Below are 72,089 nucleotides of genomic sequence, written 5' to 3'. Positions count from 1 at the left end.
TAGTAGTTTGTTTTCTGACGTTCTCGACTGCGCTTCCCTTCTTTTGGCACCCATTCTGTAACTCCAATAGTGCACCGATTATCTACCCTACGCATTACATGGCCTGCCCAGCCCCATTTCTTTCTCGCGATGTTCTAATCTCTCTCTCCCCTTTTCCCTTCCCCCAGTGCATAAATCACTGGATAAACTGCAACAGGTGACCTGGAGACAGTTGCAGACTGGTAGCGAACCTAGTCTTGGTTAACCTCCCTGCCTTTCATTAAATCCTTTTCTCTCTGCCTCTCTCGACTACAATATCTGCAATGGCAGTTTGCTCTTTCATATATACACATTGCTCCCTTCCTGTTTCTTAACATTACGCCTACCATTTCTCGTTCTATCACTCTTTGCCCGGTCCTTAAGTTGTTATTATTTTGGAAAAACCTAAGTATTGCGTTTTTGTAGGCATTATGTCACCTAATGAAATAGCTAAGATTACAAGGGTTAAACAGCGTATAGCAGGTGGTGTTATCAATACCTGCGAATGGTGCGTATCAAGGTGCGCATTCTTAGTTTTCACAAGTAAGCTGCCCTTTTTACAGGAAATAATGGCGACAGCAGGAAGCGCTGGTGTGTTTTGAGTATATTGCCTTAGGTATGGAGGATCAACGTTATTAAAACTTGTAGGGGGAATAATTACTTCACTTTGGCGCCACTCGGTGCAGCAGTTACTTATTATCTCTAGTAAATGTTACTACTGTAGATGGCCCGAGATTTCGTCGTCAGCCGGGCGGTGGGAGGCCTCGACTTGGGTTCAGCGAAGCATCGCATGGTGACTTTCCACGAAATTACTATGCACTACCGCGAATGTATACAAAAATTCCCCCCTCCGCATAAATCACTGGATAAACTGCAACAGGTGACCTGGAGACAGTTGCAGACTGGCTCATTTGCCAACCCTTACAAGTATTCACTAATATATCCGGGCTGCTTCTCACCTAAATGCAAGAACTGCGACGCCTATAAAGCGGACCTGACACATATATTGAACGACTGCCCCGGGCTCAAACCTAGGACGGAACTCGAACTTAACACTTCAAGACTGGGAGGTAGCGGCGTCCAGCTCGGATCCCGCGTTCCAGCTGTGGACCGTCAACTGGGCTTTGGAGGTCGCCGAACGTCAAGGGCTTCAACCCAGTAATTCAAATAACTCTGGATCTGACGAAAATAAAGTTTCCCCTCCTCCGCCTCCTCTCTAGATGAAGCACTAAAGGTCCCAGATTACGTTCGGCCTTATATTCGCTCTAGAAGGGCAAATTACAGCAATGAAAAACTTATTCACGGGTCTATAGGAATGCGAAAATACGCACGTTCGCAAAGTTTGAGGTCAACAGTATAAGGAAGTAAAGGTTATTTAGTGACATTAGAAACATTTCTTTTCCACAGTTCAACGCACGGAAAGAAGACATGAACAGTTCGACTTTAACAGGCCATCAGACATGAGCCAGCTGCTGACAGAGAGAAAGAGAGAACGAAGCGATAAAGGAAAGGCAGAGAGGTGAACCAGGCTGAGCGTGATTGACTACAATGCACCGGAGAAGGGAAGCAGTGGACTGTAATATCAGAAGGACAAGACTGTAAGCGCTTCTGTAGCTTTGCACAACGTAGATACAGGAGGCCATGGCCTAAGAACGTCTGTTCTATGAAACGCCTGGCATCTAGTTACCATGAAGCTGTCCGAAGGGAAGGCGTATGACGAGCGGTTACACAGGAGGCTTTTAAATGTGCAAGCCTTCTATGTTTCCCCAACGAGGAAACCGGTCCGTCCGCCCGCCCGTCTATCCCTCCGTCCATACGTCACATAAGACTATCGCTTTCAAGAGCTACCGAATTGACCTTGGTGCTTCCTCTCGCTTCAACGCGAAGTAAACGCCGAGAATACAGCGCGCGCGCGGAGCTATCCGCACTCCCCGCACCCTGTCCCCAGTGCAGATCGCTTTCAAGATGGGGTCCCGCGCGGCGGCGCCATAAGCAGCCGCCGCCGGAGTACAGTCGGGCGAGGTCAATAATGGTTCGACGCGGATGGATAAGGCGCTAAACAGCGATAACGGCTTATAATGATTGGAACCTCATCAGTGCACCTGGAGCCGCCAGCTGCAGCGGTTTGCTTGCCTCATCAATTCAGCTTCCGCCGCCGTCCGCAGGAGTTCGTGTCGCCGTAGCGCTGACGCTTATACTGGTGGGATGAAATTTCGTAAAATTGATAACGATACCGCGCAGCGGAGAGATGAGCAAGTAGCACAATGCTTACACGTGCATAGGCAACTGCCAGAGGAGTTGCTGCGTGATTTTTTTTTTTATTGTGGTGGTGACTGTATGGACACTCTGATCGAATTTGCGCCGTCGTCGTTGGGGTTGCAGTGAGGCTCCGCATATATTTAGGTATATGTGTGCCATATGCTTATCCATGCCGCATATGCGGATTATATTGCGACACTGTTCTATCATTATAGTTGCTTCTACCAGGTCTTACGTTCTTGACTATATATTATTCCCCATGATTTTGAGGATGGCAGCCCGCAAACAAATGCCATGAAATACAACGCTCACAGCTAGCGCGTGCCTTTTATATTAAATCTTCACATACTATGTATAAAAGAAAAATTAAATAATAAAAGTGCTCCAACCTGAAAGTGATGTAATTTCACTGACGCGGCTCTTCACGGACAGCGTAGCGGCGCCTGTGCTATTGTCATTACAGGACGTACTTTACGTGTTACAGGCCATTACAGGCCGTACGTGGTGAAGATTTTAAGGGTGCCAGAAATTTTGGCTAGTCCGCGTATGTCGTGTCCGCGTTAGTGGGACCCGCGCATTGTTAGAACACCGTGCGAGCAGTTTAGGTGCAACGGCAGCCCTTGCTATCGAAGTCGGTGCTTTGCCTTTCGGGCGAAATGCCAATTTATTTAAGCGTGAGGAATGTTCAGTTTTGTGCAAGAACATCCACCGCGCAATAGATACGACCTAGCGACTTGAGTGACAACGCAGTGGCGAACGTTCAAACACGCTCCAAGATTTAACTCCTAACAGTATAGCTTCGTGCGTCGAGGAACAGTCCTTGATCTCCTAAAGCAGCCCAATATGTCAAGAAGGCTAAATACAGGGAATACGCAAGAGAAGTCATTGTGAAGTGCATCGCTGATTCAGACAAAGGGTCAGAGGACGAGGAATCAAGGAAGATCATTTAGCAGTTCAAAGGACTACGAGTTGGTGCACAGCGGTTGATGGATACGATGTGGAAGGTCAATAATAAAGAATATTTTCATTAATTAGTATTTTTTCATATTACGTGTTTCTTTTATAATAGTGAGTTCTCGGGACATCTTTCACCTTGCGGATTTTCGCAGAACTCATTTGTCATATTAGCTGTCCGTATACGCTTCGTGTTATCGATTAATTCGCGCTTGTCCTGCAGCACGTTAGCCTTCTCTTTAGATCAGATAGACCAACCGCCATGGAAAAGCGTTGGTACCGGGTCGGTCTCCGGAGCAGGAGACCGACCCTTCCAACCGTGAAGTTTTTAATATAAAAAAAGCCGTTTTGTAGTTCTTTTTACGATATCAGTTTTTAGGGCCACTCCAGGCGCATTTCCGCCGTCATCGTCGTCACCATCAGCGTCACTGTCGGCGTCGGCGTGGTGTTTCGTATAGAGTCCGAGCGAGATAACACCGTGGCCGTGCGCTGCATGCTCTAGGGGCGAGCGAAAGCGTACGCAGGTGAGACGAGGATGGTAGCTTCATCTCACGCGCGCAAGTGCGGAAGGCGGGGGAGAAAGCATGCAGTCTTCCACCACGCGAAAGGAATAGTTCTACTCCGGCGGCAACGAGGGAGGGGGGAGGGAGAGCGTTTCACTCCGGCGGCGACCGCATATGACGCGGTTGATCGCGGGCGCGCGAACCCTATCTTGAAAACGGCCATGAGTACACAGCCTAGGTGGTTGCCATGGGCTCATAGCTTCGCGCGCGCTGTGTTCTCGCCGCTTAGTGCGCGTTGAAGCGAAGCAGAGCGAAAGTCAATTCGCTATAGATACTGCTGCCGCTTTTCATCACGCCGGCGTTTTCACGGCGAATGTTCGCGCTCATCGAGTGAGATGAGATTTTGACTTTTTCTTTCTTTGTTTTCAGCTAAGTGCTACTATCAGGTGGATGGCAATTTCTAGTCTTTATGAAACTTCCTCCATTGGCGCAATTTCCCATTTGATGTAGCTCTCACAACTAGATTTTAAAAAGCAATGATTTATAATAACAATGCCCTGAGTTACATTTCATAGTTTATCTGCAGTCATCTTAAGGGTAGCTTTATTTCAATCAGTGCAAAGCGGGTGAGTTCTTGGAAATTTGCTCAGTTCTATGTGAAGACGCCGTGCCATTAGTAGTGTGCTTGTTTCCACAGATGATTGATGTGGTTAAAACACGTTGAAATCGTTCAGGCATACATCGACGTGAGACGACTACTGCTACTTCAGACAAACAGGGTTACGCCTCACTTTGAGCGTACCCCGCTTCGCTGTTCTTCGACATTTATAATCTGCGATGTAGCACGTGTTATAGTAGCTGTCAAAGGAAATGTTAAGTCTATACCGGCATTTACAGATTTAACTTCTGAAATTGTACATGGACTGGTGTTAATGTAAGGGCTTGCTTGCTAAGGAAGACAAGAAGAAAATAATTACTGCAGGAACTCCGTAGTGGGACTTGAGATAGTGCGCAAGCATTCTTTCCAGCCGGTATTCTTGCACACGTACGTCTCTGACGTATCTGAGCGCGTCTGGTCATATGATTGTTACGTTTGCTCGGTTTTTAGAGCGCTGCTCTTAGGCGCCCGTTCCTGTGTTGAGTGTCGGCTTCCTGCGGCGTCCCTCGGCGTAAACGAGCGAACGAGCACAGCGGAGGATGAAAGAGTGAACGCGGACACCAGTACAGTGTGGCCAAGTGCCCCTTTGATACTCCCCTTACCTTTGCTAACTGCTGTTGGCTGAAGTGGTGTTTGAAATAACTCCTAACTGCAAGCCTAGCTCTACACAGGGTGTTGAAGCCACTCGCTTTACTGCAGCTCGCCTTATCAGCTCCAGCAGCAGCACCAGCAGGGAACGTGGTGTGTGTGGCACTAGCAAGTTGCACCGGTCCCAGTCCACTCATGCAAAGGATGAGCCCAACTTGTCAGACTATGACAACTGGCTAGATGGCAAGGATCCATGCAATGTGCATGTGAAGTCGTGGAAAAGCAGCAGCGCTCATTCAGTCGTGAGCTGTCCACCTGTGCTGCTCCCCAAGATGCTTGTGACACGTGAGCAAACCTCAAGCTCAGATAGCGATATTAATTTTGGGAGCCTGCGTTCTCTTATGTCATGTTTCACTTTGGGCTCCCATCGTAAAAAGAAGCGCAGGAAGAAAAAGAAGAAAAGCCATCGTCTGGTGATTGTGACAGGCTCAGACAACAGCAACCACTGTTGTTCTAGTGGAAGTGTAGCTGGTGCACAAGCACAGCAACATGTGTGTGAAGGTGACCACAGCATTCGGCATTCTTCTAAGAAGCATAGTGCACAGGAGCTGGCTTGTGTGTCTAATGGGCCAAAAGCCATCTGGAGGTATTCTCTGCAAGAACAGGACATGCAGAGAAGTGACGCTTCTTGCAAAGAGCCTGTTGCCACAGAAGTTGCAGAGCAAAAGTCTCCACCAAAGCTTCCTCCAAAGACCTCCACCAGAAAGAAACGCTTGGCTCCACAGCCTCCTGGTGGCAATATTACTCCAACTGAGACACTGCCGAGGAACCAACCAGTGCCAGCTGTGGTAGTTCCTTGTAGCTCATCTTCACACAGCACTGACAGCCTAAGTTTGACCCGATGACGGTCTCACAAATAGCCGGCACCTCAGCCACCCAGATGTGATGTCTGGCATTCAGTAGCCAAGTCAGGGACTCTCCCAAGTGGAATACAAAAAGGATTATATGCCAATGAAGCTACAGAGGATAGCAAAGCTGTGACTACCTTGAAAACACGGTCACTTCCCATGGCTGATATCAACATGCCTGGCACCTCTGCTCTTCATCTTTATTTGCTTGAAAGTCAGCATGGTCAACAAGCTCAAAAAGACAAGAATTTGGAAAAAAAAGCTTGACCACCAAGTCAGCTAAAGGCGAGGAGGAAAGCGGAGGAGGAGAGTATGGCGAAAGGGTGAGCGCTGGCGTGGGCTTCGGACACCCTGCGCCTTCGCTACTTCGCCCAACGTTATTAGAACCAACTCAGGTTCACAGCTCCGCATATTGGCCAGCGTAGACGCGTGGCCCACGCGGCGGTCGCGAGAACTAACGGCGCTGTGGTCGAGTCCGGCTGCTGGTCGGCCGCGTCGGCTGTAGCGGCGGGCAGCTCGGTATTGCACACATGGTGGCTCGTCTGAGTCTATTTATCATCATCATCATCATCACCATCATCATCAGCCTATATTTTATGTCCACTGCAGGACGAAGGCCTCTCCCTGCGATCTCCAATTACCCCTGTCTTGCGCTAGCGTATTCCAACTTGCGCCTGCAAATTTCCTAACTTCATCATCCCATCTGGTTTTCTGCCGACCTCGACTGCGCTTCCCTTCTCTTGGTATCCATTCTGTAACTCTAATGGTCCACCGGTTATCCATCCTACGCATTACATGGCCTGCCCAGCTCCATTTCTTCCGCTTAATGTCAACTAGAATATCGGCTATCCCCGTTTGTTCTCTGATACACACCGCTCTCTTCCTGTCTCTTAACGTTAGTCCTAAGATTTTTCGTTCCATCGCTCTTTGTGCGGTCCTTAACTTGTTCTCGAGCTTCTTTGTTAACCTCCAAGTTTCTGCCCCATATGTTAGCACCGGTAGAATGCAATGATTGTACACTTTTCTTTTCAACGACAGTGGTAAGCTCCCAGTCAGGATTTGGTAATGCCTGCCGTATGCACTCCAACCCAATTTTATTTATCACTCTACTGAAAAGGTAAATTGCCTTAGTAATTAGACTTAATGGTTTTTACTATGAGTGATAGCTTCGCAAGTGCAGTACGAATCCTAAAGGCCGATGTGTACGATTCGATTTCAACGGCTATGATATTGTCAGCTATCTCACATAAATTATGGCTGGATGTGTCCGCCAGACAAGGCAGTTCATAATCAATTATGCGGGAGGGATATAAAAGCAGGATAGCTAATGAGGAAAGAGAGAGAGAGAGAGAGAGAGAAACGTTTATTATTGAAACAGTGTCCCGAGCGAGGCCCGGTATCACCCTGAGGTGGGAAGTTTCCTTAGTCCAGGAACCCTCTGGCTTCGGCTGCCCTCTTGGCCCTGGCGACGAGTTGTCGTTGGTCTTCCAGGTCCCCGAGGGCGAGCTTGGCCTCCCACGTTTCAAACAGGTGGTCTTCGTTTGCTTGTGGTGCTCGGTTAGCGTCCATTTCCGGCTGCATTTCGCTGTCTTCGTGCCACGGGCATTCTAAGAGCAAGTGTGCCAGGGTGTCGGGAACGTTGCAGAGTGGGCAGAGGTAGCTGTGGGATGTCGGGTAGAGGCGGTGCATTATAGTGCCGTGAGTGTAGGTATTACTTTGTAGGCGTCTGAGGACCACGCTTTCTGCTTTGCCGAGGTTTGGGTGCGGTGGAGGGTACACGCGGCGCTCGAGCCTGTAGTGTTGCAATATCGCCGAATAGTTGTTGGGTACGGCTTCCAGCTCTTCTGCCGCGGGTCGGAGGGCGTGTGGGGCGAGGGGAGCCCGGCTGACGTGCTCGCGGGCAGCGGTGTGGGCCGCTTCGTTCCCCTCTAGCCCCTCGTGTCCGGGTACCCGCGTTACGCAGGTGTACGGGAGCGGAGTGCTACGTCGTTGTAGTACCTTGAGTGCATCAGCCGAGATGCGGCCCCTCGAGAAATTTCTACAGGCGGCCTGAGAGTCGGTGAAAATGACTGCTGCGTTTGTGCATGTGGTGGTGGCGAGAGCGATTGCCGCTTCTTCCACCGTTTCCGGGTTGCGTGCCTTGACGGTTGCCGATGCTAACTCGCGGCCTCGGGAGTCTACGACGCTGAGAGCGTATGCGTTTCGATGCGGATACTTGGCCGCGTCGGTGTAGCGGGCGTCTGGGTCTTGCTTGAATCTTCGTTTGATGGCGTTGGCTCTAGCTTGCCTTCTACTCTTGTGGTATATGGGATGCATGTTGCGCGGGATGGGTGCAATGCAGAGGGACTCTCGAACGTCCGATGGAATTCGTTCTTTCTTGTCCGTGTCTGCGACGTACGTCTCACTGTAGTTCAGGTGTCGGAGTACTGATCTCCCGGTGGGTGTAAGCTTGAGTCGTTCCAGTTGGCTGTTCTTGTGCACTTCAGCGAGCTCTTGCCACGTGTTGTGGACGCCCATCTTAAGGAGACGTGTAGTAGAAGCCATGGAGGGGGGGAGTCCCAGGGCGACTTTGATTGCCTTCCTTATCATGATGTTGATCTTTTCGATCTCTGCGTTCTTTAAAGCCAGGTACGGCATACCGTATTTGATGCGGCTGGTGAGCAGTGCTTGTATTATTCTGAGCGTGTCTTGCTCCTTGAGGCCGCTTCTTTGGCTTGAGATCCTCTTGACGAGGTGCGTGAGCTGCGAAAGGGTGCGTTGTAGTCTTGGTAGGCTGGCCGCTCTGGATCCGTCCTTATGAATAAGGAGTCCCAGTATTCGTAGCGTATCGACTTTCGGGATTGGCGTCCCATTGAGGGTGACGCAGGGGTCGGGATCTTCGTAGCTGGGTGGCCTGCCTCTCGTTCTTGCTTTCAGGACGAGATGCTCAGATTTCTCGGGGGCGCAGCGGAGGCCACAGTTTTGGAGATAGCTTTCGATAGTGTTTACGGCTTCTTGTAGGGCGGTTTCTTGCCTTCCAATGTTCTCAGCTCTGGTCCAGAGCGTGATGTCATCAGCGTACATCGCGTGATGCAGATCTGGTATGGTCTCGAGGAGTTTGGGTAACTTGATCATAGCCACGTTGAAGAGTAGCGGTGAGATGACCGACCCTTGCGGGGTGCCTCTGTTTGGAAGTTGGAAGCTTTCGCTGCGGATGTTACAGATCCCGACGGTTGCCGTGCGGTCTGTCAGAAAGTTTCTGACGTACGCGTAGGTCCTAGTGCCGCAGCCGGTGCCTTCGAAGTTGTGGAGGATCGCGTCGTGACTGACGTTATCAAAGGCTCCCTTGACGTCTACTGCCAGTATGCAGTACTTGCTTCGATTGTTAAGGTGATCGAGGAAAGAAGCAGAAAAAAATCAGAGCAACTATGTATTTCCTTGGAGAAAGTTAGTCGTACTGCAAGCTGACCCACCACAATTTATATTGGATTGTGTGCTAATTTAAAGTTGGTGCATCCCCAAATTTTAAGTTGATTCATCACCAAATTTTAAGTTGACCCAACCCCAAATGAAAGTTGACCCACCCTCAAATTTGAAGCTGGCCCGAAGAAATTTCAAGGTGGCCAATCCCCAAATTCATATATGGCCCACCTCAAATATAGGTTGACCCACCCCCAAATATCAAGTTGGCCCAGCCTCAAATTTCAAGTTGGCCCAGCCTCAAATTTCAAGTTTGCCAACCCCCACTAAGCTTACCCAGGCATTTTCTATGGAGCCCTATGTAACCCTATGGGTATTCCCTCTGATAAATTTTATATTTTATTGTGTAAATTGTTCCGTATCCCTTATGAAGCTACCAATCATCTACTTTTACGTTATTATAACGATTAAATGTCTTAACTTCGTAAATTACGCATTTTTGTGCATATACAAGGCATCACACGTTCGGCGTGACGGAAATGTGGTACTCGCCAAATAATGCTTACGCATTAAAAGTAGAGCTTAGCTGAGAACTTGTAGCCACTTATACAACCCAGAGGAAACCAAGTTGGCACACTGCATGCGCGATACAAGCGAGAATTCACACCTCCGCAGACAAGCATGATCTTTGAATACTCAAACCTCTGAACGAGCTCCTTTCTGCGCGATGCAACAAAAATGGCGCTACAAAATAACCAGATGAGATGCAGCCGCAGCGAAAGAGGCGCGCAACCGGTAGCGCGACTCGATCGCAGCGCCATTAGTTCACGCGACCGCCTCGGGGCCCATGTTTTCAGAGGGGCTGTGAAACTGAGTTGGTTTGAGTAACGTTGAATTCGCCTGCGCCGCCTCTGCTAGAGAATGCGCTCCGCGCGAGTCACGCGTTCCCTTGTTCACGCTTTCTTTCTGAAGAATCAGCGACAGAAACGGTGGAAATGCTTCGTCTTCCGCTGCTGCTAAGCGAGCTGCTCGAGCAGAGGCTCAGCGCCGCTGCCGAAAGGACCCTATCGTTAAGAATCAAATTATTTGCCCCGATATATTGCGAATTCAAAACTCCTAAAGAGCAGTGCTCGAAATTCGCATTAGGGAGTATTGTAATTGTCGGTGAATTTTGTTATTTATTTGCTCTGAGTAATTTTAAATGCGAAGCATTTCTTGGCGAACATTTGCCACTTTGACAGTATATCTATCTATCTATCTATCTATCTATCTATCTATCTATCTATCTATCTATCTATCTATCTATCTATCTATCTATCTATCTATCTATCTATCTATCTATCTATCTATCTATCTATCTATCTATCTATCTATCTATCTATCTATCTATCTATCTATCTATCTATCTATCTATCTATCTATCTATCTATCTATCTATCTATCTATCTATCTATCTATCTATCTATCTATCCGCCTACATCTTGGTGCTCTCATGGTCGTATCGTTAACTTGGTATGTACCAAAATTGACATAGTAGGAGAAGAGTTGATGACGAACATAAATGATAGGTCATGACATTCATGTCCTTATTTGGACATGAATCTCATGACATGCGTGTCATGTAAGTCATGAAACAGCCGCCTACGTCTTGGTGCTCTCATGATCATTTCGTTAACTTGGTAGATACCAAAATTGACATAGTATGACAAGAATATATGACGAATATAAATGATAGGTCATGACATGAATATCATGACATGCGTGTCATGTAGGTCATGAAACAGCCGCCTAAAGTGACAATGAACCAGCGAAAAAAGAATAACACTCAAAAACCACTGAAATGGGTTGGAACGTGGGTACGAAGTGAAGGAAACACTAAAGAATGATGGTAGAAGTCATACTCATTAGCATGACTGAGCTAAAATGACAATAACGAAGTGAAAAATGATTAACACTCAAAACCACTAGAATGGGTTCGGACGTGGGCACTAAGAGAAGGAAACACTAAAGGCGGATGGTAGAGGTCATAGTCATTAGCATAACTCAGCAAAATTGACACACTACGAATAACGATTAACACTAAAAAACCACTGAAAAAGGTTCGGACATAGGTACTAAGTGAAGGAAACACTAAAGCATGATGGTATAAGTCTTAGTAATGATCATGACTCAGCAAGATTGATGACTCAGCGAAAAAGATTAACACTCAAAACCAGAGAAATGTATTTAGACATAAATGATAGAAGATGACATGACATGCGTCCCATGTAGGTAATGAAACAGCTGCCTAGGTCTTGGTGCTCTCATGGGCGTATCGTTAACTTGGTAGACTCCCCTCCCCGTACACTGCTTCGCATAACATCGGTTCCCATAGGGCGTGGGATCGGCCGGCATTTTTATTGGGCGAAATTATTGTAATCGTAATTAGTCTGAATTAGTGTTATTAATGTAATATGAAATATTCTTCATTACACCTAATAAAGTATGGGCGTAAGTAATGTAAAGACAATTAAGTTTATACGGCCTTTACTCGACCTAATTACCCTGAAGTATTGTTGATCAGCCTTAATTTTGTCATTATAATTATTCTAAATTATGTTTATTATTATTTGAGCCTATTTTTTTGGTTAGGGTAATTAATCTGACCTAAATTAATTTTCATTTGCCTCAGTATTCTTAATTATCCTCGATTATACGTCATTAGGCTTAAGTAATTTCATCGTAATTGATCTCCATGAGGCTTCTTTACCCTTTATTCTTATTTAGCCTTACCTTAATCATGCCTAATCTTATTTTATTAACAGCAATTATCCTTAATGCCTTTTCAGTACTCACTATATGTAGTCAACCATAAATATCAGTAGTCATACGTCGTCATGAGGCGTTCTCATATATACCCCCATAGGACTGTACACTTATGGGGCGCATCGTGTCACACGGTAGAAACATATGGACGGACAGATTTCCTAGGGAAGCAGCCGTAGAATGCTTACCTATTAAAAATAGACGGTTGGCTCCACCACTTTCGAATTCACACATCAGCACACCCTCTGACGTCAATACCCGAGTCTGCTCATATATTTAACTGCTCGTCTGTGAAATGACATTACGATCAAAAATAAACATACACTGATTCTAACAACTCTCACAAGCTTATCATTCAAGAAAACGGCCCTAATGCGCACACGATGCCGTTAAATGTGACGTCACGCCTGACATTTCCATCGTTCGAGCGACTTATTCAATGAGAGAAAGTTCATATTTTCCTCACTCGTCTGAAAAACAACCTTCTCAGACCAGAATGCATTCCATACCATAGAGGTCGGAATTTCAGGCATGTCTCCAGCAATGCTATGAATATAGATGAAGCGTTTGGTACCCCCGATAAGAAAACGGTTTCTTATCACCCTGAAAAAAAAATAAGAACAGCTTCGGGTTACTTTAAACGTCAGTGTTTCAAAGGACCCGCCTAACGAATTGTTTGCAGCGAACATACACACCGTGGCAAAGGTATGCCACGGTTTCATCCTAATGTAATGAGAATTAGTATTTGTTTAATATCACCCAGTGGCGAATAGAGAGAGCGTAGAGGAAAAAGCAGGACATCAAAATTGAATTTCTGGTTGGTTACTACGTAATGTACGAAAGGGAAACAAACGTGAGAAAGATGACGAGAATGGAACGAAGACGCGAAAAAGAAATCGAACTAACCAAGTGTGTGGCTTGACTTGGTCTCTGGAAGCTCTAAATTAGGCCGTGGTCACAGGCGCTTATATACCGTCAATAGATTGCTTTATCGAGGGCGCAGCAATCTTGCGCTCACAGCGCCGTCTATCGTTGGGTGCCACGCTGATATGTGGAATCGCGCCTGAGGGCTCGCAGCGAACGTGCTGTTGACGATGCCGTTAAATCTGGCGCCACGCCTGAAATTTACATCGTTCCAGTGACATATTTAATGAGAGAAAGTTTGGATTTTGCGTTCTCATCGGAAAAACAACCTTCTCATGCCAGAATGCATACCATACCATAGAGGTCGGAATTTTAGGCATGTGTCCAGCAATGCCTTGAATATAGATGAAGCAACACTTATAGGTAACAACACTCAGAGGCGTCTCCGTGTGCGATGCGGTGTGCCGTACAGGCGTACATCCCAATCCAGGTAACTAGCGAAGCTCTGAGGAACCACGTTTTGTTGCCTTTCGTGCCCCGAAAATTTTCGCGTTGCAATTTTCTCAGCATTGTTTACCTGCAGGCTCCCGGGTATTAAGCTTTGCAAAATCAACGGACTCTAAAATAACTCGACGGGAAGGGCCGTTACCATGGAGTACTCGATAAAGCAACCGGGAAACAGAACCCCCGAATATGCCGTGATCAACCAGACACATGCCACGTGTTGAAAGAATATACAGGGTGTCGCAGCTAAAAGTAGCCAATGTTTTAAAAACGATGGAGTGTGCTAGGAGCCTCAAACCAACTCAGTGGTGTTGAGGATCGCGTGTCCTAGTATGCGATATTTTTTTCGTTTTGCAAGGTCAAATAACTAGCACAAACTAATTGCCTAACTTCTTAAATATTGGCTTCACCAAGAAAGTGCCAATACAAATGTTGTAGACCACATTTAAAAATGGCTGACTGAAGTATTTGCAATTAAGTACCATCGATGGAGCGTCTTGTAATTGCCGTTAAAGAAAGCCCGCGAAAGGCCAGACAGCTTGGCGGCGAGATTTGTGAGCACAAGACAGCCCATGTGAACTAGGAGCGACGAGCACAAGGTAGGCATGGCTTTTGTTACATAACGAAAAAGAACACACCTTTATTTTCTTCGTTGGCACGTACTGTTTTCATAATACGTCCGCGTTCAAATTCTAAGAGCACGTTGGTTGGCAAGCATGATAATATTAAAACACATTTGAACAGAATAACTTTACTCTTCATGCACCAAGAAATTGCTGACTGTCTGTTACCACTAGCTGACCAACTCAAATACGCACCTCTCATTCGTATCCCAATTTGATCATGGGTGCCGAGTTCGTCGCCATGCGCTCACTCGGAACAAAATCTGCTGAAAATACACGCGGCGAAGCTGATGGCGTCAAGTTCTTTCTGCTTATACTGGCAAACGATTCCGAAAGTTAAATTCTGATGTTTGACGAGCCAACATCAGGATACGATTATGAGGGATGCCGTAGTGGGGGACGCCGGACTAATTTTGACCACCTGGAGTACTATAACGTGCAACTAATGCACAGTACACGGGCCGTCTCACATGGGAGCTTGAGCGGTACATATATTATACATCATCATTATTTACTGCACCTAACGTTTGCTGCAATCATGTATGCTAAGGTATTATGGTGTACTGTGCGCCCCCCTGGTTTCTCCTGCCAAGAGCAGGTTCTTCAAACGCGCCTGGTGAGGTCAAGAAATAACCATAAATATCGAAGTAGGAAACTTTACATCTGCACGTGTGCAACAAGTAAGCGTTCCATCTGCTTTAAAACTGGGTTATTCGCTTGTCCTTCAGTCAGGAACCTATAGACCTTTTCACCGACTGGTTACTACAAAAAAAGAGAGAGAGAGAAGTCATAAGGGAAAGGCAGGGAGGTTAACCAGGCTGAGCCCGGTAGGCTACCCTGCACTGGGGAAGGGGGAGGAGGGATTGAAAGAGGAGAAGGAAGAGAGAAGTTCACAGTTCACACCTCACACACTTACAGTCAAGCGTTCATGGCTAAGTTTCATCACAGGCGGTCATGTAGGCTTGTGCACTTCAAAAAGCGCAGCAGCGCCTTTGTAGCCCTGTACATAGAAGACGCACGAGGCCACGGGCCCAAGATCTTCTCCTCCGTAAAAGGCCTGTCGTCTAAGTGCCCCAAAGCAGGTTACTACAAAGAGATGGTGCTTCCTGTGCGCCCAGTCATTTCTTACCTCTAGGCCCTGCACTTTGCCTCAGCGGAGGTTGAATTTCCACTTGTGGCAACTATGTTCCTATAGGCGTTTAGTAGTGTGTTTTACTGGGCCAGTTAGTGCATGATGACGGTTGGTGCATGATGACTATAGGCGTTGAATAAAAAAATGTCGCAGTTTCGCCCGAAAGGCGAAGCATCGATTGCGATAGCAAATTAGTAGAGCGCTATTCGGAGTAGGGATAGTAGTTTTATCGGCTGCATAAACTTGGACACATTGGCTTACTAACTGAATTGACAATCGTGGTGTGAGCGCGCACAAGCAAACATGAATAGATCACACTGAATGACCGCAGCCAACGACTGTTAAAACGCTGGCAGCAAGCGCAAGTTCGCGCGGTCTATCGCTTCAACGGAAACTGAGCGGCAAATACACAGCCCATACAAAGGTCAGAGCCGTGTGGAAGATAAGAGACGGTGCGGGCGACCGCCGGGCAGAGAAGTTGTTGGCCGAGAAGCTGCCCTCCCCCCCCCCCCTCCCTCCCTCTTCCCGTTTCTTGCTTTCGCGTGGGAGATTGAGTGGTAAGATACGCCTTTGGCGCCGGAGCACAGCGCCGCTCCGCCTCCCTCCCTCCCTCCCTCCCTCCCTCCCTCCCTCCCATACCCCAACGGCCTTTCGCGGGACGGTCGCGTTTGCTTTCCGCCGTGCGTTCGCCCTCCGTGACAGCGCGCGTCCCCCGCGCGCTTTCGCTCGCGCATACGGCGCGCGGCGACGATTTAATCGCCCTTGTAGTCTATACGGAACCTCACGGCGACGGCGATGGCGACGACGACGGTGACGGCAGAAATCCGGTTGAAGTGTCCATTTAATTGCTATCGCAATAAAAGAAAGGCTCGCTTACTTGCATTCAGATGCACGTTTAGGAACACCAGGTGCTCGAAATGAATCCGGAGCCCGTGTGTTGCTTTGAAGCATTAAATTTCATAAAGTGATCGATATGACCTTCCTGCCTGAAGCAGAAGTGTACAGCTTATTCATTTGAGCACGACAAAGTGCCACTTTTTCAAGACCACTGTAAAAAAGTTTTTGTACCGTCGGTGCATCCTCTATAATTCAGATCTGGTATGCCATCAGAATGCACTCTATCATAAAAACACAGAACCCAATTATCACACAGGTGCAGGATAACGACTTTATCGTAGCGCAAGAAAGTGTGGAGTAGACAAAATTTATAAGTAGCACTCCTTCGACTTTGATTCCTTGGTACAGGCCTAAATCGAGTCAACATGCATACATGAATGCGGTAAATGTGTTCGGCTAAATATGCCGTAAGCGTGCGTACTTGAGTAAGGTTGCTTCATTAGACTGAGACCCGTGATACTCTCACGTGATCTTTGTGATAAATGCTGCTCAGTTCGCACCGTTTTGAGATTACTATGGAGAAGCATAAAAGAATAATGGACTACTTGGGAGTACACGTGGATGACTCTAGCTTGAAAGCTACTGTCGCGTAATGCGTTCTTCGACATTCTTTCTTAGCGCCATAACCCGGGAATGAAATGTCCAACCACCACCTCACCCAAACCGAAGTTTTGTTGTAGCGAAACAATTTTATAGATGTTTTTGATCAAAGGTAAAGAATAAGTGAAAATACGATGGCCAAATAGCACCGCAAACTTGGCGTATCATCGCTCGCGGTAGTAAATAATTTGTTTTTCGGGTATCCATTAACGTTCACTCCAACTCGCCTAAATTCACTGAAACTCGCACTCATGCATTGTAACATAGTGCACTCATTAGTGAGTATGCCAAGCAATGAGTGGTTTACACCGGCTACATGCGAATGTTCGAAATTGAATGATGGAAGGTCGACCAGTGGCTAGCTTCTTTACCTAGGTATAGCGCTTATTATGGTTTTATTGCTCTGTTAAAGTGTTCGAAACATTTTGTGATACATTGCGACGTAGTTGCACAATCCATGGTTTTTGTGTGGATTTGGTGAGGAAACAACCTCTTTTTTTTATAACACAAAGGAATCAATGCCGAGGCCCGTGTAACACCGCTGCGTAGGCCGCTCCAGGTGTCAGTGCAAAGGTGTCATAACGATGCAAGAGCCAATCCCATAGGCAGTGCAATTGGTGTTGCATACCAACTTTCACCATGATGCTTTCATGCATGTCGCCTGCATTGGTTTAACTATTAAAATGCCGCACATCCTGCAGGCAAAATAATTGCATCGTGAGCGAATTAATCGCTATAAATTCACAGTTGTATTTGCCTTGTAGAATTAAAGGAATTAAGGAAGTAATTCAGTTCATTTTTCCCATAGAAAAGCATCACAAAGTGTTGCACACACGAGGGCGTGCCACGTGTTGTATTTGTCTTTGTGTTAAAATAAACGGCAGAGGAAGACGTGCTGCTAGGTGCTCTAGTTCTTGCGTATTATCCTTTACAGATCGTCAAGTCTGGTCAACCCGGACAATGAAGTCTTCTGCATTTACATATCGAGCACTAAGAACGGCAACAAGATAAACCAAAGACGAACACAAGCGCATGCGTTCAGACATTATTTCTCTCGTTCCTGTTCTTTGTTGCCGCAAAACACAGCGACGAAAACATTATTTCGTGACGTCTACAAGTTGATGGAAACAACATGTGGAACTCCTCTGAAAGTTCTCTCGTGACGGCTGCAACGTAGGCTCCCGTGATCCCGCGAAGACGACCGGGAGCTTTCGCTAAAGCACTTGTAGAGCAACAGTGTCTGCCACTCTGTGTCTTTTAGAAAATGCCACGAAAAAGGCAGGCATAGCTAGAATCTGAGTGTCCTTAATGTCAAGGCGGACCGCTGACGCATGCAGCAGAGTAGTGGTGTCACGAGAACCTGAAGGGCAAGAAAGACTGCGAAGCAAGACGGAGGCTACGTGCTCCTGATCCGCTTGGTCTTCGCGGCATCCATTTATTGTGCTCTGGGCAGATGGTTAATTGCTTGAAGTTTGTGTGCAGGCAATATAATTAGTAGAGCAAGTAACCAGTGTTTTGGTATAGCAACAAAATGCCTGTCTTGCGAAGGAAAAGACAGTGAAGGGCTGCAGATGGTTGGGCGTTGTGATCAAATTAGGAAATTTGTAGCAATTTGATAGATTTCGTTGATGCTATGAAATGGTAATTAGAGATCGCTGAGAAAAGCCTTAGTCCTGCAATGAATATAAATTATTCTAAAGATGACGATTCACATGCCTGGGACAAGTGTAACCGCCTTTGAATGTGTCAAGATTTTGCTCGCGAGCATAACGTGATGTAGTTGATCAATCTTTGTTTAGGGAAGCGACGTAGGATATGTCCGACGATATAAAGCTCAACGTCATAGTAGAGTTTACCACACAGATTCATCGGTCACGGCGGTGTTGTGCGAATAATCGTCGCAACTAATTTCGGCCTATTTTTTCCAGAAAATAAAAAATAAAAAGCTCAGCTGCGCAACTTCCACTTCATTTAGCACATGTCCTCGGGTGAAATCACGGATGTCGATGAGTTGCGATGAGTTGCGTTCTCAGTGCATATGTGTAAACATGAACTAAAAGGAAAGATGTATGGCTGCGGTCGTGGAGCCAAAAATATTGAGTTTCTGTGACAAAAATCACGTAGACCAAATAGTTTTGAAGAGTAGTACCGTGAAATGTACTGCTAGTGTCTCTACGTGGCTCCAGTACAGCGCTTCGTGGAGGGCACCGGAATGATGGACCTAAGATTCATGGACCTAAGATTCAGCCTTTCAGCGTTGAATAACACAGTGGTCTGTTACGCTAACTTCACCTGTCATCGAGAGTTTGGTGAATGCAGTGGCTTATCTTATCTAGTATCTGACTTCCGTCATCATTATTGTTTTTTAATAGATTGCAAAAAAAAACTATGCCAATTTGGAATATAAAGCACAATTACTCAATGTGAGCGGTATTGGTGAGCTGTTTGTCTAGTTGCGGTTGCACTGGCCATGAGAAGGGCTTACACTTCTATGAACTGCAACTGTTCCGTATCAGAGTGAGTGGTCGTTACGTTATACAGCGAAGCTTACAAGGGCTGCAAATTCTCACCGAGTGCTGGGGACACTACTGCACCGTGGCGCGGGACAACCCGAGCTCTGTGGCTTGCGGTCGCAACGGCAAGCGGTCAGAGCTGGCATGGCTTCGCTTGGGCAAGAGTAAACCATGGCTGTATATCGTCTCGGTGCGTTTATCGGGGCCCGACCATGAGCTTCAGTGCCATAATGCTGGCCGAAGTCGCACATTCTGTCAAACTCAGTTTGTAGAAGAAAATCAGCAGATGTTTCTCACTAAATATCCGTTGCAATAATATTAACCCCTTGTGGTACAATAATTCTTGCACGAATCATAATGGGTTGTTGTAAGCAACATCTGGCATTGAGAACAAAACAAACGCCAAAACTAAGAATTTTTTTGTGTAAGGAGCAATATTTACATAATTTGTTGACTTGGTAGACCAGATAAGCATAGTTGTCTTTATATTTCGTGAGTGTTAAGGCATGGTATCACGCCGAGTTTAGGTCTCTGTGCCGTATTGTGGTGTTTTTGGTGTCGCACCAATCGTCTTGATAGGATCTGTGGCCACGCTTTAGAACGACATGATTGCCAATCAACTAGACTTAGGAATACAGACTGACTCCAATGCTTTGAGCTTTTGAGTTTAAGCGAGAAGACTCAGATATGTTGCGAAAGTATTGAAGTGGGAATTTTTCTCTATTTAACCTGTGTTTCGTTGTTCAGGAGTACGAGATATTACATTTCCATATTAGTGTTAAAATTTGGACCAGAAAAGATGTAAACGAAGGTATTATTTAGCTGAATGTGCTTAGACAGGTCTGTTATGAGTGGTACGGTGCACGATCTCACAAGTGATCTGTTTGAGGAAGGATATTGGAAGTCCGAAATACATTTTAGTGCGTTAATAATAGAAACAACACGAGAGAAAAATAAAATTATACACAATCTGATGGTACGTTAAAACATATTTTAAGAGGAAAGGTTGAACAAAGTGCGGCATACTGGGCTTTGGATGACTAGAATACAGTAGCACACGTAAGCAATATTCTAGCGTTTCCTAAAGAGGGAGCAGAAACAGAGAAACAGAGCCAACGAAGCATCATTACTGAGCAAATGAAAAGACTGAGTCGAGAATGTGGCATTTGTATGAAGAAATCGCGTAAGAATGTATTTAAATACTTACGTAATCCTTGTGTTCAATAAAAAAATCATTTGTGAGTGAAGCGCTGTCCTGTCTGCTTTTTCAGTTCTCTTTTTTATGTGTGTGTGTGCTGCTGCGCTTCAATATCTGTCAAGTATGGGAATTTAAATTAATTCGCTTCACAGCAAGCATCGCATGCCGCGTTGAATTAATGGACCGACATGCATTAACTGTTGTTCACGCTGACGTTAAGCTTCATGGATGAAAGTATTTATCCCTAACCCCATAGTTATGGCACACACTTGTGCGTTGTCTGTTCACGCTGTCTACGATGAAGAGATGTGACGTCAGCACGTACACAGCTTATTACGGAATCTGGCGTATGTGCGTATCAAGCACAGGACAAGGAAGCGTCAGCGCGAGGATTAGTGTTCATCGAGCAGGGGGCGTACTAGTGAGCTTCGTATGAACAGGCACTAGGCGAGCATGTTGCATTGACGAAGGCGAAGGGCGAACACGATAGTCCTTGTGGACTAAAATTTTTGTGAATTTGGCACCAGGTTGTCGTCTCCCATGCCACAACCATTATAACGATCTTCAAGCCGTGAATCACTTGCAAAAAGACTTTCAAAAACCCAGTTCTAGACTTTGAAAATGCCTAAGTGTTCTGCAAGCATGACTACCGCGCAATTCGTTATGCAGGTTCTGATCATGGCTGCTTTAGGTGGCGCCCAATGAGCGCACGTTAAATAAAATTCGATACTAATATACTCAGCGTGCGTGCAGCAGTGCAACGTACGCGTACGCACGCAAGCATGCGCATGTAGGCACCCACGCAGACAGACAGACAGTCAAGACAATGCGTAACCAATGTCGAAATTAAGGACGTCAACGTGGCTCATAGCAGTGACAGCTAATTCAATATAATCGAGTGATAGTAACATTAGCAATGGTCGTCAGAATCGCTTCATTTCACACCTTGTGTAGTCTTTACTAAACGTTTATTTCTCAGCAGCGACTTTGTGTACTTCTGAAAGCGATGAAGATCTGAGGTTGTGGAAGCGAGCAGCCCTTTCGGTGTTCGCTATCTACCTTGTTCTGGATGAGCATCTACGTACTGTTTTTCTGGGAATACTATATGTTTCGTCTTAACGCTTGAGTAGAAATGCGATAGACCAGGTAAAAACGTGTTTTTTTAATGCCGAAGGCGTCTTCAGTGTTGCGTGCTACGCGCCACCTAGCTTTATTGATATTAACGGTTTCTTCTTGATAGAAACGTACCAGAGCTGACAACACCCACCTAACTGGGGTTCCTGTACCTGCAGTATGTAATTGCACATAAAATACCACGTTCCCCATATGTTAAAGTATGCGGTAAAACTATAGATGATGTTCTAAAATAACAACAGCGTAATCAATAGCTTCGCACATCTTGATTGTAGAAATGTAGGCACATAAACATGAACCATGCCTTTCAAAAATTGCAGCGCAAATTTCTCATTTTTCTTGAAACTAACAGGGGGAGGAGGAGGAAGAGAAAGAGAAGGCAGGGATGTTAACCAGAAATGCGTCTGGTTGGCTACTCTACTCTGGGGGACGGGAAAGAGGGAATAGAAAGATGAGATAGAGAGAGGAGGGGGGGGGGGGAGGAAGGACACGGTGAGCTCGCGCACGCGCGCGGAGGGCCTGAGCAATTCAAAGGCGTTCACATAGGCCAGTCGTCCTCAAGTAAGTCAACAGTGCCGTCACAGCTTTGTGGGCTGACGAGCGATGGGGACGGTCTACAAGGAGCACCTGCACGGACAACGGTCGATCGTCACGTCGTCGCAATGCGTTCGATAAAGTTTGTCTTTCCGACTGAAACTAACAAAGCTGCAAAGAGTGCATGTTTTTTTAATATATGTTATTTGTCACATTCCTTCCTAATCAATGGTATTTTGTTCAGCCTAGCTTTTAAGAACATCCTATTTTATTACAGTTTACGTGCGACATTTCTGACAATCGTATTGGGCGTAGCACTATGATTGATAACAGCTTTCCTTTTTAAAAAAATTCCTCCCGTGCTTATGATCCTAGTCACCGAATTCGATAGTAGATTTCTTTCATTTAGAGAAAGGTGCAAGAGTTGAAAGCCCATAGCCTTTCACTGTGGTTCCCGTACGTAAACTGCGGAATTACACTTCAATTGCCACAGTCCACGTATGTTAAAGTTCGCAGCACAATCCAACTAAAATTATTCTAGAAAAAAAAACGACGTACTAAAGAGCTTCGCAAGTCGCAAAAAGAGAGCAATGGTAAAAAGAGAGAGACGACAGCGTTAACTAATCGCTAAAATTTACATGGTAAATTTAATAACGCTGTGAAGCATAAACAGCCTCAATCTGCGTAGTTTAGATAAAAGAAATACTATTTTATTACGGTTAAGTTGTCATCTTCAATGCCTTACAGGACAGCGGGAGCTGCTTTTGTTGTTAGGAGGTTGTGTAGACTACAGGGTAATCAGAGCACACAGGACAAGCTAAAGGACTTTTGAAAGTAAGAGGACATGGTGGATGCAAAAGTCTAAAGCATAAGGCACTTTATGGTCTTTGTGATGGGCACATGCCCACCGAAATATTAACGCAATGGTCTTTTGTACCCAAATCTATTTATTTATTTATGTGTTTATGAGCACTCAAAGGCCACTGCACGGCATTACCCATGAGGGGAACTGCATATTACTCAGCAAGTTGTCGTTTCTCGTTTTCAAGTTTCATTCTACGTGCTCTCCATATCTTGTGACGTGTTAGCGGCTGCCAAACGTGTAGTAACTTGCGGGGTGCTTGATGTGCTAATCAAGGTTTTCTCTAAGGCTATCAGTTAGGAGCATGTGATCTAGCTGAACCATGTTATCATGATTGGAGATGCTGAGAACCGACTTCAGGTATCTCTCGGTACCAGAGGTGTTGCGCTATCACCCAGAATATATTAAGCAAGCTAGCATGTTGAGCACTTTCCGTGATACCGTCTTTATTGTTATTACTATTATTATTTACAGTGTTTTACATGTTGCTATGCTTCGTTTCACACTTAGCAGGCAACGTTGCTGAAGCTGCGCGAGTAGTGAGGTGACAGAAGTACCACTCCGAGTGTTTCGCAGTGCAGTTCTTGATATGTGACTCTACGAAATAACTACTTCATGTAGAACAATTAGAACTTCTGGACATCAGTGTCATCAAATCAGGTAATAGTTGTGCATCCCTGTGCTGCCAATAGGCGATGTACTACGTTGTTGTCGCGAGCGTGGACGTTGTGCCATGGCCGCTGGTTGCAGAAACGTGTCACTCCGCTCACTCGTTGGTAAATACATTCAGATCCGCGACGTCTTATACGTAATAATTAGGCCATATTTTCTGCCATAATAGTATGGGTCTTAAGCGTACATGAAATAACACGATGCATGCCTCTCTATTCAACATTTGATGCGCTACTGTTTTGGTTCGGTAGCCTTCGTAGCGTTGTCTGCTATGGATGAAACGGAGTACCGTCATTCGACACCTGCGGCAGAAGATTGGGTAGTTGGCTGTAGCGGTTGCTGCTTTTACTAGCATTTGTATTTCAAAACGTAAGGATTGGAACGGCGCTGATATAAAACTGCGTAACTCGCGTAAAACTCCGCATCCTCGGTAGTGTGCCACAGTGTACGTATTAAAAGATGTCATTACAGGTCGCAGAAATGGTTTTACATTAAAACAAAAATTTATAAGTCCCTTGGTGCACTGGCACCATTCAGCCGTTCGGAAAAATGCTTTATCTACGGTTCGTGCATCATCAATAGGGATACATATTTATACACTTGGTTTACATAATAAGTTAAGTTATACTAAGGTATATAAGTTAACAACTTCACAATAATAGACAGAAAAAAATAAATTTTATTGACGCAGTGTGATACTGAATATATCAACCTACGTTTAGTGGTCCTACATCTTTTAGAATACTAGTCGCACAATAGCATATTCATGCATCTTTTGGACCATGACGGCCGGCTGCGGGAAAAAGCTTAGCTCCAAATGAGCACCTCGCTGCAAGTGACCACTATCTCTCTAACTGCTGTCACCGGCGGCACCTGTGGATACAATGTGTTCAACTAGTAAGTGGAAATTAATCAATGATACTTTATTCCACTCTTCATAAAGCGAAAAGAGCGAAAAGTGCCAGTGTTTGGAAACTTGGCGCGACGTTGCGCAGTGAGACACGATAGCGCGCAGTTTAAATACAAAAGAAAGGAACACAAACATGATTACAATATACCGAATGATAGGAAACGAAATTGCGGTTGCAACGCGAAGTACACAGGCCGGCACAGCATTTATGCAAAAGTGTGTCTTTAACTTTGCAAGTCGTAAAGAAAGTACACCGGGTTGAGTTCCGCAGTACTTATAAACAAGAACTGGCTCACCATAATCAGTTCTTTTACGACCGACTGCCCATTTTTCTGCAAACTTGGTAGAACATGTCTGAGTCCGGTGAAATATTTAAATAAGTGGTCACTCTGCTGCCTATTCATTTCAATTTTAGCATGGCGCAAGATAAAAGGTTATGAAATACACGACTGCAAGTTAGGAAAGTCGGAGCAGGTCGTATACAAATAATGCGCAAAAAAACGAGGACATAAGCAAAGAGCAACAAGGGTTCTTTCACGCATCGTTTAAAATGAAAGGCTACGGCGAAACAGTGATTATAAGAAGTGCACTAAATTTATTCTAAACTAAACGTTCGGCGGCAATACGGAATACTTCCGAGGGACGCGTGAAGGAGTCTTGGGCTAAAATGTCTTGCGTTGCTATCTGCCCCGTGCTGTAGTCTGTTGAATGCAAATATAATTCAGTGATTGCAGTGCCGATTCGGTTGCAGAGTTATACAAGGTGTTTACTCTTTCGCGGACCACTTTCTTTTAATAGAAACTGCCATATCTAAGCCCCGGCCATTGTTGCACATAGGCTGCATGGCTAGGTGGCCATTACCATCAGGGAAACGTTCTGGCTGCTACATAACGGCCTACGAGAAGCTTAAAAAAGACCCCACATCAAGAGTACAACAAGAACTGAACAAGCTCCTGGCCGACGTCTTCAAACAACACTTTGAGTCAAAAACCATCTACATGCGGCTTATTTGTCGAAATTGCTCCGCGCCGAGTTTACTCAGACTTCAGAAGGACCGCCTGTTGGGCTAATTGGTCTAACATAGTTACCTTCATATATATAGCGCAAATAAATACACATACACACGAAGAAGACACGAGCACTCGTCCATACACAATCGCTCGTCCACCTCTGTCGTGTCTTCTTCGTGTGTATGTGTACTTATTTGCGCTATATCTGAAAGTAACTTCTTCAGACTTCCCATGCAAGATCCACAAGCTCCGCCTTCCTCTGCGTCCTAATGTGGATTTCACAGCCTCTCCACCCAGGGCGTTGTCAAACTGTCCTCATAAGACTCTGACGCTGCTCGTGGGAAAAAACACCTACTAACAGAACCAAAGCCGGCCACTATGTGTAACACATGAATGTTGTGACAATAGGCAGTGTTGAGGGCATCGTCTCGTTCGGTGTCATCTCACTATTCAGAAGTGTGTCTATAATGCTTGCCGTCTCTGCTGCACGAGCCGCCTTAAACGAAGTCCTGCGTAAGAGGAACAGCCTCAACCTCGACAGACTGTGCCGCTTGTTAAAAGTTCTGGCTGTACGGAACCAACTTGAGTTTCAAGGGCGAGTTTGACAAGCAAGCCAGCGGCTCTGCGATGGGAGCAGCGATCTCGATTACAGCTGCGCTCCTCGAAATGGTGCATATCAAAGGGACGGCACTGTGGTCTGTTGTTGACAAACCGATAGTATTGGTCAGGCATGTTGACGACTGCTTTTGCGTCATGAAGAAGTCAACAGTATACAGCTTCCTCGCACATCTCAAATACATAAAGAAGACGATCCAATTTAGAGTGAAATGAGAGGAAGCCAGCACCGTGTCATTCCTTAATGTTTTGGTCCGGCGACAAGATGAATGGATGACTTTCTGCGTTCCACAGAAAGTCGTGGATACCAGCCGGTATTTGTAGTTCAGTTCCAACCACCCTGCAGTCGACAAAGCCTGAGTGGTTTCAACGTTTCTTTCCCGTGAAAAAAAAAACAATCTGCCCAGCAGAGGAGAACAGGAAAAAGGAAGAAAGCGTGAGAGCAGCATTCCGGGCAAGTTGGTAATCCATTACTCAAGTATTGTTGCACACCAAAAGACATGGACGGGTGGGAAGAACACACACACCAAGCGCAAAGAAAAGGGCCCGTTGAACTAGAAACGAACTTAATGAGAGCAGAATTCCGGGTAAGTTGGTAATCCATTACTCAAGTATTATTGCGCAACAAAAAGACACGGACGAGAGAGAAGAACACACACACCAAGCGCAAAGAAAAGGGCCTGTTGATGTACAAATGAACTTAATGAGAGCAGAATTCCGGGTAAGTTGGTAATGCATTACTCAAGTATGCGTTGCGCAATAATACTGGAGTAATGGATTACCAGCTTACCCGGAATGCTGCTCTCATTAAGTTCATTTCTAGTTCAACGGGCCCTTTTCCTTGCGCTCGGTGTGTGTGTTCTTCTCTCCCATCCGTGTCTTTTTGTTGCGCTATTATACTTGAGTGAAGAAAGCATCCTAACCGCAGAACTAAGAAGAAATAGATATACAAAAGGTTTCATCTCCCGGGCATGGAATCGACAGGGTCGTCCGCCCATTCCTCCCCGAACCACCCTTTTACTGGCGACAATGAAGTCAGCCCGTTGCGTCGCCATTTCAAAGGCTTCCGGAATTAGCGAACAGCTTTCCAGGATGCGGGTGAAAGAAGCTGTCGAGATAGCGCACAAGACATTGTCAATGATTGCCGGCTTGCTCACGCGGCCGAAGGTCCAACCGTCCGAGGAGAAATGCCAGGGGATTGGTTACCAAGTGTCGTGTTCTAAGTGCCCCGCATTTTGCATTGGTGAAACCAATAGTTTTTCTCACAGAATCCGCCAGCACAAGAACAACATACGGAAACTCAAAGTCTAGCGTAGCCCTCTCGCTGAACACTGCAAGAAGCACGATAATGTAATCAATTTTGTCGGCGCCTGTGTAATCGACACCGAGACAAACCCAGCAAGCGCACCACTCCTTGAGTCGTGGCACATTAAAATACTCCCGGCAACATCAACCGGTCGTTGGGGACGCTCCCCCCTGTATATGGCCACGGCCTTCGCGACGCTAGAGAGAGGAGGAATCAGCAACACAAGGACAGGAGTTTAAGGACACTGTTTCTTTGGCAGCTTCATCACCCCCTGAAGGGACCGAACCGGTTCCGAATCAGTGAGAATTTTTAATGCATAAGCATTCTTTGTGAGTACCCCAGTCCCTCATGCGAAAAGTATAATGCCTTGTATCTGCCGAAAAATGTGTAATTTGCAAATACATTTAATCGTTATAATTGAGTAAATGTAGATGATTGGTAGATTTATAAGCGATAAGGAACAATTGCAGCCAAAACAAAAATTAAAAAGTGAATACTGATAGATATACATATATACAAAATGCACGGGGAAGCTTATAGTAGAGGTGGATCAACTGAAATGTGGGGGGTTGGTCAAATTGAAATTTGGGCGTGGGCCAATTTAAATTAGGGTGGGCCAACTTGAAATTTGGACATGGGCAAGCTTACATTTGGGGGTGGGCAGACTGAAATTTGGGATGGGGCAACTTGAACTTTAAGGTGGACCAAGTTGAAGTTTGCAAGTGAACGAATCATACATTTGGGATGGGCCAACATTAAATTTGCACGAAGCAACTTAAATTTACGAGTGGGTGAACATATTGTTTGGTGGTGGGGGAGGCCAAACTGAAATTTGGGGGTGGGTCAACTTCAATTTCATGGTGGGCCAACTTGAAATTTGGGGTTGGCCCCACTGAAATGTGGGGTTGGGCAAACCTAAAACTTGCGGGGGGTGGGGTGTACCTCCCTAAATTTGTAGGTGGGCCAAATTGAAATATGGCTGTGAACCAACTTGGGATTTTGGGATGTCGCAATGTCCAATTGAACGCCGCTGAGCGTCCTTCGAGTTTTGAACTGCATGGTCACGGGCAACGGAGCACGTTGAAACATTGGCGCGTTTTCATTTGGCCCTACCGAGGCACAGTTGAAACGCAGGCGAGAGTTTGTGTGGAGAAGGAAGGCGCGCGCATAACACAGGCTTGCGAGAGCGACAGCGAGGGTGAAATGGCTTCGCGGCTATGCACTCTCCCCTCACACAACACTTAACGCGCTACGGCGGCAGCTGGTGCTCCTTTTCGCCGCTCTACTGCGTCGATGCGCGCTCGTGCCACATTTTCCTTCTCAATTCGTACAATTGCAATGAAGCGGTCGGATGCGGCGAGAAAATCTGTGAATTGTCTGCTGAAGCCTAAGCATTCTATGCGACCTGAAAGGCCATGGGTTGACGCGCATAAGCTAGGAAAAGCATGTAGGCGAAAGTAAGAAAAATCGAAGTTACAGCCCGGTAAAACATTGCTGACGCATTGGGAGACAATTCTCAGAATTTCTGTAGCTTTTTACCTTTGGCTCGAGCAGTTTCTGCCTCTCATAACTGACGATCAGCCAGACATTCCTTTGTCCAAGATGCTTACGATCAAGTCCATATGTTTCCTAGCTCTTTTTAAGGTCACATACCTCGAAAGTTGCGCTAGTCCAAGGGTTTTGGCTGAGCAGACGTGATTTATTTCTGGCCTCTGATTTCGCGATTACACGTGCCAAAAAGTGAATATTAAAAAGAACCAATGGAACATTTTAGCAATTAGCGAAATTACCCTCCAAGTTTTCTTGCTGCTAATGTCTGTCTAGCCACGTAGCCTGTCTGCGAGAACGGTAGAAGCCTAGGTGTCACTTTCCTTTGAAAGAGTGTTCCTCGTAATAGTAAACACTTGATATACAACCTTCTGCGAGTGGTGGTTTCCTCAAGTCGTATTTTAATGCGAAAGGATGCATAGCTTTTGATGGTGATGTGAACAAAGCACCTACATACAGGGCGCTCATTACGCTGCACTGAACTCAGCGCACTGTCAAGCACGTGGCACGCAAGTTTAACGAATGAGTTTGATGGGAGTACAGTGCAAAACAGGGTGCCAACAAATTTTTGACATTTTAATGGATGCCTAAGGAAGCAGGATGGAAATGAAATGACAATGCATGGAAAGACTTTCTATACAAGCAATATTAAAAAAAAACGTGCGCTGTGAATGTGTGGTTGCGGACATGCAAGCCGATTCGACATCAACGGCGACCGCGGGAAAGTCTGTTGAACTGGACGTCACAAGCACCTATTAACGCGAAAGCCTTAGGTGGCTATGTTGGCGGTGCCCTTGCAGCGACCTTGGCTTTATGCGCGGCACACGAGGATGGGATCGCCAATCTGTCTGACTGGTCCAGTAACGTGGTTAACGTGCCCCTGCGCACCATAATTGGAATGCTACGGCTATTTGATGTGATTGGGGAACTTTAGTGATGCCAAGAAAGTTGTCCGTATCTAACAGCCATCACGGTGCGAGATGAGCATCCTTCCCTAAAGCCACGGCTGCTCCATGGTTGTGGCTTAATAAAGAGGTCCCTAGTGCGTGCCTGATTGCACACGTCACATGGTCACGTCGTCGTCGTCTTCATCCACAGCTGGCTCCGATGCTCCTAAGAATGCCAGGGTTCCCGTACTGCCTCTCGCGCTCGTGCCACTACTCCCGCGTTCATCGTCGCCGTCTTCTGCCACAGCTGACAGGCTTCACCTTTAGGAGTGGAATGCGATAGCATTCAAAGATCCCCGACTGCTTCTCACGCTTCCCGGCAACTGCAGCTTATGTAACCGTAATGTTTACCGCCGAACTGTGGCGGTGAACGCTATGCACGCAAGCGAGCTTTGTGGTAGAAACGCGGCCCCTTGCGTGGGCCGATGCTGAAGGTTGTGCACAGCCACGCCAAAAAATTGACATAATTTTCAGGTTTCTTTTATTCCTTCGCACTTTTAATATTTCAGTCTGAGAAGATCTAACATAGAAGGCCTGCGCTGTCGGTGTTTTCTTTCGTGACATTTGCCTCTCGGCTGTCATTCTCAAAATTGCGAGGATTGACTTTGTTAAGAAAAGCCATGTCGCCTTGAAAAAGTAAAAGTCCAACTGTCGAAACGTTGGGTCCTGCTCTCATGTTTTTCTCGTGTTTCTCATCGTCTTGAATTTTCATCTTCCGCATTCCCCGTGTTTTCGCTTTGTCAAGAATGTAAGACAAGGTATGAGCAACTTCAGTGATATAATGATGTAGCAATATAACCCGCATATATGGCATTTCATATATCAAGGCGTGGTATATACATATACATAAATACATTTTCTCCAGCGGAAAACACCGCCGACAATAACACCAGATTTTCCGCGATACGGGGCTCTTAACGCTATCGCTCTAAAAGTCAAAACGACCTTAGCATAGTTAACAGAAAGTTCAAGCAAACACAGCCTACACAGACGTCAAGACAGCAAGTCTTGGCATTTTTTGAAGAAAGAAACAAGAATTGAAACGTGGCCGCTGTAGAATGTATTCACTGACGTGATTGTCGCAGCCATTTCGCCATGCAGCTGGCATGGCAAAAATTTGTGCAGTATAGCGATCCGTGTGTTTGTTTTTGAATTGTTACTACCATTTTCATAAAACAATATGGTAGCCGTGACGTCACTAGAATGCTTCCTGTCAGTAGAGAAAGTGAACACGCAGCAAACAGAGTCTGGGCATATCTGTTACGCTATCGTCAGCCGTAGACTGGTAGAATGAGCAGTTAAGAGGATTTGCACTGTCTGCATGCATTCTGGAGAGGGTATGTCAAACAAAGGACAAATTAAGAACGGGAGGATAGGCTCACATGTTCTTTCTGTCTTTTCTTTCGTTCTGAACGGCTTTTCCTGAATGATTTCAAATCATGCCACCTCGCCCACTTTACTACTCTACGAAACAGATGGCCACATTTTGGCCAGGTACGTCCTCCGGATAATAAAAAGTGGGACTTCAACAAGTTTGGTCACCAGCAACAATGAGCAGATCAGATAGATAGAAAGTAGAGAAAGTATGAATTTTAACAAGGAGACCATTCGTGCGTTGATGCAGATTAATTGAAATATCAGAGAGATAGCAAGCAAGGCTGGTGGTGAACACGTGCGCCAATGCCGACAGAAAAGCGCAACGAAGTGCACTTGCACAGCCCAGTTTTGCTCGAAGAGCTTACAAGTGCCTTTGTTGCCCTGTGGGCCAATGAGTGGCGAGGTGTTGGAGAGAAAGCTCAGAATTCCATCATTAAGGTAGACATAAATGAAAGCAAAACATAAATAGATTAGTGATTGTAGGGATCGGTTGGCTATCCTGTTCTGGTTTAAAGGTGCGAAGGTAGTGAAAGATGAGACAGACATGAAACAAAAGGAAATGAACGTAGCGCAAAAGTTCAGTGAATCGCGCAAAATGTAAAGCGTGCTACTGTACAAATATTTACATAGAGCATATCAACGTGACTAAGCCTGCGATGCTGACGATGGTCCCTCCTACAACTGCAACGAGTTGTAAATATCTACGTGTACTGTTTGTGGAAATTGAAATAGAATCGATGCTGTGCAGAGATCAAGGTGTTAGGCAGGCAATTAGTGTACATACGCTTCATCAAACTGGCGACATGGGTGAGTTCACTTTGTGGTTCACATTATATATATATATATATATATATATATATATATATATATATATATATATAATGTACTCTTACAGACAGTCAATGGCAGCGCGACAGTGGTTGTTATCGATAGCAGAGCATTGTACAAAATCGTAAAAAAAACATTGATTCTAGCGAGAATGCAGAAATCACCGCTTGCGTAGTGCAAAATAAAAAACAAACGAACAGGTAAAGAACATACATATTGTGAGGTGCAAAAACAGAAAGACATACCACATTTAACAAATTCGGAACAGATCAGTAGGGGTACATCATAATGTATTAACAAAACTACGAAGAACTGCTTAAAAGGTAAAAATAAAATTACAGTGCCTCATCACAATGCCATATATGAAAGCCTCTAACAAAACTTTTTCACTTGATAGTAAGCGGTCATCTCGTGTTCGTCCGTTCACTCTGTCTCTTCGCACTTTTTCCTAACAATGATTGTACTTACGCATACATTCTTATATTTCATCCCGCTTATTTGTTATCTTTCTTCCTTCCCTCTCACCTACAACAAAGCGCGTTTGTGCTGTCTAGTGCAGTTGAGAACTCATCTCTGCCCAAGGTACCGAGGGCAATCACAAAGGGGATGTCAGGTTCTCTCTTCTCTGGTGCAGTTATCCCATGCAGCACCCTTGACTATTATATACATCATGCCGAGACGCATTTGGCAAGGAGTTGACACCGACGTGGCGAGAAAATCTGACCTTCCTAGAATGCAAGTGCGAGAGGAAAGAAATACATGAAAATGCAAACAAGCTTGAGCATCTCGCAGTCACTTTCTTTTTTTCGCAATTGCTTTTTGACATTTCTCGTGCCGTTTTATGGTGCGCCTTTATTTCTTATCTGTGATGGCATGAAATAATTGTGCTCCATGCGTAGAACTATTAAACGAGGGGATCCTGCGATCAAAGCCCATTCCCGGTAACACCACTTAAATTAGGCCCTTCTTCGGACATCAAAGTATGCGCTGTAGGTGCAAATGAGCCCGTGTTTGCATTTTGAGAAATGGGTAATATTTGATGTACAGATAAAAGTATCGATTTTGTTTATCCTCACTAACACAACCCAGACCATTTTTTCACAAAATTGTTCATTAAGTTATGCCATACTATAAATGCAGTTGCCTACAATCTATGAAGTAATGTCACTACACATGTAAACCTGACATTTTAAAAATGATTGGCTTGCTGTATCGTGGTTATAGCATTTACGAGATCTCACACACAGTGTGTTCACCAAGAAACTGCAAATTACGTGCGTGGGACCACATGGTTCATGTGAAACTATTGACAAGTATGGAGATTGCTTCAATCTATCGGATATATTTCACGGAAGTAGTTTATATTGCGTTCCTTTTCATGCCTCCGTTTCAGCCGAAAGGCGGTTACCGAAGGTGTTGATAAATTATACATTAACCACACTGGAAAGAAGCGCCATGTTAACTTTATGTTTAAGGGAGAGTGCCCTAGTACTTTAAGGTCGGCTTTTTCGACACACAACTCGCCCATTTATTCCGAAACCACTTCCGGACCACAATCGCCGGAGTAGTGGACTCGTGAAGGCCGTCTGTACATTGGTGTGAGCCCGGCTCGCAGAGAACCACCCGAAAGACACCTGCCATGCAACTAATTCAAGGGCACGAAGTGCCATGAATTTCTGATGACCCCACTTGCAAATACTATCCTCGAATTAAGAATGAGTTCACTACGCTTAAAGAAATAGTCAGAAAAAATCAGACCCACAGAGAAGTCACCAAAATTGTCAGCCATCGTCAACGGCACCACGGACGGTCTTCCAAACAGGCTGCGGCTGCAGCGAAAAAGAATCTCGAACGCCGCACGCAGCGGAAGTTCAGGGCACGTCTGAGACAAGCCCGCAAGCGCGACTGTTAGGAGAAATGGCCTCCACTATCGTATGCAAAGATTGTCTAGGCTGCCACTACTCTGACACGCGCTGCGCGTGCTCATGATGTTCTAGTTGCAGACAGGCGCATCACGTCTGCGTATATAACGCTCATTAATGGACCTTATCGGCACATTTCGAACCAACCGGAACGCCATGTCTATTCAATGAATTGTTCGTGCTCCTTTCAATTTCCACTTTTCACGTCCGTCTGTTACCCTTTTGCTTTGCAGGCTCGTAAACCGGACATTTGTCATTTGCTTAACCTCCATGACTTTCCTTTTTTTTCTCTCTCTTTCTTTACATACAAAAGCTGTGTTTAAAGTCTCAAACTTCAATATATGTTCATGTCTTTCCTATTACAGAATTTGATTGTGTGACGTACGAGAATTACATTTTATGCAGGCCTTGACCCTTAACTTTATGTCTAAGTTCAGAAGTACAATTTTTAGAGCGCAGCTCCTAGGCGCCCGTTACTGCGGAAAGGGTTGACGTGGTCACTCGAACGATCACAGCTACAGATGAGAGCGAACGCGGCGCGCAGCGGGTGATGAAAATAAAGGTCGCAGTTTCGCCTGAAAGGCAAACCACCGATTGCGACAGCAAATTAGTAGACAACTATACGAACTAAGGATAGTTGATTTATCGGCCATGTAAACTTATAAACATTCACTTACGAACTAAATTAACGAGCATGGTGTCACACGTGCACAGGTAATCACAAACACATCTCGCTCGGTGACCGCGGAAACTCGCAGCCGAACGCTGGAGTGAGGAGGCGTGGCTGCAGCATCAAGCGAAATGACCTACGTGCCGTCTCTCGTTTCAACGCGAACCAAACGACGAAAGCGCATCACATACGAAGCTACTGGAACTAGTTGCACTTTGTCCACATCGCAAATCGCTTTGAAAATGAGGCCCGCGTGTGTGCCCACTTTTACACGTGGCAAATCGCGTTCAAGATACACCGGCCGCGTGACCAGGCGGTAAGCAGCCGCCACCGGAGTAGAACGCCTCCCTCACTCGCCTACTCCCCCCCCGCGCGCGCCTCTCGCGCGACAAAATAAATCCGCTTCTCTCCTTCGCGCGAGATTGCGCCGCGATCGTCGGCTGACCCTCGCAAGCTTTCACTCGCACGTCAACGTACAGCGCGCGGTGACGATGTTACCGTGTTTGGGCTTTATATGGAGACTCACAGTGACGTCCACGACCACGCCGATGGTAGAAATGCGCTTGGAGTGCCCGTCTAATTGATATCGCAATAAAAGTGGCGAGAGCGAAGAGGCGCGGCAAAGAAAGTGAAGAGAAAGGTACAGCGGAACCATGAGGCGGAAGGCGGACGACGGTGTGGGGAAAGCGTGAGAAGAAGAGCGTACTGTGGCGACGATGACTATGAGATGGCGCTGGAATAGCGCGCGTCGTTTGGGAGGTCTGTTGGTGGCGGCTTCTGTGAATCGCGCCCACGCGTCCCCCGCGCGCTGGCTCTCACTATCTGCAGATTAGCGAGGCAGTCGGGCCACACTTCGCTCCGTTTGCAACGCACGGCACGAGACCAATTGTCAGCACACAAATATATCGGGAAATGAATATACGTATAGAGCTGCTCATAAATTTCGCATTAGGGAATACCGTAATCACAGGCGATTTTTTTCTTTTGCTCTACGAAAGAAACAAAGGTGTCAGCAGCACAGCAGGAGGCGTTGACGTAAACAGAAATTTCTCGAGGATACTGGTTTCACCTCAGCTTAAAAAAGCAACAGCTGTGAACGCGAGCATTAGGGAAAGTCAGGGCAATTGGACACGCAGTTGAAGCAACGATTATGGTGAAGGCGGTACTCTTGTCATGGTTGATCCTTATTTTGAAAGTGAATGCTTCTTTATCACAGGACGCCACTAGGTAAACATGATATCATTTATTCCATTATCTGCGATGAAAACGCTCTTCCTTCGTGACTGCCCTCGGTAAAGTTTGCATAGAAATTCGGTCGACCGCCTGTGCAATCGTTCGTTGTCGGATGGTAGAATACCGTTTCTCTGATAGAGACCATAAACGCCACAGATGACTTCATACGCGTCACTCCACTTCTTGAGGACATTCAGAAGGAGTGAGAGGCCTTGGTTTCTGTGGCACCCTGTATTCCGTTTAGATACTATTCTTTTTATTTACACTAGCTATTCATTGATTGCACTGGCTCGTAAAGCCTCTTATTGGTCATATGAGCCTCCGACATGTATACAGACGCGAAATTGCGTGTGTGGACATCACTTAAGGTATCAAGATATGCTTAGTGTTTTTATTGCCTGTGTTATTTTGGCTGAAAACTATTCTTTCTCCAGTATTTCATAACGAACAAGACAAAAAAGCAGACTTGAGCAACTCCTCCGGCTCAGAAGAAATTTACTGTAACAGTGGGTAGTTTTTCGACTTTTGCCAATGCTCCAAAGTTGGTGCAAAAATTATTGTGATCCTGAACATAACGATGACTGCCCTATGGTTAACGACGGTGGTGGTGATATGACGATGGCTAGAGATCGGAACTTTAGACATTCTGCCTACTTTTTCCGTACGCTGTTAATGCACCTATTTATCATGTAAGTCCGAACAATGCGTCTAATCTAGAAACATTTCACTGGCCGTTTTATTGGGCGAATATAAATGCTTATTTCAATGCTGGTGATCATATTGGTATGTCTGAGCTTTTTTTTGGGTTTTGTCCTAGCCTTATCTTGTTTATAATGTTATCACCCGCGGCGGGAAATGGCTGAAGGCAGCCGATTATTACCATAAAAACCTAACCGGTGTAAAGGCTTTTGTTAACAACATTGCGGCCGACGGGAGCGTGGTTGTGAGAAAGGCTCAAACTGCGCTACGTGCCGATACAGTTAAAGGTGTCTTAGCATACTCGTGCATTCCCTCCACGTCTTAAAGCGAAGGTATTAATTAGCCTCTAGTTGGTCGGGATTTCTCGTGGCGTGCTCGCCCAAAAACCGGCAGCTGGAAAATGGGCTTTAGTCTGAGTTTTCGGGTAACAGAATTAGGCTTTCTCGCATAGTCGAATTGCAATCCGATGCCATCATGTATGTAGGTTGTGTGTAAGTCGTACTTTACGCATTTTCTGACACAGATTACTTTGAGAAATTCAATCAATTTCAAAACGCACTTGCACCAGGCGGAGTGCCTATAAGTACGAGATGTATCATGCACTTCCGCACATGTGCGTGCGGGTTTGACGGACGGTGCCCACAATGTATCCGTCCTTGATGCATGGGCGCTCTGCTCATTGCATCTGTAGCACCGCGTGTGCTGCGACCATAATCAACATTATGGCAAACACTGTCCCACAGCAGTACTGCCACAAAAGCTGGAAAAGGGGTTGTGTTTGAGCATCCGCGCAACATAGCTGTGTTTTCTCGTATATCTGAATTGCAATTCGATGATCTCATGTATGTAGGTTGTGTGCAAGTGATGATTTCCAAATTTACTGACACATTTTACTTTGAGAAACTCAATTAGTTCAATAATGCACTTGCGTCAGGCTGAGGGCCTACAAGAATAAGGGTGGACCTCTAACGTCAGCTGGAAAAGGGCATTCTCTTTCAGTTTTCGCGTAACATAATTATGTTTTCTCGTAGATTCGTATTACAATCATGTCACAAAAGAGCGCGTAATCCAAGCGCGCGCCGAGTGTCGCGCAAGCCAGCGAAAGAACACGCCGGCCCCGCGGCAACTTCAACAGAGGGGGAGAGCGCATACGCCTCAAGAAACAACGCTCACAACGGCGCCGAAACGTCTGGAAGAGACTCGATGAAGCGACGCTATCCGGAGAGAGAGACAGAGAGAGAGCACACGCGCGTGCCGAGACACCTTCTCACCCAGCGAGTCGACAGACATTACTGCCGCGTGAGCATACACCAACAGGATGAGTCATCACCCTCTCTCGAGAATGCTCCGACAGCGACGGCCGAAGGAATGAGAAAAGACTCGAAGCTTCCCCAGGCTTTGGCCATGCTAAGAGATCACGACACCGATAAGAATGTTTGAGAACGCCTGTGGAAGCTATATAACCGCCGTGCGAGAATCGTTTAGGGGAATTCAGGAATTCAGAGTTCGAGAGTTCAGTCCGCACCGGTGAAGTGATGTAACGTGAAGACCGAGCGTCTGCGGAAGGAGATTCCCCGGCAAGCTAGTCGACGGGTTCATCGAGCGTCTGCATTTCCGGAAACCCGCCGTGGTTGCTCAGTGGTTATGGTGTTGGGCTGCTGAGCACGAGGTCGCGGGATCGAATCCCGGCCACGGCGGCCGCATTTCGATGGGGGCTAAATGCGAAAACACCCGTGTACTTACATTTAGGTGCACGTTAAAGAACCCCAGGTGGTCCAAATTTCCGGAGTCCCCCACTACGGCGTGCCTCATAATCAGGACTGGTTTTGGCACGTAAAACCCCATAATTCAATTGCATTTCCGGAAGAAGTTCTTTCTTGGAGATTTGCCCCGAGTTACGCCGAGATTGTCTGACTTCAAGACCAACACTGGTGAATACGATTGGACACTTAGTGTTCCTTTTTATTTTGTGTTTTACGTGTTGGACTCATAGTGCTTGTCGTTATTTTCTTGTGGTTCTTAATACCCATCTGATTTGTATTGTGTTGTCTAGCCTAAGTGTGCAAGTGTGTGTGTAACTGCCTTGTGTGAAGAATATATTTTGTTGTGTTTTGACAACTCTGGGCTCTGACTCGGTCTTTGGACAGCAACTGGCGTTCGCTGGCGCACCAGAGGGCCCACTCTTAATTGTCCTTGCTTTCGTGGGATTATTTTCGGAAGCTGCGGCTTTGGAATTTGGTCCGGCGTCTGCGCCTCGTTCACCAGGGACTGTGACAAATCCACAAATATCATGTCTGCGGCTTGTGTATACGTCACACATTACGCATTTTCTAACGCAATTTACTTTTAAACATCACCTTACTTAATACGGCACACGCGCTTGGCGGATGGCCTAGAAGAATGAAGATATATGCAGCCCTCCCGCACACGTGCGTGCGCTCTTGACATACGTCGCTTGTGGTGATGGTGTTTGTGTAACGTCGTCTAAAGTCATTTGCCGCCGGTGGTAGTTGTCTAACGTCGGCACCAGCACCGCTGTACATTCACTTTCACAAGGTGGAACGGAGGCGGATGTTTTTTAGCTCACATCGTTGAGCAACATTACTGATCAGGCACAGCTCTGACCTGGAATGTGGGGCTCACTTTAGGCGTCCAGGAATGGTTCGCCATCATCAACAATGGACCTGTTGCTGATAGACTTAGCTCAAAATTTCAATCTTTCTCGGATAAAAAATCCCAGGTTTTGGCTGCTGAAAGAACTGACATGTTCTGAGCAGCGAACATTCCGAAACACCTGAGGGCGCTGAATCGTCGAACGTCCCGAAGTGCCAATATGTGCAGCTAATTTCGATGGATGCTGAGCGTTCCTTTCTCGCAGGCAAGCAAACCAATACTCAGTTATAAATAGACGCTAAATGTAACCCGAAAATCTTGAGATGGTTCTTGTTTTTCACTGCTTTCCCCACTTTGTTCATGGCGCGTATTCACACTAAATTTCAGATAAATCTTGTAACCTTCGTAACTTGCCTTATTCTATTATATCTGCAAAATAAGCTGGGGCCGAATTCACAAAGCTTTTCGTCCATAAGTGCTTTTTGCGACTGGCCAATCGCGTTCGATATGATATCAAAGATGAATGGTACGTTTATTAGGAATTTATTCTTAGGAATTCCAGCGTAAGAGTTGTTTTTCGAACATGGGCGCTGAATTTCACAAAACAGGGGTTGAGTGAACTGTTTTCCTTAGAAAATCATAATTTATCCTCAGATGCACACCGGAAGTTGTTATTGATTGAGTATACATGGTGCCTAAAGCACAGTATTTGGTGCATATCTATGCCTTTATCGACAGCTTTAGTGCCTGCTATAGGCGCATAAAGCAGCATTTCTAGTCAGTAAACAGCCGGTCTCTAACAATGAAACATCAACGACGACGACGTTTATGATAGCATGATAATGATATAATGGCCACGACATAAAAACTACGACTATTGCATGGCGTTTTGCATTGGCCATGCCATAGTCGCAATGGAATGCAAGAGGAGAGATGTTAGTAGAATTCGCGGAAAGGAATAGGCTCCGAATAATGAATACTTTCTTCAGGAAGCGCAGCAGCAGGAAGTGGACCTGGAAAAGCCCTAATGGAGAAACAAGGAATGAAATAGATTTCATACTCTCTGCCGATCCAAGCAAAGTGCAGGATGTAGAAGTGTTAGGTAAGGTTAAGTGCAGTGACCATAGGTTAGTGAGGTCTAGGATTTCTCTCAATTTGAAGAGAGAAAGAGTGAAATTAGTCGAGAGGAAACCGGCCAACCTAGAGGCAGTAAGGGTAAAAGCAGACCAATTCAGGCTGGTGCTTGCAAACAAATATGCAGCTTTAGGAAAGGAAGATAAAGACAACATAGAGGTAATGAATGAAACCGTAACTAGGTTGATCTCAGAAGCAGCAATTGAAGCGGGAGGTAAGGCACCAAGGCAACCAGTAGGTATGCTCTCCCAAGAAACAAAGGAGCTTATAAAAGAACGACAAAATATGAAAGTGTCCTACTCAAGAGATCATATAGAATTCGCTGAACTGTCAGAACTGATCAACAAGAAGAAAGTAAGGGATATTCGAAATTATAACGTCGGAAAGATTGAGAAAGCCGTAAAATATGGACGCAGCATTAAATCAGTAAGAAGAAAGCTTGGCATAGGACAAGGCAAGATGTATGCACTGAAAGATTAGCATGGTAATATCATCAGCAATTTCGATGACATAGTAAAAGCAGCGGAAGAATTCTATACTGACCTGTACAGTGCCCAAAACAGCGAAGCTACTTTCATTCGAAATAGTGATGAACCGGATACAGAGGCTCCTTCTATAATTAGCGATGAAGTTAGAAGGGCCTTGAAAGACATGACCAGGGGAAAAGCTGCTGGATAAGATGGAATAACAGTAGATTTTATCAAAGTTGGAGGAGATATCATGCTTGAAAAGCTTGCAGCCCTTTAGACGCAATGCCTCACAACTTCAAGTGTACCAGAGAGCTGGAAGAACGCCACCATTATACTAATCTATAAGAAGAGATACGTTAAGGAATTGAAGAATTATAGACCCATTCGCTTGCTTTCAGTATTGTATAAGATATTCACCAAGATAATTTCCAATAGAATAAGGGCAACACTTGACTTCAGCCAACCAAGAGAACAGGCTGGCTTCAGGAAGGGATATCCTACGATGGGTCATATCTATGTCATCAATCAGGTAATCTAGAAATCTGCGGAGTACAATCAACCTCTCTATATGGCTTTCATAGATTATGAAAAGGCATTTGATTCGGTAGAGATACCAGCAATCATATAGGCATTGCGTAATGAAGGAGTACAGGAGGCATACATGAATATCTTATCAAATATCTACAAAGATTCCACAGGTACCTTGGTTCTCCACAAGAAAAGTAGAAAGTTACCTATCAAGAAAGGGGTCAGGCAAGGAGACACAATCTCTCCAATGCTATTCACTGCATGCTTAGAAGAGGTATTCAAGCTCTTAGACTGGGAAGGCTTAGGAGTGAGGATCACCGAGCGAATATCTCAGCAACCTTCGGTTTGCAGATGACATTGTCTTATTCAGCAAAAATGGAGACGAATTGCAGCAAATGATTGAGGACCTTAATCGAGAAAGTGTAAGAATTGGGTTGAAGATGAACACGCAGAATACAAAGATAATGTTCAATAGCCTGGCAATGGAACAAGAATTCAGGATTGCCAGTCAGCCTCCAGAGTCTGTAAAGGAGTACGTTTATCTAAGTCAATTACTCACAGGGGACCCTGATTATGAGAAGGAAATTCACAGAAGAATAAAATTGGGTTGGAGTGCATACGGCAGGCATTGCCAAATCCAGACTAGGAGCTTACCACTGTCGTTGAAAAGAAAAGTGTACAATCATTGCATTCTACCGGTGCTAACATATGGGGCAGACACAAAGAAGCTCGAGAACAAGTTAGGGACCGCACAATGAGCGACAGAACGATAAATGCTGCCTAACGTTAAGAGACAGGAAGAGAGCGGTGTGGATCAAAGAACAAACGGGGATAGCCGATATTCTAGTTGACATTAAGAGGAAAAAATGATGCTGGAAGGCCATGTAATGCGTAGGATGGATAACCGATGGACCATTAGGGTTACAGAATGGATACCAAGAGAAGGGAGGCGCAGTCGAGGTCGGCAGAAAACCAGGTGGGGTGATGAAGTTAGGAAACTTGCAGGCGCAAGTTGAAATACGCTAGCGCAAGACAGGGGTAATTGGAGATCGCAGGGAGAGGCCTTCGTCCTGCAGTGGACATAAAATATAGGCTGATGATGATGATGATGATGGCGTGGCGATGACAACGGCGAAGATAACAGCATGGCGACGATGACGATGATAAACTTGGCGCGACAGCGCAATGAGTCACGTCCAGTTTCAATCTCAAACGAAGGAACATGAGCACACTTATAAAACACAAATTAATAGGAAAGAGAGGTTGTTGATAATTGGCAAAATACCGGCGTTTCAGCGAACACATTCAAAAATTTTGAAAGGTTGCCTCTGGCAGATATCACAATTCTATTTCATGAGCTGGTGTACTCGAAGAGGTGGACATTACTTGCAAAAAAATTCAATGCCTAATCGACTAATTAAAAATTCACTAATTTAGTGTTTAACTAATTCCCTATAGTCCATATTACAATTAAAATTCTAGTCGGGAGTTCGCAAACGGATCCACTTGGAACGAATACTCAGGATCACACCAGTTTCGAGATATTAATTCCCGAACTTTGCGAAGAAATGCATCAGCGTTCCAGTTGCTTTCGTGCTTCAATGCATAACACGACGTTTTAGTAAGATGCCAGTTAATACTGTGTCCCGTCTTTTCATGTTGCTCTGCTACGGCGGTGGAAACCGTGTGTCATTTGCCTAAATCATTGCGGTGCTGCTGTAGCCTTCTTTTAAAGTTCCCCGTCTCGCCTACGCAACACGCCTGGCAGTCCTGGCAAGAAATTTTGTAGACGACGCCGGGATATTTTTCTTTTTCCAGGCGGTCTTTGACTCGGATGAGTTGTTTTAGCTTTCTTGAAGGGACGTGGCAGATTTCTACTTCGTAATCTTAGAAAATTCTTGACAGTGACTCGCTCACGTCTCGTGCAAAGTAGAGAGACGCGCGTTTTTTTGTTCTCATTGGCCTGACAGGGGCTTCAGCTGCACGCTTTTCTTCAGTCTTTATAAATTGGCCGGGGTAGCCATTCCTGAACAAGTCCTGCGTAACTCTCATCAGCTCAGCTCTGCGTGCGTCAGTAGTCGAGCACAATCGGAATGCACGGGTGAACAATGTCGAGGCAACAGATCGTTTATGTCCAAGGGGAGGGGCCGATTCAAAGTGCAGATATTTCCCTGGCAGCGAGCTTCAACGCTGACGCACTCCTGATGAAGCAGCCGAAGTCGACGGTGTTGTAGTGCGTCGGGCTTGATGGAGGAGACAATGGCTGGACGCCCTTGCGACGTTCGCCAACCGAGCTTGATGATGCGCGTGTGAACAGGTGGGAGCCTTCAGCAACCTTTGGCCAGGAACTCGGCAGGCCGCTACTCCCGCTCCTTCTTGACGGTCCCACCACGTCTGCCACACTCGCTGTTTCCCAGCTAACTCTCACGTGCCCTTCTGCCTTTCTTTTTTCTCTGCGCTGGACACGTGCACATGGCATCCATACACCGTAGCCGCTCGTCTTGGCACGTTATCGTCTTCGTCGTCCGCTTGTTCATTTCACCGACCACGATGCCCCGACATATGTCCACTCCACGCAAATCATCTCAGAAGAACAAGGGAAGGCAAGTGCTAACTTGGAACTGAAGTTTATTGTTAGCAAACAGCACACATACAAGACAACTAAGGTGCGCAAATCACAGCGTGAACATTTCTTCATTCTTTATTAGTCTACGCACCATGAACCAGCCATTGAATAGCAACAGTCCCAAATCCATGTGTATACAACAGGTAACCGCACCACCCCACGGCAGCGAACACGGAGGTTTCACCAAAGCGCGCACCATCTATGCTTTGCTAGAGAATGTCTGTCGTGTGCAGCAATGTGGGCCACCTTCAAATTTGGGGGTGGGAAAACCTAAATATTGGGATTGGGCGAGATTGAAATTTGGGGACGGGCCAACGCAAATGCGAGGACGGGCCAACTTGAAAGTTGGGGGGGGGGGGGGCAATTGTAATTTGGGGCTATGCTTACGCATGCTTAGAGAACTCCAGGGGAGTTTTTGCATACTTTTTTTCTTTACAGCGAAGACGGCGGCGAACACCAGCGAACATCAAAGCGACCAGAGGAGTAGGCCCATAACATAGTTGTAAATACCTGCCACGTGATCGTCATCTAAATGTGAAGTTCGGGAAGGATGATCGTCGTCTAAATGTGAAGAAATTCGAAAATTTATTGCGGCGGAATTTGTTTGGTCAAACTGTAATTAACGGCAAAGATGCAAGTCCGGTTGGCCGTGATAGACAGCGTGAGGTATGGTGATGTTATTCTTCTGTAGAATTCTAGGCAGAGGAGGGTACTCTTCATTAAGAACGGGTGGGGAAGACGATAGCTCGGTATATATTACTAGTGATGTGGGCGTTAATTGGGCGATGCGGGTGGGGCGTAAGCGGCTGAGATTTGCCACACGAGATTTCGAAAGAATAGGCTGCTCAAGAAGAAGGGTGCCAGTGGAGCTGTCAATTAATAATAGTCGAATGCGTGGAGAGAAAATCAGCCAATGAGCAATCATGGTGGAAAGAACAGTAGGAAAGCCGCAAATTCTGACTTGCGCATACACATGCCCATGACAGCAACAGCACCGCCATCCGTCACGCGGAGGACTAATGTTGATGCTAATAATGGTGCTGGGTTACGATATTGGTATACACTATGCATAAGTTTAAATGAATGTGTTCACTGTTCAAAGCCGAAATACCTGCAATATTATTTGCCTTTTTTTTCGCAGTGCGAAACCACCGGTGCCCCTAGCGGAGCTTTTGAAAAACAGTACTCCAAAAGATGTCGACTTTTTTAAGACAAAAGCTGGTGTCGAGGCGAAATCAGGATACATTACGGTTCAACCAGGAAGTCACCTGTTTTTTCTTTTGCTGAAATCACCACAGGTAAGACAGAAAGCTTTCTTAATGCAATGATGGGTCTTCTCTTCTAGAACTAATTTACAACCAAAATTCATTTAGAAAGTGCACCAACTTGTGCTGTGATACACCGAGTACTAAGACATTGCTACCTGTTGGCTGACTGACTGAATGCACTGCCCTGAAACTGTCCCTTTTCCTGCAACCTGCCTAATTATTTACATGTCAAAATACTGCTGATTGGCAGCCTTGCGTTAGGCCGAGGAGACTTGTGAATGTACAATGGAAAAACGGCAATGTTGGCTCTCATAGTCATTTTTATTGTTCTTACAGAAAAACTACACCACCATATGCATTAATTTTCTCGGTGTCAGGTATACTACATCCTGCAGCGCAAATTTTACTACCATCATTCGTTCATACCGTTAAGTCATGGCACCAGAGTACTGTTAAATTTCTTGAAAATTTTGTGATTATGATCTGAAAAATGAATGAAAGTTTGCTGAAAGTACCACCACAACTATTTCAGCTGGTATAACACCCAGGTAAACAGGAATTGCGTCACGAGCACCAGTTTCTTCTCTGGTGCTTGATAGCCCATGCTTCTGAAAAAAAAATGGAAAAAGACAATAAGCCTGCTGTTATGACAACGGTATTGCTGATGCTTGAGGGGCAGACGGCCATCCCGCTTGTCTGCAATGCGCTCAACGAGTGTACGATTTTCTCGGCAGACGCAAGAGGCAACTAGCACGATTTCCGTTTGCTGCTACAGTCTATATTATTCTAACAGATGTCATTTTCAGCCTCGTTTTTTTTTCTAATGACCATTTCCTTTTGCGTGTGTTGTTCATTTATTGAATAAAGACCAGCAGCGCATGTGTGTTTGCCAAAATTTTACCCTATTCCGTTATGACACGTGAGCCAGCATGCCAGAACCCGTGGCTACTGCGTTTCAGCAGGACATTAATAACAGGCAGTGAAATGTGCTTCGTTTTGCAATCTTATTAGCAACCTTTGTACATCAAGAGATACAATACACAAAAGAATATTGCAGACCTGAGTATCTCGCATCTACAGTACAAACTGCACATTCTGTAGGCGCATACACATAAAGCTTCTTACAATTTCTGAATGGCAAAAGTAATTTTTTTTGTACTTTGCATGAGGCGATCGTATACCAACGCAAATCGTTTGTCACAACAGTTATCTGCAATTACTCATGCAAAAAAATATCATTAGCAAGACCGGTTGAAAGGCTGACGACAGCACATTTCGCATACCCAAACCACAAATGAGGTGGATTGTCCGTGCTGAAGCTGTGGTGTGAACAAAAAATGGAAGTAATAAGTTTAAGCTTACACACAACGCAGTTGCAGGAGCAAATGTCAGCACTCTTTCCGCAAAACAGTGCATTCCTGTACGTAAACTAATATTATATCTTGTTGTGGGATTTATGGTAAAAATATGGTACAAACATTCAGGAATCCAAATTCTTATTTTACCTACTATTATATTGAAGTAACAGGTTTGTTATTACTGCTTTTTTAGCAGCTGTCTGAAAACACTGATCAGTTTATCACAGCTAAGATATCATGATCCCTGAATTTCTTAATCACTTGTCAATAAGGAACTGACGGATTAGTTAGTTCAATATTTTTGTATAATTCTAGACTTCCTTGTTCTGCAGAATGTCTATTACTCGAAGACGACCTTCCAAAAGTTGTAAGCCACTGGTGAACCGTCTATGAGCATTTACTCTTGAAGAATTTGTTTTGCACAGGGGGAGCAATATATTACTGTGCGTGGCTAGCTAAGGGCCGACGTAAGCACCTTCGCACTTATTGCGCGCCAGCGCGACTTGACACGGACGCAAATTCGCTCGTTCTGAACAATACCTACTCGTCTGCTTAGTTCTCAGTTAACAACTGCGAACATCGCACACCGCAGATAAATATTCGATAAAGAACAGACAAGCAGGCGTTTTTTTTTCGTTTTTTATTCTTTTTTTGTGACACGCAACATTTCGCTGCGGCAAGTAAAATGCACCAGGCGCCGTAGCAGACAACGCGAAGAAAACAGCGCTTGCAGTGCTGGCTGCACTAGCGCAGCGCTCCTTAAGATGGTTTCCGCACCCTGTGAAGCTCTAGGTGACTTGAAATCTCTAAAAAATTTAATTATGGGGTTTTACATGCCAAAACCCCGATCCGTTTATGAGGGACGCCGTGGTGGGGGACTCCGGAAACTTGGACCACCTGGGGTTCTTTAACGGGTACCTAAATCTAAGCACATGGGTGTTTTCGCACTTCGCCCCCATCGAGATGCGGCCGCCGTGGCCGCGATTCGATCCCGCGACCTCGTGCTCAGCAGCCCAACACCATAGCCACTGAGCAACCACGGCGGGTGCTACGTCTAACCAAGAACAGTCAAGCACAATGCTCTCTAACATAACCCCCTAGTTCATGCAAGCAGCAAGATTTCAAGCGTCTTCAGCAAAGATCAATTATAAGTTTTTGTTCCATAAAGCGAACAGCAGTCACCGAGATATAATCAAATGCAATTTCCGCCAACGGGTCAGCTAGCACTCACTCGTCTCAGGAGCTGCCGTCGATAGGTAGCTTCAACATATTTACACACCACAGAGAAAATGTACACCATAGGATTACCCTTCCTTTCGACTTATGGCTGTATCGATATGGTTAGCGGATATTCGCTACATAACGACTGCATAAAAAGCGTGCTTACCTTTCATTCTCTTGGAAGCGGAAAAAAGTTGCAGTGGCTTAGCTCGGCTATGCCAGGATATACGTAGCGTTAGCAAAGGTTCAGCTGATTATTCTTAGCTTTCCTGGTTGTCTCCTACGCTCAACCGCTAATTGCCAGGCAACTACTTCGGGATCCGATGAGTCAAGCTTCTCCGTTCTTCTGCGCTGTTGAGCAGCATTTGCGCTCTCCTTCTCCATGGCTATACCACACTGGCAAACGCCAGTCAGAAGCGCAGCGGCTCCAGCGCAGTGTCAGACGGCGACTGCACAGCGAGCGAGCGCCGGCGCCAGTGCGTCTACCACGGCTACGACGTCACTCCTCTGGAATGCGCAGACCGGCGGCGGTGAGTCGCGCGCGGCGGCCGCGGAGTGCGCGAGAGGTGCCGGCTCCGGTGCGCAAGCCGTGTGACATCACTGATCCTTGCGCATGCGCAGCACGGCTCTTGTTGTGCCGCGCGAAACGGGCTTGGCTAGGCCAGTGTAGCTAACGCTACAAAAAATGGGACCTGCTGTCCCTTCCCGTGTTGGTCCATCACAGAGCCGCGCAGAACGTCTTGTGGCCGTTCTTTTGTTTTTTATACATCGCTGGAGCACTGGTCGATACAGGAACAAAAATGTCGAAGCGCACAGTAGAAGGCAAAGGCGTGCACGTGTGCAGAGAGCGCCAGGAGCAGGCGAATGGAATGGAAGCCGAAGCGATAAGAGAGATAGCGCCGGCCGTTGGCGCAACAAGTGAAGCGAAGATATACCATGAGAAAAAGAAAACAGCCCAAACACATTTTATTTCTACACATAATTGCATAATTTCTTGCATCATAGGCTGAAAAGATAGAGTCACATATGCAAAAGTGACTGAATTTTCCTTTGGCTACCAGTGTGATGGCGACGTTTATTGCCAATACCTGAACTAGCCCCACTGTCCACCCACTGGTATACCACTAGCTAGGGACACCAAATCCTTCAACCTGTTCTGCAAACGTGTCAAATAAATGCCTTGCTCGTACACACACATTCCCCACGCACTTGACTTCTCTCTATTCCTAAAACGCACTTTGAATCCCGATCCGATCGGAATGGAGCCGTCACAGACGAGAATCAAGCCCGTGTGCATATAGCAGTAGAACGCTATAGTCATACGTAAAGAATGCGCCGTTGTTTTTACTGGAATTTTTGCCGGCAGCATAGGCTACTAACTATTTCCCGTAAAACGTATAGGCGTCCCTAATTTCATTCCGCAGCACTGCAATAGCGCGCCGCCACATTTACAGGAATTTCCCGTAAAATATACAGACGGCTGTAATTTCGTTTCATGGCACCGCATAGACACGCCGTCATATTTAGAGCAATTGGCCGTAAAAAATACAGGCTTTTCTAATTTCATTGCGCGGCGCCATGACGACATGCCGTCATATTTACAAATATTTAATCAGTGCTTCTGTAAATTGTCGAACTGTGCTTTTCAATAAAGTGAACGTGCTGAATTTTTATTCATCATTATTAGAGTGCCCCGTTTGCACTCTAAGACACATGACACATGCACATGCAGGAAGCAGTGTAAACAAATTCACGAGGGAAATGACAGAAAATATAACGAGTAAGTGCAATTCTTTGATGCTGGGCTACAGTGCACCAACCAATGCCAATACCTCTGATTGGGAAACTATGTCCGAGTATTCATATAAAATTATGTATAATTTGTCTACAAATAAACCTGAACCATGAAATACCAAATTGCCTTAGATTATTGTTCATTCTTGGCAGTAATTTTACATTTTTTCTACAGTATACTACAGTATACACAAGAGCAACATATCACAGCAAGTTTTTGTATATGATCCCTACATGCTAACTGCAGTGAAAGCATGAACAAACACCTTATTATGAGATACTGACAATGGACGTTTGCATTAACAGAAATGCTGCTGAGTGAGAGCATAGTGAAAGCATAGTGAGAGCATAGAAAGTTACTGGTTTATTGCACAAAACAAGGGTCTGGCAGTGTTGATTGAAAAGACAGGCATTTGAGGCTACAGTTTCGATATTTGTGAATACGCTGCAGGATGACAGGATGTTTGAGCTGCGGTGCAGAAAATGTACACAGAATATAGTTTCTGGGACATGAAAATGTTTGCGCAGTGCCACTCTCACTAGGCCACAATTCATTTTAGTCTTGACACTTGAAGAAAGATGCTTGAGGTAGAAAAAAATATCGTACCAAAGTGGCCCTGTCGACTTCTATGATTCGATGCTCAGGGTTTATCACTTCTTTACGACCCAGTGGTATTAGTGTTGATCTTGTTCCTTCACTTGAGTTCATCCCAAGCAGTGCTCAGGAAGGTGGTAAACCAAATGGAAAAGAAACTTGAAGCCAGAGTTCTTAATCTTGTGAAACAGGCTACAATACGGTAAGATTTCAGCTCTTGCAGACCAAGCACGATGAAAGAGAGCAACGCGTATGAAAGGCACAACAATTCATTGACAAAATACTAACAGGAGACGCGGCGAAGAATACCCTGACTTGATAAACAGTGTTGCTTTGAACACTTGGTTAAATTAGAGCGAGATACCTTGTTTAATTCCTATTGATACAGTGAAATTGATATTTCTGACAATACGAACAAAATTACAAGTTCCCTTCAGTGGCAAACATTTTCAATAGCATAGGCGTTTTATCGTCGTTTCCGCCAGCTCGATCATAATAACTGCATTCTGCAGAACTGCAATAATAACTGTGATAACTGCATTCTTGAATTTCGTTTCTGCGAATGCGAAAAATATGACCCCGTCAGTTCAGCATACGCCACAATTTCGCTAGAGAAGGAAGCAGAAGTGCAAGGTATTTATAGGTGGAATTACAGCTCTCGCTATCGAAATGACGAGCATATCTCAAAAGTGTTTCTGCTTGAAATTGGCAAGTTCCCGTGATGTTGCCCCACGTGACACGAACGACAAATAAACGAAATCATGGATGCATGCTGCGAGCTACATACAGCGAAGGAACGGGGAGAGAGTTCACGTGCTGGCGCAGTATAACACAACCTTAAAGAAAATTAAGAAAAGCGTCACACAAAACCCTTGCGCTCTTCCATGCGTACAGTCAATAACACAGTATGAAGTCAGATAACGCCTCCCTCGCCAGCAACGATGCTCTCGAAGCACGCAACACGAATGCCCAGTTAAACGAGCATGTGCGCTGTACTACGAATGCGAAGTATACAGCTGTTAAATTCATTAGCGCCAAGGTTTTTTACAGTGAAACTGTCTACCTCTAGCGCTCGTATGCATCCCCCGCATGCTTTCCAAGTGGGGGGGGAGGGTACCCTGGCCGGCTTACGTCCGTATCCCGGCGCGTGGACAGGAATGCCTGGGCCCACCCGCGGCGGAGGTAAAGCAGGCTTCAAGCACTCCGCCAACTTCCAAAAATAAGTTTAATATCTTGGGTCCAAATACAACCACATAAATTCCGTGTTGTAAGAGAAACACTATATATAAGTGCACTTAGTGTAGCAAGTTGGCCTTCAAGCACTGTGTTTGTTTTAAATCCCGTTTGACGAATAATGAGAGGGGGAATGCGTGTGGCCATGGCGTCTGTGCACGTGGCCTGCGCTTCTGGGGTTATAACGCCACGCGCGGCGGGTGTGCCGGCGCGGCTGCAGCAGCGGTTACGGAAGATGCGTGGGAGGTGCGGTGCTTGTGTCGGCATAGTTTCGTGCCTATCAAAAATGTATGATTTCGTAATGTGTGGAGCCCATGTATACGCAGCCAATGTATGCAGCCTAAACATCTTCACTGGTAATCTGTCCCCATATGAATGTTGCGGCCCCACGAAGCTTTAGCTAAGCGCCACTCTCAAATCACCATCAGACTCGAAGCGCAGTAACCAAACTGTAGCTGCTCGGCAGACGCAGAAGACACAATCCCACGTCAAGTCAAGAGGTGAAACAATATAAATTTCTTGTCGACACTGCTTGCACGCCCAGTCGCTCAGTTTTTTCACCCAAGAGCAAACCCTGCAGGACGCTTCTTGCATCATCCACTACAGCTGAGCCTAGGCTTGTCATGGAAGGCAGAGGGAAAACTGCGCATGCGCGTTGTGCGGGCCCCTACAATTTTTTGCAACAGGCTTTTGCTTAGTGCTTTCGCTCGTCTTTTCTTTTGCCCTCTTCAGACAGTGCGCATGCGCGTGGCTTGATAAACGTAGTCTCGCCGTTTTCTCGGAGTACAGGTATAGCAACGTAATTTTTACAGGAAACGATACATGAAAAAATTTGTGGGGCCGCAACATTCATAGGAGGACGGTTTACCAGCGAAGCTGTTTAGGCGGCATACATGGGCTATATACGTTATGAAATCATACATTTTTCCCATACGGCACCACACTACGCCGGCACAAGCACCGTCGTGGTCACCGTAACTCCCATGCATCTGCCGCAACCGCTGCTGCAGCCGTGCCGGCACCTCCAACGAGCGCGACGCTATAACCACAGAAGCGCAGGCCACGTGCACAGGCGCCATCGCCACACTATTTCCCCCTCTGCCCCTACGTACCCGTCTTCATTGCTACAGCGCTGCCGCGGAGTCGTGCTCCCTCAAGGACTGCAGAAGATAGCGCCAACCTTTGTATTCTTCATACAGAACCACTTCTCTCTCTGTCGCCATGCTCTTTCTCCCTCTCCCCTACCCGTCTCCATTGCTGTAGCGCCATCGACGCACTCTTTCTCTTTTTTCCTTACCCGTCTCTATCCCTGTCCACCCACCGTGATACGGACGTGTCAAGGTGGGTGGACAGGTCCGGGAACGCATGCAGGGGATGTGGAACGCATGTGGGAACGCATGCAGGGGATGCATACGGGGGCAAGAGGTTAACAGCTTAGCTGTAAAAACGGGCACTTTTAACAGCGAAGCTGTTTAAACCAGCCGTAAAAAGTGCGCGTTTCACGAAATTACCATCACCAGCATTGGCTAGAGCATCGTCGTCTTCTTCCGCAGCTGGCTCGTTGGGGCCCCTCGGTTAGCGCTCTAACTCGTGCTCGGCACCCACTCGTGCCACTGCTCCCGCGTTCGTCGTCATCGTCTTCCACAGCTGGCTGCGTGGCCGCTAATCATTCCAGCGTGCAATTTCACTTCTCTTCTGTCGTCGTAAAGGGGAAGCAAAGCTTGCACTAGGCCGCACAAAGCTCGAGTCACAACGAAGCTGGCCGATCGATTGCGTCTCCTGGTAGTAGCTAGGTTGAACTTGGCTATGTTGAGGTTGGGAAATTGGTTGTATCTAGGTTGAACTTCGTAGCAGCTGGGTTCGGCCTTGGCTATGCCTGAGTTGAACTTGGTTATGCCAGGCATCTCTTAGATTATGACGCAATCGATCAGCCAGCTTCACTGTGTCTCGAGCTTTGCGTGGCCGAGTGCAAGCTCTGCCGTGTATTTTTTCTTTTTTTTTTTGCTTTTTACAGTGCATCGAGCCACTGCGCCGGAAGTTGTTTCCCGGTTCGGTGTCGAGGCTGCCCTATAAAACCGACACAAGCCAGGATCAGGCTTAGCAGTAAAGTGAGCACAAGAAACTGATGGTGTGTAGGTCAAGAACGAAAGTTCATGGACGGCTACGTAGAGGTCATTTAACGGACAGGGTGCCCCAGATATCATGTACCAAACTTCAAATAAAGGCGGAATGTTCTAACCGATAAAGACCAAGCGCCCACTCTTTCGAGTTTTGCTTGGAAACCACCCTCACATCCAAATAGGTTATGAAATGTTTTAGCTAAGTTGTTATCGTTGTTTTATAATTGTCAATGTGTCACTTAGAGGCCTGTAGAGAATCATTGTGCACGTCAAAATGAGTTGCTTCTTCTGTTACTGCGTCGAGCGGCGACAATAACAGCCTGCGTGATCCTTTTATATGACGCATCAACAGCTTCCGGCGATTATTGCGCATCAACATTGAGGAAACACTCAGCAGCGATCCTGAAAGTACTTCAAATCTAGACACAAAAGTATCGCTTTGAAGTAATAACCTTCAACGAATTGAAATACCGTCTTCACCAGACACAGAAAACGACTCTCCTCCAGGCTTTTAAACTGCAAAAAGGGAAACATGAATCTGATGTGCAGTGCCGCGTTCTCTACCAAGAGCCCGTGTTCAGAAACGTTCTCAAAAACAATGTCTTTCTTAACGAGCTAGCCCCAATTTTCCGCGTCGGGTATGCGGGTTTCTAGCCTCTTTCTGGGGCAGATCCCGAAGATAGTACAGCCTGAAAATGGGTGCCGATCGTGAAGGTAGTGCCGTCTAAAAAAGTGTGCCGATCCTGAAGATAGCGAAGGCAAAAGTGAATGCAAAAAATTGAAGCAGTCCAACGCTTCTTTTCTCTGACGCGAGGGATGACGCGATAGAGTGCCGTGCACAGTGACTCCGCCCCATTCTCACCTATGTCTTACTCCGGAAGACATGGTTCTTGATCAACCTCCCCTAGACGTTGAATCACCTTCCAACTTTATACGTAAGTAGCCTCGAGCATTGACCACTGGTCACTCTCTCATTATCACGCTGATTAGAAGGGAATGGCTGGTCGACGAACGTACAGCGGCCGATTAGAAACGCCTTTGGGATGAGAAACGTGTAAATATACGGAAGCTTATTATTACAGCGAAGCTGTTAGTCTCTAGTTGGTTGGGATATCTTGTGGGCTCGTTCTGTGCTTACCCGAGAACAGTACCGATACCTAGCGGCCACGGCCACAGGGCAGACCTCAAATGGCAGCTGGAAAAGGGCTTTGTTTTTCAGTTTGAACGTACCATAAATACGTTTTCTCGTATATTTGAATTACAATCCGTAGCTATGTGTGCAAGTCATACTTTACGAATTATTTGTCGCAATTGGCTTTGGCAAATTTAATTATTTCAATCAGGCACTTGCTCTTGGAGGAGGGCCTTAAAGATTCAGGGTGTATGTTGCACTTCCGCACACGTGTGCGCGCCCGTGACGTACGTCGCTTGCGGTGGCGATGGTGCTTGTGTAGCGTCGCCAACACCTTCGCTGTGCATCCACTTTCACAGATTGAAATGGATGCAGATTTTTTATTGTACTAGCTGCTTTTAAAACAACGTATTATTTAAGCTGCGGCATAAGAAATGTCAAAAAGATACCTTCTTTTCCTCTTTACGTATGTCTCGTACACATTATCGTCTACTCGAGGTCGGAGGAGAGTGTACACCCGTGAGCAAAAGTATACGGACGAGGCATTACGCGAAGAGCAGATTTTTTCAGCTGCCGGCGAATGAAACTTAAGATTGAGGACTGCAGTCCAAACTTGGCATTGCGAACTTTCCAGTGTACTCGTCACTTTCAGTTTAGGCGGGTTAATAACGAAGAAATTCAGTTTTTTCGGCGACCATGTCGTCCGTATACTTTTGCTCACGGGTGTACATTGCAACGAGCTTCGAGCAGAAACATTGACGTCAAAAGTGTGGTGCTGGCAGTTACGCAAGAAACGCGCAACTTAAACATATAGCTCCGGAGGGACATGTCGAGCCCGAAAGTGTGAATAGAATCGGTCTGAAGAAAAGTGCGCGATACTGGCGAGTACAAAAGAGACTATTGTCATAAAAGAGTTCTAGAACCTTCTTTCACACTTTAGTGACATTTTTCGAAAAAGAAGCTATGCCAACAGAGAGAGAGTGTGTGTGCGGTGTGAACTTTAATAAGAAATGAGCTGAGAGGTATACCTCAACCACTATATTTGCTCAGCATTGGGGTAGGAGAAAAGGGAACAAATGATTCCTTGTACACAAACTATGTGCACGTGCAAAACTATGTGCCTCTGTGTTTTTTTCCCCAGCGGTTGTGGTTGGTACGAACAATTTGAGCGAAACTGCCGTTTTAGAAAAACAGCAGTAGCCGGCTCTACACACAGGCATCAATCTCTTCTTAAATAGTGCATATACTCGTGTAATGGCCGCAGGTTTTTTCCGAGATTTGGGGTGAAAATTGGGGGTGAGGTCATTACACGGAGAAAAAGAAAGAACACTCTTTGTTCGTAAATATTTTCGGTGGTACTTGCCTTTATTGAGCTACAATACTCGCTTGTACTGTCTCTGGGTATTGGCTATTCCCGTAGCGCGTCACCTGCTAGGCTGGAATAAATAGTGACGACCCACAGACCAGCGACGGCAGCGTCTCGGAGGATGTGCTTTTGCTACCTGGAGGCGCCGAAAACTCGGCACAACTGCCTTGTTTTGCCACCGATAAAAAACAAAAGAAAACTTCGGATTTCTTGCATCACAACAACAGATGACACTGCCCACCTTCTCAAAAATCAAGGGCGTGGCTTATACACAGGTAACATTAAAATATATTTTGGGGGAATTTTTTATAAATTTCTCGGTGCAGCTTTTACGTGGGTGCGGCCATTACATAAGTATATATAGTCCTTGCAAGAAAACGCGAGGGAAAAGTTTTAAGCTGATACTGATAAGAAGGGAAAAGTAGACACGCACGAATAAACAAACACTGGAAGCACATGCTACAGTTGCACACATCCTGTTCCCTTGCACTAAGAAAACGCCACAATGACGTTTATAACTTGATACGCAGCGTACTTTTCGGCCATGTACAAATACGTGCCAACGATCCGGTCAATATCAATCTCGCAAGTAGATACAGGTTCATTTAACAAAGCACGTCGTCGATTGTCTCCCGCACAGTGGAGTTCCAGAAGTCTGGGCTCTACGCAAGGCCAATAAGATGACGTTATTGTTCAGTAAAGGCTACGCCAAGTCAGTTTATTCTGTATCAAAGTACGGGGAATAGGAAATCAAGGGGGTGGTTACGGTGGTCTCGCTGGGACGAATAGCTTTCCTTATAAGCGCAATGTGCTGCTTCTCTTGGCAAACGTTGCCCATAAATGAAATGATTCACCAAACATGGCAACAGTTCACACTTGCAACACCGCTTTACTTATGGTGATGGTAAGAGTATATCATAAATTGTTAATTTCGAAAACCTGGTGCATCGATATTGAAATACAAATACAAACAACAAGCATTTCTTTTACAGAATAAATCAGATGCACCACTGATACTTTGGCTCGAAGGAGGCCCTGGAAAGTCTGGCCTTGATAGTCAATTCCTTAAGAATGGTCCAATTGGCATCGACGCTGAAGGAAAACTTTACAACAGAAGCTCCACATTCCTGAACTTTTCGGACATATTGTACGTGGACTACCCTGCAGGTGGTGGTTTGAGCATTATTGAAAACGGAGACGTCCTGTCAACGTCACTTGATAATGTGACCGAAGACTTATTGACGTTTTTAAAAAAGTTCTACAAACTCTTCAATGAGTACCGAAACAGAAGGTTGTACCTGGTAGGACAGAGTTACGGAGGTAAGAAAAAAAAGCGTATTGCAAAGGCATGGCGAAATATGCAGCGCGCTATATTGTTTTCAACCTTATCTGTGCAAGAATTTTGGCTGGAACTCAACGCTTTCTTGATGGTGCTTTCATTTCCGGCAGGTGAGGTGGATCTGCTTCAAACCGCCGTGGTTGCTCAGTGGCTATGGTGTTGGGCTGCTGAGCACGAGGTCGCGGGATCGAATCCCGGCCACGGCGGCTGCATTTCGATGGGGGCGAAATGCGAAAACGCCCGTGTACTTAGATTTAGGTACACGTTAAAGAACCCCAGGTGGTCCAAATTTCCGGAGTCCCCCACTACGGCGTGCCTCATAATCAGAACTGGTTTTGGCACGTAAAACCCCATATTTTTTTTTGGATCTGCTTCATGAGGACTACATTTACAAGTACATAGTCAGAGGCCTAAATATTTACTGCTGCGTCCGTGTCAATGCAGGTTGTGGACCTCATACACGATTGCCAACACGCATTCTCGGACGCATTAAATAGAAACACACAAAAAAAGTTGGCTAAGGTGGCATAGAAGCGAAAGGCGAATGGTGACGAAATGGTCGCGTCAGGTCCCTGTGATGCCACAGCTAGCTATAAATCTCAGCTGATCTGGCTTGTTGATTTGTACTACCTGAAATATGTTATGCTTAGTAACACATTATGTTCGAACTCAAAATTTTTCATATTTTCTTGCCAAAAAAGGCAGAAATTGAACGAGATCATTAGACGGTATGTGAGGTCATCATGAAGCAGCGGCGCCGCCGGTTTGGCACAAAGCTTAGGAAGAAAACGCAATTTTTCTCGCTAATAATTAGACTTTTTTCTGTGCAAAAACGCAGAAAACGTTTGATAGCAGTAATCTCCAGCAAATGTCAGCAAACTCATTTATGAGTGGACTCCCTCAAAATCACTCAGACTCAGATCGTCCGTGTATCTGAGACTGAGTGAACAGACTGAGAGAGTAAAGATATGGGTTAGTTGGTACATTTTCGTTGTAAAAGAGCGCAAACAGACGCACACAGAACATATGCATACAGTATTCCAAGTATTCCTAAGCATTCTTCTGGTTTACGAAGTATTGTGGTGTATAGGCATTTTGTGTCCGCTTGTTTGAGCTCTCTTACTATACACCCGGCTGAGTAGAATTTTGTGTGCGAATGAATTCGAGTGAGCCCTAAAGAAAAATATATTCTGTGAGTCAGTGTCAGTCAGTTCAATAATGTCAGTCAGGTTTTCAATAGATTAGTATACCCCCATAGCCCGCCCATCCGAAACTATATGGGGAATGCACAGTGAATATGGGACTTACATTTAGTGTAAAGAAATGAGGCTTCATGATGTTTAATGATACGGTGGTCAGGTAGTGTCAATATAGCGAATTGAGATACCAAGGGTAGCCGAGTACAAATAACTACGGATATGGATCAAAAAGGGTAATAGGTACATACAACAACATCAGGTATGAATCAAAGCGATAGGCAAGGAGAACGCCGTCGTATAGTGAAACGAAGTGTGCTATGGCGGGTTAAGAAAACATGAAGTTTGCTGACCCTTCACTGTGATTAATATCTGACGCGCAGACGGGACTAGAGATTATTCGGAGGGCTAGTCAAGAGGCTAACAATAAGGGCTCAGGGAAACAACAAAAGTGAAGTAGTACAGAAAGATATGGGCTGGCCACCCTTCGAAGTGTGGGAGACAGAGCAAAATCCGCTTCGAAAGACGACTGCGGAACATGACCGGTAATCGATAGGTGGATAGGCTATTTCGGCACCTGTACAGAAAAATTGTTGCCTCACAGTGGAGAAAACGAACAAGGAAGCCAACGAGTAAACATACGCTAATGCGGTTACAGAGCAGTATAGAAAAGGGTCTTAAACCTAAAGTTAAAAAAAGCCGGAAGATCCCACGCCCTGTGGGAATCGATGTTGTGCGTAGCAGTGTGCGGGGAGCCTACGAAGTTAACGAAACAACCATGCGAGCACCAAGATGTAGGCGGCTTTTTCATGACCTACATGGCTCGCATGTCATGTCATTCACGTCATAAGTCCTCAGGAGTCCCTTTAGCAATGCCTAGGAGATCTTAAGGCGAAAACCTTAGCCATGCTGATGACTATGGCTTCTACCACCATCGTTTAGTGTTTCCTTCACTTAGTACCCACGTCCGAACCCATTTCACTGGTTTTTGCGTGCTAATCATTTTTTCGCTGCGTCATTGTCATTTTGCTGAGTCATGCTCATGACTATGGCTTCTACCACCATTATTTAGTATTTCCTCCACTTAGTACCCACGTCAGAACCCATTTCAGTGGTTCTTGAGTGCTAATATTTTTTCGCTGAGTCATTGTCATTTTTGCTGAGTCATGCTCATGACTATGACTTCTACCATTATTCCTTAGTGTTTTCTTCACTTAGTACCCACGTCAGAAGCCATTTCAGTGGTTCTTGAGCGCTAATCTTTTTTTGATGAATCTTGTCATTTCTGCTGAGTCATGCTCATGACTACGACTTCTAGCACCATCCTTTGGTGTTGCTTTCACTTCGTACCCACGTCAGTACCCATTGGAGTGGTTCATGAGTGTTAATCTTTTTTTTTGCTGAGTCATTGTAATTTTGCTGAGTCATGCTCATGACTATCACGTCTACCATTATCCTTTAGTGTTTCCTTCACTTAGTACCCACGTCAGAACCCATTTGAGTAGTTTTTGAGTGTTATTCTTTTTTCGCTGAGTCATTGTAATTTTTGCTGAGACATGATCATCACTATGACTTCTTCCATTGGACCAGTGTCCTTTAGTGTTTCCTTCACTTAGTACCCACTTCAGAACCCACTTGAGTGGTTTTTGAGTAGTAATCTTTTTTTCGTAGAGTCATTGTCATTTTTGCTGAGTCATGCTCGTGACTATGAGTTCTACCATTATCCTTTAGTGTTTACTCACTAGTACCCACATCAGAACCCATTTGAGTGGTTTTTGAGTTTTAATGCTTTTTCGCTGGGTCATTGACATTTAAGTGACTGTTTTATGACCTACATGACACGCATGTCATGACATTCATCTCATGCCCTATCATTTATGTTCGTCATACACTGTTGTCATAGTATGACAATTTTGGTAAATACCAAGTTAACGATACGACCATGAGAGCACCAAGACGCAGGCAGCTAGATAGATACTGTCAAAGTGGCAAATGTTTGCCGAGAAATGCATCGCATTTAAAATGCAGGAACAGCGCACTGTGTAGGAGCAGTGGAGAAGGAAGATGGTGGAGTTGGTTAGGATTCATTTGGAGCGTGCAGCACAGCACGTACGAGCAGGGACAGAAGGCAAAATAAACGACAACACGGCGCGTACTCGCAACTGAATTTATTAAGGGAACTTTATGCTAATATAAAGAAGCAAAGGAAAAAGAAACTGCTTTGCACAGGACACACGGGAAGGCGCAATTATACAGTGAAAGATAAAGCTTTGGGGATTGATGCAAATAGTGAAATTCTTGGTCGTGAAAAATCGCTGACGCTTCACTTTGTGTGCCATACTTAATTATAATGTAGGATTCCGCGATCTTTCATGTTAATTTACTTGCATCCTTTCAAGTTATAGCTGTTTCTTCAAAGAAGAAAAAGCCGCCATATCATTCGGTATGTCTTTCTAATTTCGCGTGGTAATGAATATGTTGGAAGAAAGAACTGTTGTATTAACGTTCGACCTAAAGAGCATGAACTATTTCTCAAGGAAAGCATTGTATCATGTATTGAATTGCATGAAATAGCACGACACATCAGACGGATGAGACTAACGGTATATTGTTCGTAGTCGGCCCGAGGTATCGAGATTATTTTATGGGGTGCCATCAGTTCGCTAATTCAGTTGAGTTATGTAAAATTATATATGTTCGTTCTAGGGCATTAGTTGTATTTCAAAATTTGTGGACTGACTTCAGTAACTTATCGCTAACGCGGTTTGATTTACCAGGCTCGGGTAAAAAAGAGCATCAAATTATGCAAAAAATGACGTCACTGCGCTCTTGGGGGTCTACATCATCATCACCATCATCATCATCATCATCATCATCATCATCATCATCAACAGCAGCAGCAGCAGCAGCCTATATTTAAGTCCAATGCAGGACGAAGGCCTCTCCCTGCGATCTCCAATTACCCCTGTCTTGCGCTAGCGTATTCCAACTTGCGCCTGCAAATTTCCTAACTTCATCGTCCCACCTGGTTTTCTGCCGTCTTCGACTGCGCTTCCCTTCTCTTGGTATCCATTCTGTAACCCTAATGGTCCACCGGTTATCCATCCTACGCATTACATGGCCTGCCCCAGCTCCATTTCTTCATAACAGGTCTACATAACCGCGCCCCAAATCATGTTTCGAAAGAACGAAAACAAAATTCTTGGGCTTTACATGGAATAAACCACGATGTGATTATGAGGCACACTGTAGGGGGCGACTCCGGATTATATTTACCACCTAGGGATCTTTATCATCTTTAAAGTGCACCCAATGCACGGCCCACGGGTGCTTTTGCATTTCGCCGGTATCGAAATGCGGCCGCCACGGCCGGGATTTGATGATTCCGCGACCTCGTGCTTAGCTGTGCAACGACATAGGAGCCAAAAGTATGTTGTCCGCATCGCCTGAAAGCACTCGAAAATATTGTAACGGTATTTCGAGGAGTAAAATACAATAACTGGTTTATTAAGGGCGAACCTGTGCCCTGAAACTAACTATATACACGAAGAGTTTACAAGAACGTTCCACACGAGCGTCTCTGCGCCGAACGCACTTCTTACTCTTCTCCAGTGATGGTCCGCGCCACTGTCTCGTGCGCGTTCACGAGCGGCATACATTGCGCCACCCCACGAAACCAAGAAGGCGCGCGAGACGTATAGCAGATGCTCTTTTGACAGAGTGGCTCGCTGGCTATACCGTCGTAGACGACATGCTTAAGAGCAGACTTGCGGCAATATAAACTAAACGGGAAGTGCCGAAATGGGAGACACGTAAACGAAAAGCCTTTTCTGTTTAATTTATATATTAACGACATTGTCAATATTCATAACTCATTTTATGTTATAAATGCGGATGACACCAGCGTATTTTTCAGCGGTGAAAATCCCGACGAACTGATAAGAAAAGCTAACGAAATGCTTGCCGCACTGGAAGGCTGGTCGAAACTAAATGCACTAGAAATTAATGCAGCCAAAACGAAAGCGATCATTTTCCGCCCTAAGGGTAAAACTGTATCGTTTTGTGAATCTTTCACTTATAGCTCCAAAAACATAGAAATTGTAGCAGCATTTAAAACCCTTGGTGTTTGGTTTACGGAAAAGTTGCTGTGGGATGTGCATGTCAACCACGTGTGTTTAGCTGTCTCGCGTTTTGTTGGCCTCTTATACCGCAATAACTGTGTTCTTCCAACTAATATCAAATTGTTGCTTTTCAAATCATTGTTTATGTCTCAAGTGAATTATTGCCAACTTGTATGGGGCACTGGCACGCACACATCCTTAAAGAAGCTCTAATTCCTACAAAAGAAAGCTTTACGCATCATTTATAACTTAGCCAGAGATCACCCTTCTGCACAGCTCTTCCAAGCGGCCGATATCCCTACGGTTTTCAACACGTATAACTTACGCCTTGTTCTTAGATATAAATATGAAATAAAGAACAATATTCCAATGCTTGCAGATTTGGCAGAATTAGCTGAATATTCTTCTTCGTATCCCTTACGGCTCATGAGAAAGTACGAAACAAGAACACCGCGCACAAATTACGGGGCCCAGATGCTGAGAACAACTTTGCCCTCTGTGTTAAATCTGTTATCGCAAAATGATTTTGATATTTATTGTTGCAAGTCTGCACTTCATGCTTTTTTGGTGAGGTGATGTCTAAAATGTCAGCTTTGAACTTAACTTTGATGTTTTTTATTGCGTGTAGCTGTTGTGTTCTTTTTTTTTTTGCAACTATGTGCGAGAATAATGTACGCTTTTTGTGTGTTTATACTTATGTACGCCAGTTTTTTTTTTTTGTATACCGTCACTGCATGCTGAACTGTAATCAGCTGGGAAGCCTAGTCAAGCTCACAAGAGCTTTTTCTTCCCATGCCCTCTACTTCCTGAAGTGAAGTGAAGTAAATGAAATGAAATAAATGAAATGCAATGAAAATAGAAGCACAAGCATCGACGTGTGAGAGCAAACACGCACCATGGGTCACTGTCAATTAGACGCAGTCTGGGGAGCAATAAAGTTGATGCGCGGAGAAAATAGAATGCCGTGGGACTTTGAGGGAAACTATGCCAGATTTGGATACTACCTGCCAGGGGCCTTTTGAGGATGTGTAGAAGCGCCGCCGTAGAACTATATGCTATAGGTACACGTAGCATAAACATTTAAAAAAGCTATTACACGACTTCAATAACTTGTTAGACAAATTTGAAAGTTGTAAGGATAAGGAAGTCCTACTAAGTGTGCTGCGCCTCGGCGTTGGCCGGGAGTCCAAAACGCTTGTGATAATATAACTGCTCAGCGTATCCGGACGCAAATAAGTATTGAAGAGTGGATACTCGGATACACATGCTGCTATGATTTCCCAGTCTTGAAGCGGTTTCGTGCATTCCTGATAAATCGACAAATCGGTGCACTTTCGAGTAAATGCTGATGCGAAGAACGAACCATGTTAAATTGTCAGTGTAAGAAGGCGTATTAACATTTTTATATAAGACTGAGCAGAGACGTTTTTTCGACCTTACAGATACTCCCCCGCCTCTCCCCGCTTCCTTCCGTCCTCACCTGCATAGCGCTCGTTGACACTTTTTTGGAGCATCAAAACTGCAATTTACAAACACTTATTGTAAGAGGTTGTGCTTTCGAGGTTGTCGCCGTCGAAGGTTCACCAGTTGCGCGCCGAGGGACGACCCCGTTACCGGCAATGTGACATTGGCGGCATAGAGGGTAGACAAATTTTGGTTTCCTACATGTCGGCGAAGCTGATGCAATCTGGACGCGGAGTGTGCTTTCAGAATTCGTAAATGTTGCCCAGCGACATCGTCAGTGGCACTACACTCGTGCGACGCCGCTGAACGGCGCTTTAGGGGGTAAAGAGCGACGCAAACTGCATTGCTGGATATGGAGTGGATTTATGGAAAACTTGCACGGGCCTGCGGAATTTAATGGGGGAGAGGCTGTAACCATGACATTGAACAGAAAAAAAATATGAGTTAGTTTTGGGCTACTTTTCTAGGTTCTCCGTTCTCGTTTTGGTTCAGACCCGTCCATTGTGTCGAGTGGTCTTTGCGAAGTACACTACGGGCCACAAGGCGTGTCAGATAGACAAGATAAGTGAAATTAATAAAAAAAAAAACTGGTGGGGGGGGGGGGGGAGCTTAGACATGTAACAGTGTATGGTTGGCTACATTCTTCGAGGGAAAAAGAAAAGATACGGTGATAAATGATAAAAACGAGGGAATGGCCACTACGTACCGTATATGCAATAACGATGCAATAATCACGGAAAATGTAATAAGGCCACCATGAGGGCATCTATATGCTATAAAACGCATGGATACGTAAGAGCCTACCATGCTTACACAGTCATCGATGTAAGTGCAGGAGGCACGCATATAGCTTTTCTCTCTCTCTCTCTCTGAAAGTTTGGCGTTGAGCCGATTTGAAACTTTATATAGTTGACTAATACCAGAGCGAAAAAAACACTACTTTTAACACTTCTTTTTAATTTCTTTTTCAGCGAGAGCGGCTGTCGCCTTAGCAGAACGTATGCGAACGGAAGAATGCCAAAACCGTCCACGCGGTCTCGTACTTTGCGCGGGATTTTTAATCCCAGTGCAGGACAGCATCCTGAAGTCTCAGCAATACCTATACCAACTTAGTCTGCTGGACGAGGAGGGCCGGACCGAACTGGAGGAGAAGTTTAAGGAAATTGAAACAATAGCGAACACAAACACGACGATTGCAGCATTTGTTTTAGCTCAGACAGTTTTCAATTTTAAAATTGGCGGGAAGAAAAGTCTATTCGAAAACCTGACAGCATACAATGATCAAGGAAGCATACTCCATACCACTAAGCCAGCTGAAGTAGGGAAGTACCGGGAATTTGTGAATAGCTCGGACTTCAAAAAGCAACTCGGCGTGCCAGAGTCCGTGAACCTGGAAGGACACAGACTGAATATAGCATTTAAATTAGCTCCAGGCGATTTCTTCAACAACATAACCCGCATGGTCGAAAGTGTTTTAGAGACTGAAAACGTTCTAATTGTGAATGGACAAATGGACAACATATTCCCACCTGTGTTGTTTGAAGAGTACTTCAGTAGGATGACTTTTAATGGCTCCACTCAATTTGCACGTGCCCCAAGAATGCCATGGCAAATAAGGAATCAATATGGGCTAGCAGGTTACGTAAGAGAGAGCGGGAATCTTACCGTTGCCCTTGCTCTTCGGGCGGGCCACCTACTCGGGCATGACGCAAGTGAAGCGGTTTACGACCTTGTGTTCAAATTCGTAAACGGTCATAAGCACAATGAACAACAAGATAATGACAAATAAAGCAAATATTCGTGTTTATTTATGATTGTTGCAAAAATGTTCTTAAAGTATTTCTTGTAGCCGCGAAAATGGATGAGTATAACGTCCACTAGCTGCAAGGTCTGCTATAATAAGCTGGTTGTAAGGGATCCAAATTAAGCAAAGTATAAGTGGACGTAAGAACTAGTACACGCTCTTTTTATATTGAGCACGCTATTGTGAAATACATTGCGCGACTATTCTATGGCTACTCGATATATTCGTAGAGGATATTTCCTTTCTTCATGAGAAAGGATTTGCCGAAATGCATATGGACAATAACAGAAATTCAAATAAAAGCTTCCAACTTAGCATCGTGCATGAAGTGCAGTAGTGTCTCTCTGCAAGCTCATTGTGCATCACCCAACAGTTGTAGTTGCAAGGTGGGTCTGACTTCAGTCTAGCGTTAGCTATGTGGTGCGCTAGCTTTATGTAGATGAATAGCACTTTTATTTAATCAAAGGGCGCTTTTACCAAGTACTGACGCTACAGCGTTATTGTTGAGGCGCAGTACTTGAATGATTCGTTACCAGATATTTTAAGGAGTGACGCAAAATTTAGCCCGCTGCCTTGGCATAACTACAAATGCCACCAAAGTCAAATTTAGTGAACATGGGATGAACGCTAGAGCGAATTCGTATGAGAACCTCAATGCATGGAGATCAAATACGGCCTTTGTAAAAAAATTCGTTTCTGAAGATCTCGAAAGCGTTACATATAGCAATATTACGCAGTTCCCCAGAGTCCCGAGGTAACTCTACCTTACACAAAGCTTATATTTGTCAAAATAATCGGTACGTTATAAGTTTTCTGTACGCCAAATTGATAGTGTCTGGGTTAATTAAGGCCTGCTCAATAAATTACGTATTCAAGCGATCCACAGCACATATGGCTGACATATCTAAAAATGCTACCAAAATTAAACTTGGAATGAAGGGCAGATCACTATGGTAAATCTGTGCAAGAAATTCAATGAGTTTGGATAAAAAAATACACCTTTTGCAAAGCATATCTAAAGCAGGTGTTTGAAAGGGTCACGTGGCCGTGGCCAGCTACGTTTCATAGTTTCCTAGGAAAATATGCATTACATAATGTTTATATTTAGTAGAAATGGGAGGCATCTTAATATGGCCATGATGCCCAAATTCTGAGCTTGAATAATACATTGCATGCTAAATGGCACACGTAAAATAAAGCTGCCAAAATTTGAGAGCACTCGGTGAGGTAAAAAATTTTAATTTTTGTTAATATTGCAGTTGAATCGTCTAGCAGTCAGTAAACACTAACTGGTGACGAAACAATTCCAACCCCAAGCTATGGCTCTCTGAGTAAAGAAAGCCAGTATCGGACGCCATGTCTTTGTAGACTGCAAGCAAGGGTGGCAATAGATCAGTGTAAAGTTACAGGTATTAATACGCTAGCATCCTTTGGGTACTTCATGAACTTTCCGGGGGCAATGTTTGTATGTATGTATCTTCGTATCGTCGGTGAGGACAAATGGCAAACGGGGATAGCCAATATTCTATACTCCATCTCACCCCTACCAGCTCGTTCATCACTACCAATGCTACGGGGTGTAAGCAAGCCGCATGCTTGCGCAGCAAAACATAGTTCCATATGTAACGGCCTTGTAATTGACAGGGTTGAGACATCCGCGCTTTTTTGGCACGTGTCACGTCACAATATAGATAAAACGTTTATTCCACTTCGCATGCGCGTCGTATGCCTTTGATCGTTGTATCGGTAAACTCCAGTAACTCTAGTTACAAATCAACATGGCAGTACCACGCAGAACGGATCGCCCGCTTCGACCCGAACTTGCGCTTGCTACTCGTGAACTAAGCCAACACCAATAAAGAAATGGTGAAATCAGCCATCTGTTTGTTTCATCTCTCGCTGAGGAGAAAGCAACAGGTATGTTTCGTCGTTATTTGCGAGATCAGGTATTCCTTTTGCCATGCCTGCTAAGCCTAATGCGCCTATAATTCGTTAATGGTTCTTAGAAATAGCGCGGTATAGTTACAAAACAATTGCTGTTGAAGCGCCAGGACACAAATCTGAAGCAAATACAAGCGTCAATTGGGAACTTACGGACCACACAGCACACGAGGACGACTTTTCGAGGCAGAAGGCACTCGCTTCGGGTGGTACCGCCGTGTATTCGACTCCCGCGCTGTCGTCTGCTCGAATGTGCGCTCTTCGTTTGTCGTCTGGATGCACTTCACACCCCGACGGACGGCGGTATCCGTGTCCGCCGTGTCGTCCGTCGTGTGTGTACATCAAAAATGGCATCTTGTCAGTCACCGGGGCATTACATCTCAAAGTTATCCCATTTTTTTTTTCGAAGGAGGCGAATTTGGAGGCCCTAAATGTGTTTGGTGCGGCTTGCAGAGAACTCGGTAAGTGCATCAGTGTTCACGTGGTTATAAAGAGAACCGCACTTCTGCCAAAGTCAGCGCACGCTGCCTTTACAAGTGGGTCACTGAACTTCGCAGAAATGGCGAAGTGGCATCCACGAAAAAGTTATACCATGGCAGCAAAGGTCGCGAAATAAAAAAAGAAAGTCAACGAGTTCCATTTCGGTGTCCTGCGAAGAGTGGTCCATGAGTATTTCAAGAGAAAGGAAATGCCTACAGTGAAGAAGCTTACCGACCACTTTAACGCAGATGAAACGCTGCTTTCACTGTTTCCATTTAAAAACGGTACCATAATGCGCTACTTATTGAAACTACATACGTCGTTCAGTGGCGCTGCAAGTACTTGCGTCAAATAAAAGAACTGCGTCGCCAAGGTAGGCCCATTTTGTACACGGAGGAAACATGGGTGAACGTCGGACACACGACGAATCAGGTGTGGGTCGACAAGAGTGTCAAAACGGCAGTGCATTCCAAGAGGTGCGGGCTGTCTGTTGGCCTGCAGAATCCCAGCGGTAAGGGGACCCGACTGACTGTGACGCACTGCGGAAACGAGAACGTTTTTGTTCAAGGAACAGGGGGAGTATTTCAAGCAAGAAAGAGCACAGGAGGAGAAGGACGGGCACTACTATGTGAAGAGGTTCAAGAAACGCTGCTGCCGCGTCTACCCTCAGGCAGTGTGATTGTTCTCGACAATGCACCCTACCACTAGGTGAGACAAGAAAAAGTGCCACGCATGAGCAGCCTGAAAACAAAAATGCATGCATGGCTTTCCTAAAATGTCATTCCTTGGAATGAAGATATGGTGAAAGCAAAGTTGATGCAGCTAATCGATGCAGTGAAAGTTGACTGCAACAAATACCGTATTGACTGCATTACTGAGACTGCTGGACATCTCGTTTTGAGACGCCACGATAACACTGCCATTTAAACCCAATAGAACTGGTTTGTATTGGTATTAAGCGGCTTGTGGTTTCCAAGTCTACTAACAGAACTTAAGCTTATTATTGCGATAGCAATTATATGGACACTCCGAAGCGGATTTCTGCCGTCGGCGTCGCCGTCGCCGTGAGGTTCTGTATGACGTCAACGGCGATGAAATCGTCGCCGCGCGCCGTATGCTGTACGTGCGAGTGAAAGGGGGCGAGGGACGCGCGCTTTCACGGGGAGCGAACGCACGGCGGAGAGCAAACGCGCGTTCTGCGCCGTGCTCCGTAAAGGGCTGCAGAATTAAGCGTCTCTTTCTTCCTTGGAGGACGCGGGGTGGCGTTGAGGAGTGTGGACGCACTCGCATCACGCTCCGCAATTTCTATGTTTTTCGTGTGGTCCAGTTCTTCTAACCTACGAAAAGTGCACCTCATCCGTTCCGGGAAGTCAAGCGGCAGCCAGGGAGGCCAGTTTTTTGGCGCTTGGACCATTCTTCACGGAAATACGACCAAGGGATTGCTACCTCCACAAGTGAGCCTGTGTAAACTTACCGACGAGTAGCGAGCGGCGGTAGCCGCGACACCGGCTGCGACTCCGCCACCGCCGCGACGCCGACGCAGCTGGCGTCTCAAACTCCGGCGCGTGAGGTGAAATGAACTTTATTTGGTCCTGAAGAACCCCGATCAGACACCCCCCGAAGGGGGGTACGCCACGGTTGCTGGCCGCGCCCACGCCGGTACTGGAAGACCGTGGCCCTCCGCCCGTTCGCAGGCCTCCTGGACTGCCGAGAGTTGGACTGAGAGTTCGCCGCTTTTAAGGGTCCTCTCCCAGTCCTGCTGTGTGCTGAACTTGGCGCCACATAACGCCGGGCACTGCCAGAGCATATGAGCGAGTGTGCACTTATTCTCCCTGCAGCTAGGGCATCCTGGATCTATGCCTTCAGCAAAGTGACTAAACGTGCTACGAGACGGGAACGAACCTGCCTGCAGCATCCGGAGAACGGACGACTGCGGTCTAGTGAGCTTGGAATGCGGGAGGGGGTACCTCCGCCTTGACAGTTGATAGTGAGACGTAACTTCGTGAAAGGTGCCTAGTGGATCCTTGAAGCTCTCCGCGAACCCGCCTGCGGACCCGCCCGGACCGCCGCGGCACGTGATTTCTCGCGCACGGTTATGGGCAAGTTCGTTGACATTGGAAACTGACGGATGAACCCCTAAGCCCATGTGGGCTGGGAACCACGTAATTGTGTGAAAGCCTACCGCACCCCTCGAACTGAGGATAGTGGCAGCCTCCCTGGAGACCACCCCCGAGGCGAAGGCCCGGACGGCAGCCCTGGAGTCAGTGAATATCTCAGGACGCGAAGGATCCTTCATCGCTAGAGCTATTGCTACCTGCTCTGCTACGGAGGCAGACACCTTCCCAACGGAAGCTGAGTTGAGTACGCGACCGCGATGATCAACAACCACGGCCGCAAAGCTATCGGAGCGGCCATACTGCGCCGCATCAACGAAAGCCACCTTTCCCGGGGATTTAGCTACGAAGTCAAGCAGAGACCTGGCCCGTGCCTTTCGCCGGCCAACATTGTACTGCGGATGCACGTTACGCGGGAAAGGTTCCACCTCGTAGGTAGCCTTCACTGTCTGTGTTAAAAACACCTTCTGTTCGGTGCTGCCCATATGACGGCAGCCCAGCGACTGTAGGAGACGCTGCCCAGCCTTGGTGGAGGAGAGCCGCGCGACCTGAGCTAGTTTCTGTGCCTCAGTAACCTCCGATAGGGTGTTGTGCATGCCCAGGCTCATGAGCCTGTCCGTGCCGGTGCTCATGGGGAGTCCCAGCACCCTTTTGATACTTTTTCGCATTAAAGTGTCTAGTTTATCCTCTTCGCTTTTAGACCAATTCAGTGCCGATGCGACGTAATTAATATGGCTCATGAGGAACGCGTGGTAGAGCCGAAGGAGATTGCTCTCCTTCAGCCCTCCCCTGCGGTTTGAGACCCTTAAAATCAGCCTGAGCATGTTCTCCGTCTTGGAGGTGATGCGGGCCAAAACCTGTGAATTCCTGCCGTTGGACTCAAGAAGCAAGCCGAGCACTCTAATGCAGTTGACTCTGGGAATCGACAGCCCGTCCCTTGTGGTTAGCGTAATCTGTACCTGATCAAGCGGCGTGGAGGGCCTCCTCCCGGGCCGAACCGGTCTGTAGAGAAGCAACTCCGATTTGGAGGGGGAGAGTCGAAGCCCCGTACCCTCCAGAAAACTTTCGGTGATAGAGAGTGCCGACTGAAGCGCCTCCTCCACCTCAGCATCCGAACCTCCCATGCACCAGACAGTAACGTCGTCCGCATATAGGGCGTGGTTGGTATTCGCTACAGTGGAAAGACGCTCTGAGAGGCCTTTCATAGCTATGTTGAACAAGAGAGGCGAAATGACCGCTCCCTGCGGCGTGCCCCTCGCACCCAGGGTAAAGGCCCGCGATTTTAATTGGCCAATCTTTATGGTTGCTGTGCGGTCCCGGAGGAAGGCACGAACATAGGCGTGGAACTTTGGTCCCAGCCCCATGCTCTCGACCGCCTCCAGGACGAACTTATGTGAAATGGTATCGAACGCCTTGGCGAGGTCAAGGGCCAATACTCCCCGAATATCTCGGGTTTGTCGGTCGATAATTTGCCTCTTAATC

At 45.8% G+C, this 72,089-nt stretch overlaps 1 long non-coding RNA gene across 1 annotated transcript; it reads left to right on the top strand.

Moving 5' to 3' along the window:
• Positions 1-35,859: 35,859 nt before the first annotated feature.
• LOC125940936 (uncharacterized) lies at positions 35,860-45,339 on the top strand. Its single transcript, XR_007464093.1, has 3 exons — positions 35,860-35,985; positions 36,426-36,497; positions 45,203-45,339. It is a non-coding gene; the product is annotated as an uncharacterized LOC125940936 (long non-coding RNA).
• The last annotated feature ends 26,750 nt before the right edge of the window (positions 45,340-72,089 follow it).

This window comes from Dermacentor silvarum, chromosome 10 (genome assembly GCF_013339745.2).
Source record: "Dermacentor silvarum isolate Dsil-2018 chromosome 10, BIME_Dsil_1.4, whole genome shotgun sequence".
NCBI classification, from domain to species: domain Eukaryota; kingdom Metazoa; phylum Arthropoda; class Arachnida; order Ixodida; family Ixodidae; genus Dermacentor; species Dermacentor silvarum.
Note: the sequence above shows the minus strand (reverse complement) of the source record. Positions and strands in the feature narration are given on the sequence as shown.